Source organism: Hippichthys cyanospilos, chromosome 7 (assembly GCF_059441005.1).
Source record: "Hippichthys cyanospilos isolate Australia breed blue-spotted pipefish chromosome 7, RoL_Hcya_1.0, whole genome shotgun sequence".
Classification (NCBI taxonomy): domain Eukaryota; kingdom Metazoa; phylum Chordata; class Actinopteri; order Syngnathiformes; family Syngnathidae; genus Hippichthys; species Hippichthys cyanospilos.
The window spans coordinates 15,984,931-16,057,019 of NC_142375.1; the positions used below are offsets into that span (position 1 = coordinate 15,984,931).

The 72,089-nt window shown below is 38.4% G+C and overlaps 4 protein-coding genes across 6 annotated transcripts; 3 read left to right on the forward strand and 1 right to left on the reverse strand.

Moving 5' to 3' along the window:
- The first annotated feature begins 15,993 nt into the window (after positions 1 to 15,993).
- On the forward strand, positions 15,994 to 20,056 carry LOC148421259 (uncharacterized). The gene is made up of 2 exons (XM_088418563.1): positions 15,994 to 19,568; positions 20,042 to 20,056. Exon 1 carries the CDS (start codon positions 16,003 to 16,005, stop codon positions 19,021 to 19,023), a length of 3,021 nt encoding a protein of 1,006 aa, XP_088274689.1. The 5' UTR covers positions 15,994 to 16,002; the 3' UTR covers positions 19,024 to 19,568; positions 20,042 to 20,056.
- Positions 20,057 to 27,196: 7,140 nt separating this feature from the next.
- Positions 27,197 to 37,411, forward strand: cusr (Copper-only SOD repeat protein). Its single transcript, XM_088418572.1, has 10 exons — positions 27,197 to 27,334; positions 29,606 to 31,691; positions 32,342 to 32,441; positions 32,934 to 33,002; positions 34,664 to 34,768; positions 34,855 to 34,987; positions 35,958 to 36,072; positions 36,302 to 36,423; positions 36,657 to 36,740; positions 37,017 to 37,411. The coding sequence occupies exons 1-10, from the start codon at positions 27,247 to 27,249 to the stop codon at positions 37,100 to 37,102; spliced, it is 2,988 nt and encodes a 995-aa protein (XP_088274698.1). The 5' UTR covers positions 27,197 to 27,246; the 3' UTR covers positions 37,103 to 37,411.
- A 3,890-nt stretch (positions 37,412 to 41,301) lies between these two features.
- On the forward strand, positions 41,302 to 53,520 carry xpnpep1 (X-prolyl aminopeptidase (aminopeptidase P) 1, soluble). 3 transcript variants are annotated; one of them, XM_088420361.1, is made up of 21 exons: positions 41,302 to 41,431; positions 43,392 to 43,516; positions 43,791 to 43,854; positions 44,475 to 44,579; positions 44,861 to 44,953; positions 45,202 to 45,345; positions 46,834 to 46,929; positions 48,881 to 48,911; positions 48,993 to 49,070; positions 49,159 to 49,369; positions 49,861 to 49,950; positions 50,322 to 50,372; positions 50,678 to 50,736; positions 50,936 to 51,013; positions 51,087 to 51,158; positions 51,225 to 51,285; positions 51,400 to 51,469; positions 52,158 to 52,331; positions 52,794 to 52,870; positions 52,961 to 53,059; positions 53,263 to 53,520. In XM_088420361.1, exons 2-21 carry the CDS (start codon positions 43,400 to 43,402, stop codon positions 53,380 to 53,382), a joined length of 1,890 nt encoding a protein of 629 aa, XP_088276487.1. In that variant the 5' UTR covers positions 41,302 to 41,431; positions 43,392 to 43,399; the 3' UTR covers positions 53,383 to 53,520. The 3 variants fall into 3 exon arrangements, with proteins under 3 accessions (XP_088276487.1, XP_088276488.1, XP_088276486.1); XM_088420362.1 differs by having other exon boundaries at positions 49,002 to 49,070; XM_088420360.1 differs by lacking the exon at positions 48,993 to 49,070 and having other exon boundaries at positions 41,392 to 41,431; positions 48,881 to 48,962.
- Positions 53,521 to 54,614: 1,094 nt separating this feature from the next.
- On the reverse strand, positions 54,615 to 56,609 carry LOC148421262 (uncharacterized). Its single transcript, XM_088420363.1, has 3 exons — positions 56,445 to 56,609; positions 55,328 to 55,424; positions 54,615 to 55,130 (listed from the first exon to the last, which is right to left on the reverse strand). Exons 1-3 carry the CDS (start codon positions 56,542 to 56,544, stop codon positions 54,815 to 54,817), a joined length of 513 nt encoding a protein of 170 aa, XP_088276489.1. The 5' UTR covers positions 56,545 to 56,609; the 3' UTR covers positions 54,615 to 54,814.
- Between the last annotated feature and the right edge of the window lie 15,480 nt (positions 56,610 to 72,089).

Genomic DNA, 72,089 nt, shown 5'->3' on the forward strand with positions numbered 1-72,089 from the left:
CAAATACTTGAATTATTTGTAAGCTCTATCCACGTTGACTTCACGTACCGTTTACATAAGAATACAAAAAAAAACTGCGGAGCAAGTATGCTTTTTTTTAACAATAGTACTCAGCAACTTGAAGTACTGCTTTGAATTCTTTGAGAAGGTCATCATGAGCTACCGAATGGGCTAGTGTTTGGAACGAATCCATGTTCTCAGGAACAAACTGGTACTGCATGTAGAATATAATTAACTCCCCTCTTTACCTGCTACTGTTGTTGTTTTACCACTTTGCAATTTGCATTTATTAGTGGAATTTGCACGGCTCTGTTCAAAGAGACAAAACTGCCAATATACAGTACGTTGCTCTTATCTCTGGTTTGAAACTGCTCTGGAACCGGGAGATTTATTTACCATTTGTTTTGATTTTATAATTGCTCTCATTCATGTTTGCTCTGTGTAATTTTATGGTCCTACTGTATACACAAACAAAACAATAGCAGCTTTGAATAACATACCAAGTTGGTCAACTTGGTCTTCCTTTTTTTTGTAAACTCGACTTGGAGAGGAGACTAGTTGGTGATGAACAAATCAAATACGGCCGCGCTGACCGACTGGAGCAAGTTTATTGGTGGGCCACCACTGATAAGGCGCTTCTATGGATCTAGACCAGCTGGGCCTTATTGTGAGAATGAGCTTACCCGAAGTCGTCATGTCATGTTACCAATGATTATTATTTATCTAAGCACTCGACATCTTTAGAAGCTTGTTGAGACTGAAAGGGGGCGCCTACCAGCTGCGGCCCTTGTCTAGGGTTCTTATTTGACGTTGTGAATTGGTGATGTTCTTTGTGATTTTTTTTTTTTTTTCCACCTGTGAAGCCCATTGAAGCCCTGTCGTAATCAACTTATTTTATCCAAAGACATATACAGTATTTATACATCTTTACTCTGTACCCTTTACTCATTTACATTTTTTTTCAAATATTAGTTTAAAGGAAGGTCTCAAAATAGTTTTTCGTAAAAATAAATAAATTAATTGGAATTGAACATATAAGACTCTTGAAAGACATGAAAAAGTACATTTTGGGATTGAATGAGTTAAAGACTGTACAAATACATTTGCCTTGACTTTTCTGTGGCCTAGTGCTTCTTTGTCAATTTTTTACTTTTGACACGAGGAGGCACTAATGAATCATCCAACTGAGGAGCCTAAGACTTCACCGTGCATTCACTGCCACATATACGAGCCTGAATGTGAAAGTTTATTTTAGTCATTGCAACACAACATTCCCAAGTTTTCACCACATGTTTTCTTTGTCTTACCTAAGCCTACAATCACTGAAATCAAAAGTGAATGCATGAGAATATTAAAAAAAAACATCGACACACCTATGTCTGAAAAACCCTGATGTTTGCGTAATTGTGTAGGTGTGTGTGTGTGTGTCTTGTACATTTGTGAACGAATCATTGCCTCCATGTGTCATCGTGTGTTTATTTGAGTCATAAGATGTGTGGATGCATGCACTTCACTGGGATGTGACTTAGAACCATACAGTAGCACACAATCAACCAGAATAATCATACACAACACATGTACACACACAGACAAAAAAAGAAAAACCTCTGAAAATTTTACAATATTACAACAGGACACTAACTGAGTCTACCAAGATATCAAAGCTACAAAAAGTACTAATAAGTCCTAACATAGAAGTGGCCGAAGCACGTTTTTGGCTAATCAACTTGAGCAGTTTGAGTTTGCGCTCGTTTGATTGGCAAACCTGGATGCATCCCTGAAATCAACAGGCGGTGGATTCCGGAGTCAAACTAGCAATAGCGCTTCACGAATGAGGAATCCTTTGACAAAAATGATGGCTCTTAAAACTGGGATTTCCTATCAGTATGCCGTGGCTTACGGTGCACATTCACATGCCATGAAAGGTCAGGTTTGTCATGCAAAATAAGATATAGTCAATTATTTGGATGAAAAAATATCTATTTTATATATTTTTTTAAATGTAAATCGATCTATGCCAACCAAGTATAGTAACAGGTAGAAAAATTTGTTTTTTTTCTTATTAAATGTCACGAGGTACATAATCTAAACTCTAAAAACACATGAGTTAAAAATATCCCAATAAGGGTTCAATTTGACCAAATGTGTGTGCTATCTATACAAAAAACACAATTTTTGAGATTGTCTTTTACCCAGTTTCCGTGTTGTGTTTGTGCGAAACAACCCAAAATGATCCATAATAACTGTTTTTAGAGTTTGTGTATCCATTTCTTGTGAATTGTTTTGCCAAGTAGCGTGTCATATTTTTTCTTTTCATTCTCAACAATCTGCCTTGTCTCAATAAATGCTTGGTAATACTGACTTAGGTAATGCAAAAACTCTTTTTAATTATAACGAACGCAAAACTGTGAGGAATGCCCACATCTTAAAGGGTAACTGCTTAACATTAGCTAACAAACCGTTTTAAATTCTCATATTAGCCATTGGCAAGTTCACCAAATATTCTCCCAAAAGTTGCAAAAATATAAAGACGAACAAGAAAGCGTATTATCTCACCCCGTAGCATCGCCCGACCATTTGCACATTGCGTTGGAAAAATGAGAAGTTATACCTCAACAGAAAATCAGTGATGCTAATCATTAAGGACCGTCTGTAACATTGTGACAAAGTCATTTTCTTGTTCTTCTGTCCAGGCTTTCCCTCATTTACCGTTGACATACATTCGCCACTTCCTGTTCTTGTCCTATATGTTGATTTGCGAATTATTAGCCAATCAGAGTGCTCAAATGTCACAATGGTCCAATGCCTATTCGACAATTTAGTACATCCGATACACCTTCCAAGTATGTTTTTGGAGTGTGGGAAGAAGCTGGAACTGGGGTGAATGAAACAACATGGGCTCGGGGAGAACATACAAACTCCACACAGGAAGGCTGGAGCGAGGTGGATTTGAACTTGTGTCTCTGAATTGTGAGGTGGATGCGCACACTACTGCTCCACATCCTCCCTCCATCGATACAATAAATTTTAATGTGTGTAAATATCTAAACAAGCTGGACAATTAAAGAAATATTAAACGTAACAAAAAAATTATTTGCCCTTCTGTCTTGCAAAGCAGACTGGAGAAGACCATGACAATCCTTTGCACTTCCATAGATTGAAGCAGAAATTATTGTCGATAGATGATTGTCAATCGAAATCATTGAAAAAAAAAACAATTATAGACCTGAGTAGAATCAAATCAAAGTTTTCAGATCAGCCATAGGTGACTGTAACCATAATTTTAGTCACTAAAAATGTTCACTTATGTTTTTGTAAGTTGGGTAACTCAAGTGAATGCATATTGTAGTATGTATAGTACTTACTATAAAACTGGTGCAGAATACAATGGTGAAATAATCGATAAAGGCTTGCAAGCAGAAAGACATTTGGAAACATCACAAAAAAAAGGAGACTTCAAATGTCCCCTCTTAGTAGAGGACAGCTTATCAGCAAAAAAACAGAAGCGGCAGGAGGAGAAAAGAAAATAAAAGATGACTAACACTCACAAATGGAGAAACTGAGAGGTGACCAGGCTATGAACATTTGCGTGATACAATTCAATGTAGTGTAAGATTTTCCAATTGTCTATGTATTTATTTATTTAGTTTACTTTGTTTCATTTAATATGCCTACCACCATAAAGTTTTCTTAAATGTATTTGATACCAAATTTTATGTTTCTGGATACTGTAAATACTTTTGATTTGCCAATACCTGCATAAACCGTGTTAAAATTTCACATACACCATAAAATGCCTTCACATACCCTCATTTGAGAAACGCTGTGTTTAACGATTCTAGTTGACCATTCAGCAATTACGAAATTAAAAAAACAAAACAAAAACAGATTATGTGGTCGACCGATTAATTAAAAAAAATCGATACTTTAACTAAAGAAATTGTTTGCTAGGAGAGGAATCGTTTGCTTCATTCATTTTTTCATTTGCTTCAGTAGGGCAGCTCCTTTCTTTCTAATGTATTGGAACAGTTTGTGTTATTTTTGCTCTAGTTTTTGCGCTCACTGTAATCCAGCGAAGTTGGAAGAGTTTACCTTGAATTTAAAAAAAATCCTTCCGGGATTGGATGTGTTTTTCCAGACATGAAAAAAACTTTAGTTAGTTAGTTAGTTCGTTCGTTAGTTAGTTAGTTCAAGATTAAAGAGTTTTATCAGTCATATCTATCGTATTATTATACCACACAATGAAATTCTTATTTTGTTCATTTCCCTGAATGTAGCAGACTACATTCCATGTTCGAGCAATAAATAAATAGCCATAAGAAAAGCAATAAAACCACAACAGAAACAAGAGTGCTAATAATATAGTGTAAATACTTTGTAGTGCAAAATTAGTAAGCTAGTAATAGCTTTTAATATATTCTTTAAAGCTTCTCTTTTTCGAACACTAAATTGTGTCAAATTGAAGGAAAAGAGAAATACATGTTTATTTACACTAAAGAAATAATCTCTTTGTGCAAAATATCCATTCAAGTAGGTAGGACATGACAATAAAGGCAGTCGAACATCATGAGCTGTCAAACTGGATGGCTCAGGTCACAGGTGGTCCATGAGAAAAGGTGCAAGAGGTACGCCTATTCCTGTTCTCTCACATTTATTTGTTCATGCAGTCGTGCAGGCGAGGCTTTCATTAAAATTTGTTTAACGTCACACACGGCCTTTTCTCTGTGTAAAAAAAAACAAACAAAAACAAAACAGAAAAAATAGCGGTGACAATGCACCTTTGGACACAAACCAAAAATAAGAGGTGCAGGTGCAAAATGTTTTTTGGCTTTAAGCATGCAAGTTTGAATGCCATCCACACCCATCTAGCAAAGTTCCTGCCCACACTTTCACATAGTTTCTTTTTTTCTGGCCACGTCACTGAAACTTGTATTATTTTAGATGAAGACAATGTTTGATGTCCCGTCACTTAAACACTTCAAAGAATGACATGGGGAGGTATCACTAATGACCGTCTTAATTTTAGAGTCAATTTATGTTTTAAAAGGGGCTTGAAAAAAAGAAAACTGTCTTCTAAACAGTTCTTTTTAGTTTCTCGTAATTGAATGAATAGTTTCTCCAACGTTATGGAAATTCGCTGGTAGATATGTCCTCCAAGGCTACCTCTACTCTTATAAAGAGAAAGACACGGTCAGTGAAATAATCAGGTGGGCCTAATGTATGGACGTAATCTTTTTATTGTCTCATTTTTTATTTAAATTCCTGCCTGTTTACTTTCACCTTATGGTAGAAAAATATGGTACTTGATGATTACATACTGTAATAGCACAAATACAACATTTGGTTTGTTTCCCAAATGATGCTGTAATGTACCTCATAATCTACTGCACCTCATTAGAAAGTGGTTTGGTTTGTTTCCCAAATTATGCTGTAATGCACCTCATAATCTACTGCACCTCATTAGAAAGTGGTTCTCAACCGTTTTTCTGTGATGTAGCCCCTGTGAAATATATTTTAATCCAAGTACCCAGTGCAAAGCATTTATGGGTTGAAAATGACTTAAAACAAGCCATCACTATTTTGGTTTATTAAACTTTAGAACCCATCATACTTCATTCATAAAGAATCAACTTGATTAATAAATGTTTCTCCAAAAGAAATAAACAGGATAAAGTGTCAGACCTGTAAATATAAATCAATATTTGTCCACAGAAAAATATTAAACATTTGGGATGATAGTAGGGATCTGTTCACAAAAATAAATTATCAAGCGGTGATGCCTTGTCACGTGACCTTCTGGGTGGAATCATTCTAGTATGGGGGAGAATCTGGATTTGAAAAATAATGATTTTGAATAACCTTCTGGTCATAAAATTCATTTTAGGAATTTATACTTTTCTGAAACATTTAATTAACTCAATCATTATTTTTAAAGGATTTTTGCATATGTTGGTTTGTTTTGTTTAAAATCTGAAGCACCTCGTGGGGTACCCGTACCCCCAATGTCATAAGAGAATCAACATTTCAAAAATCGACCTGATTATTGAGACTTCAACTTCTAATCTAGTGCACATTACAGTTCAATGTATATACGCCTCCTAAAAAAAAAAAAAAACTGTGTGCGCTAATATGCAAACATGACGCGCTCTGCAGACGTTACGCTCGACAGAAGTGAGAGGCGGGTGGTGACGAGGACGGCGGGAGCGGGGATGAATGGCTCCTTAAGACTCAAAACTCCCATCATTCACCATGAAGAGCCATTCAAACGGTTTACTTTTCTCATGAACATCACATCATTACTTTGTCATCCCCGGATTTGATACAACTTGACCTTTGTCACATCTATTGGTTTGAATGTCAAATTCATTATGATAATTGCTATATTGTGGCAAAAGTCCTAGCTGCCAAAATAATTCTGAGCCTAAAAATAGAATGCGTATGCATGCGCAATTATGGATAAATGTTGCAATTCTTGGCTTATCGGCTTTTGGTCACGGTAGTGAGTGGTTTCCACTCAGAAGAGCGCATTCTACTGCGGTGGTTTCAGTGAGGAAGATCAGTTGACCCTTGGGATTCAATCTGCCCTTGATAACCATCCATGCCTAATGCACAAACACCAACTGTATCAACACCAGGAAGCCTGGTTCACTGTCTGAGAACATAAGAGCTATTGATAGCATGTGTGACGCGTAATTTTGGACCGTGCTGTGCCTGCATTCCTTTTTGATAATTAGCCCTTTGAAAATTAGTGCTTAGTAGTGGTATGTACTCAAACAATAGCCTGATCGTTTAAGGGCAATTTTAGTGCAATGTGTTGAGCACCAAACTGCAAAAAAAAAAAAAAAAAAACCAATGTTGTCTGGATGTTTGTGTCAAGGCCAAAAGCTAAATATTTAAAATATTTAAATTATATATATATATATATATATATATATATATATATATATATATATATATAAAATAAACAACCGCAAATGTACAATTTAGATTTAGATCAAAAAGTTTTTATAGCTTTAAAATGGCATGAATCACATTTACACAGGTAACACTTTTAGTATAAACACTATGTCTAGAAACTCCAGTCTAACCAAGAAAGATTTTTACCACTCCAATCAGTAATAATGATAATAATAATAATAATAATGTTTAACTGAATTGTTTATTGAAGTCTTGCCTTTGGACCTGTAATTACTTGGCGATTTTTATTTTAGACTTCCATTATTGTGAGTTTTCCTCAACAAGGGTTTGACAGTTTTATTATGGAAGAGAGGATGATTATTATGCTCATGAAATTTGACTCCCCTCCTGGCCATAATGACTGGACAAGTAATTCAAACAGCATGCATATATACTTAAGTTGCACTTTGGCCAGGATGTTTCATTTTTCACTGGCAAGTTCAATTGATGTTTTCCAATCTGGAATATTATATTATCTTGCATGTTTATGTTTATCCATTTGTTTTGAAGAAATAATTTAAAAACTGGCTACTTCCAAAAAGCCTCATAGAAATGAGCAACGTGTCCATGCCATCTCATTTACAGTAAATAAAGTCCCAAATATAGTCCCAATTATTTTTAAAACTGTCACAGGATGAAGTTCACAAGAAAGAGTATGAATGTACCAATGAACTTTGTTATGCAATTGCTCTCGGTTTTAGGGGACAACTGAACTTAAGAAACCATGCCAGGAAAAATTATAATGCCTGCCTTTTGTGACATTGTCATATGAAAAACATTACCAGCCTTTTTTTCCATCTATTGTGAGCACACTCGGTCTACTTTTCAACTCTAACTTAACTACCATGACATCTTTGCAACCTCATCATTTACAGATGCCAAAATTGCTTAACAGTGGTAACAACATTGAAAAAGAGTGTGGGAAGTAGATGCGGCTTCAATGAAGGCAGGCACTGCATTTTCTCAAATAAATTGCAGAGGCTACTATAGTTATGTAACGCACACTGCTGACCAATGTGCTCGCTTCTTTGATGTGTTGGATGTGACTGCCAAGGACTACTTGCATTGGCATCAATTTTGTATATATGTATGTGTATGTATGTATATACTGTATATATATATATATATATATATATATATATATATATATATATATATATATATATATATATATATATATATATATATATATATATATATAAATGTAGGTAGGTAGGTAGGTAGGTAGATAGATAGATAGATAGATAGATAGATAGATAGATAGATAGATAGATAGATAGATAGATAGATAGATAGATAGATAGATAGATAGATAGATAGATAGATAGATAATTGGCTAGAAAAACCAGGCATTCAGCCAGTACTTGTAGTTTAAGTCTGGCATTTACTCATAGTCAAGAATGAATCAAGAACTCACCAACTGAAAGTAAATGTTCTTCTGGCTGTCTGCCAAACATACCTTTGCGTCATATCCTTGAAGTCATGAAAGAGATGTTTCTATCAACACCCTTCTATAGACCACAAAAAAGACATTACTGGATGAAAATACTAACGATAATAACTCTTCAATCACCAAATTGTTTCATTGGCTCTTTAAGGACACTAAAAAAGGTTATCATATGACCATGGTCTGCATGCAAGGTTTGCATAACCTCCAACCCAGAGCATATCAGTGACCCTTTTGGACGAAAAGAACAAAAGATGGGTCCTATCCACCAATTTCCTATGAAGAGATACAGGAAACACAGTCTTCACATCCTGCAACAACAGTCCCAGCAATGTGACAAACGTACAACTGTGTTTCACTGTCTGCCTCCATCCAGACACATCCTCAGTGGAAACTCCGTGTTGATGTTTGTGTCAGATATTTTTCATAGACTCATTATGGACAAAAAGTGTTGCTGTAACCACATGCAAAATTGTCAATATTAGATGCACAAGTGGAATGTGGAATTTTCTCAAATCCAGGGCCAGCATTATCTGTATGATATGGCACAAACCTATTGCACAAACCTATGATGTTTATGTTGACTGTCAAGTGTACAATTTGCATTTATGTTCCACTTTGCTGTAACGTCATAATTTTTATTCAATAATCAAATATCTAAATTCTTATCAAATTAACGCATGTATTGAGCGAGTCCACTCTGAAAAAAAAAAAATCCTGAAATAAACCTTTAAAGTGATCACGATAAGTCCACAATGGGAGAATGTAAACCTTTAATGAAACCGTTTATCTGTATGTGTCTGCTTTTTCTGAGTGGTGTTGAAAGTTGAAAGTAATTAAAAGAAATGAACTCGAATACAATTTGTGACCTCCTGTCCTCGCAAGTAATTTTGCCATCACATGCACAGGACGTAATGCAACATTGCCTCTTGAGTAACAACCACTTCACAACACTATGGGTGATTATCTATCTTAACTAAAGTATCATTATTCTGATCAGTTCTCTCCATTATAATTCTGCTTTTATTTTTAGATTGTAGAAGTAACCCTGAGAAAAAACATGCAAGGAAGGCTGAAGGCTGAAATGTGAGGCAAATTTGCTTACTATATAGCATGAGGCCACTTTGCAGCCTTGCATGACAAAATCAAAGAAAATTATACAGGTTGTATAAACGCGCTGCAAATGATGTTGGATCTTAATCTGTAATGCGAAGTCTTACATACCAGGACCAGAAAGTTTTTTTTTTCTTTGTAAAAGGAACTAATTAATGAAACAATCTGGGCTAAAACACCAAAAAAATTTAAAAAATCCAAATTAGATATTACATTTAAACAAACAATTCAAGATGGTCTGTTAATGACGTATGCAAATTACGTATGCTTGTGAAACATTTGGTGGTGTGGATTTATCAGAACTCACTGAATTACATTTTGTGAATGTTATGTCGCTGTCTGTATGGCCAGTTGTAATATTTGACTTCAGTATTAGTAAGGTGAAGTCTGCCTTTGCACTAGACTACAAAAACAGATTTTTTTTTTTTTTTTTGCATTTTATCATTGATTATGAAAATTTATCACGAGCACATCTTTTCAAATGAAAAGTTTGCTCAAATGATTGCTCCAGCAATGCTCCGTTGCGTAATAATCTCCCTGAATTCCAATTAGTACCGCATTTCACATGGTTGACAATGGAACAGGTTAATTGACGATTAATTGACAATTAAAACAACATACACACTTCCCCCTGACATTCTTTCGTTTTCATTTTGGGTGCAGCTGACATTTGCAGTAAGTTAATGAGTGTTGCCTTACGATTTCTGCTGCTAATAGCAGCAGTCGAACTGACGCCATGTCAGGTTGCCACGCCCACATTTGAGTTTCATTTCAGTGAAATGACCTATTCGTCAAAACCCCATTTGTGCTGTGTCTGTTTTCTTTGTGCTTATTTTTGCTTGAAAACACAACTCTATTTTGGGAAAAGTATCAAGTTGCCTGTCTTATTTTAGCATTACGTTGCAAAAAGACTATATTACAGAAAGCAAACCAAAGCTGTGGCGCTGGACTTTGCAAAACTAATGTTTTCATTGTTGTTGCAGTGTTCTTATTTTCCAATGCACTTTTGCAATGCAAGTTTGGTTTTCATTTGGTTTTATTTCTTTAATATGCGAATTAATTTTCGTAATATGAAGAATATGAAGAAAAAAACTGCAGAACTGACCTTTTCTTGAGTTTTCAGTGTGTTTGATAAATTATAAAAATATATTCGTCCTTGGTTTTTGTCTTTTTTGTTTTGTTTTCAAATGTTCTCAAATGATGTCACAGATCTGTTTCATTTACAGTTGAAGAGCACTGTTACCAGTATTCTGTGCTGGCATATGTGTCAAAGTGCTACATCTATATTTGTTCCACATGTGTCATCTGAAAGAGTTTTCTCAACTGCTGGGGACAAATTAACAAAGTCAAGATCATACATGAAAGAAAATAATGTTTTGTTTTGTTTTTTTAAAGAATGTTAAATATGTGCTTATAGATGTAAATGTGTGGCTTCTGAAAAAGAATAAATAGAAATTGTCTATTCCAATAACGTCATTGTTAATCTACGCCATAGATTTTTTTTCTTACAAACATTGCCTAATATATTGCAATACGCCATTGCTGTATCACAGTATATCAATAAATAAATAAAACAATATAAACTTTTAAGACACAATAACCAGCACTAATTTCTAGCGTAGTAACACACAGCTCTGCTCATCCTAAAACAAAGCAAAACAATGCTGTGGTCTAACCATCTAGGACTCAATGGTTTTGTAATGAGCGCAGCCACATGGTTTTGATAAGGCCGCAAAGAAGCACCGAGTGAGGTAAAGATGAAGTCATCTCTGTCCTTTGGACAAGTTCACATGGACAAGTTTTAAACTACTGGGAAGGCTCTCCAACCCACAGATATGAATGCTTAGTTTAAGCATTAAATTATTCACTGAACAATATCAGATTTATGTTACTTTCTGTTGATAAGAAGACAAGAAAACTGCTGCATGGGAGCGTTCCAATTTGTTTGTGATTTGTAAGATAATTCCACACAGCTTTGTACAATTGATTTTCACCATGAATTTTATGGGTTTATGCCAAGTGAGGTGACCTGACACAAATCTTTTCTTTGAACTTTTGTTTTGTTTTGTTTTTTTACGAGGTGAAGAGAGATGAGGGACGGCTCGGTATGTCTTCATCAGATAACAATAAGATAAAATCTACATAATAATCTCTGCTGTTTTGTAAGCAAGGCAGGAGGCTAGATTATAAAAGTATTAAATTTATAAGAACAAAGTGAAAGAATCCTTGGCACATTCAAATAGACAGACCTTTTGCAGTGTTATGTGTGGAATCTAAAAATTCTACTTTTGCTTTCACATTTACCTTTTACAGAGTAGAAGTGTTTCCGTTGGGTGCACCTGAGGATCAGTAAACTAACCTGAAACTCAAACACATGCAAAAGCCGTACAAAGCCGCTGTTTGTCTTTTGTACCGTTCTAGCAAAAAAATTAAATGGAGTTTGCAAATTGGACACTGAGGGACCAACTAGCTTCGTGTTAGGACAATACTAGTACAACACAACAGAGAGATTTACAAAATGTATGGCAAGGAATCCTTTGGATTAAAATATATTATTTTAGACTAAACAGTATTTTTTTTTCCTCCGGGTTGCAACATGCTAGCGTTGGCAATATTTATGTATTTGATGGAAATAACTGAATGTGGCTTGTATAATGAAGATAAAGCACTATAAAAGACCATTCCAGTAGATTTTAGAGGAAAATAGAATTTTCAATTGCTGGTCTATGATCAGTTTATTTTTACTCATATATTTTTTTTAATCACAGAGTGTGAATACTGTAATTGCCTAAATGTAAGACACACTTTTTTTTTTCCAAAAATGAAAGCCAAACGTATGGGTGTGTCCTATAACCATTACGTAATTTTTTATTATTTTTTTTTTTTATATGCAACACTATTCGAGGAATATTGATCTGCCAGCCACATACGTTGAGTGTTGATGCTTAGATGAATAAAACGAAGAGAATCATGTCAAGGTTATGATGTCTCCACACACTAACTGAACCAGATACAGACGAGTCCTCCAGTCAGAGCACTTGGAAAGGTACTCCATTTTAATCGTTTATTAAAATGTCTTTTGGCATTTACACAAAATCATAAACTTGGTGAAACACGAATCCTGCTCAACTTTGGGCATTAATGGTAAAAATGAACTCGAACCGTGTTGCGAGGAAAAAGGAAAAACAACTGCTTCGAGTTCGTTGACTGCTCACAATGTGGGAAATCTGAAACGCGCTCAATGCGCAGCTAAATATATAACTTACAGAAATGAACACAAGAAAATAATAATGATGAAGTGTTTACAAAAGATGAGATGTATTCTGCTTTGCTATAGTTTTTACATCATTGCCAAAGTGTTGGTGCGTCTTATACACTGTAACATAGAAAATATCAGAATTCGATCCCCCAAATTAAAGGTGCGTCTTATACACAGGTGTGTCCTAAATATGGGGAATTACAGTAAATTTGGTCGTCAATGGAGCTTTGGCTGAAATTAGCCCCCACCCCACCCCAGTGTTGGATGATAGTCAAAAAATATAGTATTTAACCCTTTCATGCATGACCCATGATATCCTGAGTTAAAAAAATGTTGCTATGTGTTTTTATGTGTTTTTAGACATAAAAATAAGAACTGATTTGGTTCTGTTTTGATACACCAAATTTTCAAGGAGTTATGAAAATGTCCACATAGGTGGACAGCATGCATTTGTGGAGTTTAACTAAAATTTAAAAAAACTAAACAAAAAAAACAAAGATCAAGTGACATTGTTAAGAAGTTTCTGATTATACTTAACGATTTCGTGTTTATATTGTTCTGTTGTTACTATTTATGTCTGGACATGTTTCTCCTGTGGTCATGTGATCTTCGTAGCAACCGCCTAGCAACCAATCACAAGTTGTGTTTCATTCCTCCACTACCAATCAGGACTCTGTTTACATTATCATAGGTTGTTTTGCTCTTTCAACGGTCAGTCGGCAGGTATCGTTGTAACGGACAGTCATTTTTCTGCTTCCAATTATTCGGTGGATTATCACATTCCTTTCATCATTATTCCGTGCGTCCATGAGAATGTAAGTACAGTTTGAATATGTTGTCCGTTCGTGGTTTGGATACATGTTTACGTTTGCACTGCTTCACTTGTCCATTAACGTCTAAGTTGTTATTGCATTTAAGTTTGGTATAATTGCTAAAGGCAAATATACCGTACTTTTCATACTTCACTTTTAGTATTCATGTCAAAGTTACATCCACAAATGTGCGTATTTGTCGAATGTTTGCCGTGTGTGCCGACGTGATTCTTACTAGTAAGGGAGTGACGTCACCGCCCACCTATTCGTCTCCATTAACCCTTTCCTACCTAACGCACATTTGGAACGATTGGGTTTAATTCATTCTTCCTATCATTGTACGGTATGTTTGCCTGTATTGTTTATGTTATTCTATGCTAATATAGAGTAATGTGAGAATATGATGTAACATATTGTACAATTTTAGTTATGTTAGTTATCATTGTTTAGTGAATGTTCTCTGCTCTCCTTTGCAGAGACCACACACAAACAATCAATCAATCACATTACAACAATCACACATAGAAAACACCTACACACCCTCACACACACCAACCCAGATAAATAAATAGAACATTATATACAAATAAAGAGTGGCATGAGAGTGTGCATCATCTTTATGTTCTGGCCGGACAACCTGATAAGATTGAGGATCCTCTGAATCAATCAAATACAGTCCTTTCAAGGAGGTCACAAGTTTGGGCGCTATTCCGACACCTCCATTACATGGTCCTTCGAGCCGGATCCTTAGTTTTATCAGTTCAACAATGGCTGCTGCTCGTCCTCGCCGTGAAGTACAACGGCCTCGCCACTTTGATGACTTTCTGGTGACTCTCCCGCCACGTCATCTTCCTTCTCACACTCCTCATGACCACTCCACCGTGGGAGCAGCTCATCAACCACCTGCTCCAATTAGCGATCCACCTTCAGTTACACCTGCTCCTCAGAACTTCAGCTCCGAAGCCGTGATGTCAGCTCTACAGGAGATGAGGGAAGAGAACAACCAGCTCCGACGTGACATGCAGAATCTCTTCCACTCTCTCTCACTGAGGTCCACGACTCCGTCACAACGAACTACCTCAATGCATTCAGCTCAGGTTGAGGACCGTGCTGCCTCATTTGTATTCCCTTGTCCTCCGGCGAGAACATCCACTCCCAACCATAAACCTCACGCACCAGTGGATGAACTCCCACCATGGCCTGAAGTATGGCCAATGCCTCCGCCAATGGAACTACCTCCTCCTCCTCCACCGGAGGAACTCCTGCCGCCACCTCCGGTGCCAAACCTGCATTCTTATGGGACGGGACTGCAATCCACTCCATATTATGTTGAGCCATACACTGCTACTCAACAGCTGTCCTCTGTAGAGTCCACCTATAGAGGACCCAAACCGCAAATACCTTGCTTCACTGATGATGATCTGCGCCAGTTTGCCCGTCTAAAGATTGCACTGGACAATATCCTTCCCAGCGATGCTACAGAGCGATTCAAGTACCAAATACTGGTTGATCACCTCAAACATGAAGACGCTCTTCTCATTGCTGATTCTTACTGCAATTGTTCAACTCCCTTTTCGAAAACGATGGCCGCACTTACTGAAATGTATGGGCAGCCACATAAGCTAGCGCTGCAGCGGATCAATGACGTCCTGGCAGAGCCTCTAATTCGTAGCGGAGACAGCCGAGGATTTCGTCTTTTTGGTCTCAAAGTCAGATCACTGGTCGGCATGCTCCAGCAACTAGGCAGGGAGGGCAGGACTGAGTTGGAATGCGGTTCTCACACTTCACGTCTTCTTACTAAGCTGCCTCATGAGCTCAGAGCGCAGTTCAGGCGGTTCATTGATCCCATCCGCACCCCGATTCCAACGCTGGTGCACTTCTCGGATTGGCTTGAATACGAAGTCCGTGTTCAGGATGAAGACTTCACTTCTCCACATTCTAGGCCCTCAAGAGACGAGCGTCGGAAGGTTCCTAAAGCCAAGCCGCAGAACCTCAGTGGGCGTACTACCATGGTTCTCCTCGGCTCAGATCCAGCTCCTAAGCCACTTGAGTCCTTTTCACAAGTCCGTTCAACGAGGAACAACAAACAAGAGAAACCAAAGAAATATTGCCCTTTCTGTGATAATGAGCAGCATTACTTCAATCAGTGCACAGAATTCAAAGAGTTCACAACAGATCAGAAAGCATCCTGGATCAGAACTGGTAAGCGCTGCTGGAGGTGTGGCAGAAACCATTTAGCTGCTCAATGCTACCTCAAAGCTAAATGTCAACAGTGCAATCAGATACACCTTGACGTACTCCATGACGTCAACGTTGCCACCACCACCAAGTCCAAGCCACCAGAACCAGATTCTGTCCAACCAGCTACCTACTATCTCGACCCAGACCTCCGAAGTAGCTGTGTTCTACTGAAAATGGTCAAAGTTCTTCTCCACAAGGGTCAGCACAAACTCGAGACGTATGCCATTCTAGATGATGGCTCTGAGCGCACAATCCTTCTTCACAGTGCTGCTCAGGCGCTAAACCTTCAGGGACCAACTGAGGACTTGGCTCTTAGAACAATCCGCAGAGACTTAAAGACTGTACCAGGGAGGTCAGTGTCATTCTCCATATCGTCAACCGCTTATCCTCAGAAACGGTTTCACATTCACAATGCATTCTCTGCGACAGAGCTAGGCCTCTCCAAACATTCTCATCCTGTCGAGGCATTGCAGAAGACCTATCGCCATCTTAGAGGCCTCCCCCTCCATTCAGTCAGTCAAGCTCAGCCACTTCTCCTTATTGGCTCTGACTATCCTCATCTCATCACCCCAGTGGAGCCTGTACATTTGGGCCCACCAGGGGGCCCCGTGGCATTAAAGACACGCCTAGGATGGACGCTACAGGGTCCTGCCAAAGTCTTGATGCATCAGCCATCAACACCTCAGTGTCTTCTCATCAACACTTCGACCTCTTCTGCTGACATTCTCAGTCATGTGTCCCGATTGTGGCAGGTGGACATTCTTCCATATAGGAGCGAGAAGCTTGTCACCAGGTCCAAGCAGGACAATGCAGCAATCAAACTTCTGGAGGAGAAGACAGTCAGAGTTGAAATCGAGAACGTCCAAAGATATGCCACCCCTCTGCTGTGGAAGGACGGTCTTCCTCCACTCAATTGCCCCAAGGAAGCTGTCATGAGCCTCCTGCGCGGAACTGAGAGCCGCCTTTCCAGAGATGCAGCGAAGGCCACTTCTTACTGCCAAGAGATCAAGAAGCTTGAGGACTCAGGCTATATCCGAAAGCTCGGATCTTCTGAAGAGAAAAGTACCAATTCTTGGTACATCCCACATCACATGGTCCATCACAACGGCAAAGACCGTATTGTTTTCAACTGCTCTTTCACGTTTCAGAATAATAGTCTGAATGAGCATTTGCTTCCTGGACCAACTCTGAGTTCCAGTCTCCTTGGTGTCCTGCTCCGTTTTCGGCAATATCCCATTGCAGTGAGCAGCGACATTAAGGGCATGTTTCATCAGGTCCGCCTCCTTCTTGAAGACCAGCCTTATCTCCGCTTTCTTTGGAGGGACCTGAACCGCAATGCAAAGCCTGACATTTATCAGTGGCAAGTTCTTCCTTTTGGGACTACATGCAGTCCTTGCTGCGCAACTTTTGCCCTGCAAAGGCATGTTACTGATCACAGTAGTCCAGAAGAAGACACTCGGCAGTCAGTTGAGAACTGCTTTTATGTCGACAATCTCCTTCAAAGCTTCCAATCCATATCAGAAGCAAAACAGCTGGTCACCAAGCTCCAGAGCTTGCTCCAGTTGGGAGGCTTCGAATTGCGTCAGTGGGCCACCAACGTGTCTGAAGTCATCAGTCACATGCCACCCGAGATCACGTCAGAAAGCCAAGAACTATGGCTTTCGATAGATGGTGCTGATCCCCCAGAACGCACTCTAGGGCTGCACTGGCACTGCAAATCTGACACCCTCACCTATCGTGTCCGCCACACTGAGCAACCAGAGCCTACAATGCGCAACATCTACCGAGTCCTAGCTCGACAGTATGACCCCCTGGGGTTACTCATTCCATACACCACACGAGCTAAGATCTTGGTGCAAAGGCTCTGGGTGAAGAAAAGGGACTGGGACGATCCTCATCTGCCGGAGGATCTCCTCCAGCTGTGGCATGATTGGGTGAGTGAACTTCCATCACTTCCTCATATTACTTTCAAGCGCTGTTATGTTCACTCAGGTACCGATCTCTTAGCGGCATCTCAGAGCATTCACGTTTTCTCGGATGCTTCAGAGCAGGCCTATGGGTCGGTAGCCTACCTGCGCACTGTCAGCAACAATAGTGAAATTCAGGTGGCCTTCTTAGCGGCCCGTTCTCGTGTTGCTCCAGCTCGCCAACTTTCCATCCCACGACTAGAACTATGCGCTGCCCACATTGGAGCTCAGCTTGGCAGAGTCTTGAAACGCGAGCTCACTATTTCCATTGACAAGATCACCTACTGGACCGACTCTACCACTGTGTTGTCTTGGCTACAATCTCCTTCATGCCGCTACAAGGTGTTTGTCGGTACCAGAGTCGCAGACATTCAGGAGTTAACTGAGAGCAATTCATGGCGCTATGTCCCCTCTAGCGAGAATCCTGCTGACGATATCACTCGTGGAATGACCCTGTCACAGATTCGAACCAACAAACGCTGGAGCTCCGGACCCGCCTTTCTCCTCAATGCTGAATCTACTTGGCCTTCCAGCCCAGATACCGTTGATCTTGAAGATAAAGTTGAGCTGCACAAATCCAAATTCTGTGGCCTCATCAACACTACCCCTACTCCACTTGTGCCTGATGTCAGTCGGTTCACTTGTTTCAGAGATCTTTTGGAAGCTACAGTTAGAGCAAGTTACGGGGCGGCCACAGACCCACAACCATCCGCTGAATCTTTCCGACAAGCTGAACTCTCCCTCCTCCGACAAGTTCAAATGGACTGTTTTCCAGAGGAATTTGCTCTCCTTTCCTCTCAAAAGATCATCCAGTCCAGCCAACAGATTCACTTCCACTTCAACCTGCCAAGTGCCCCTCATTTCGGAGGCTCCTGGGAGCGGGAAATTCGCTCCATCAAATCTGCATTACGTGCCATTCTAGGATCTCGAACCGTCACTGAGGAGGTCCTAAGAACCACCCTTATCGAAGTGGAAAGCATCGTAAATTCCAAACCCCTGGGATACACCTCCTCCGATGTAGCAGACCCAGATCCAATCACTCCCAACATGCTGCTGATGGGGCGGCTGGATCCGTGCACTCCACAAGTAGTGTACTCTGAGACCGAGCTTCTCAGTCGTCGCAGATGGCGACACTTGTCAGGTCCTTGCGGACCAGTTTTGGACCCATTTCATCAGGAACTACTTACCATCTCTCCAGAGCCGCTCCAAGTGGCAACAGGACCGTGAGGACATCTGTGTTGATGCCATTGTGCTGGTGATTGACCAGCAGCTTCCACGTGCCTTGTGGCCAGTTGGTAAGGTCACAGCTGTTTTTCCTGGTGCAGACGGTAAGATCCGCACTGCTGAAATACAGGTCAAGGACAGATCCTACACCAGACCTGTTTCGAAACTCATTCTCCTCCCTGCACTTCCCCAAGACATTCCAGACTGATGTTCTTTAACTTTGCTGTGCAAAGTTGGGGCGGCTGTTAAGAAGTTTCTGATTATACTTAACGATTTCGTGTTTATATTGTTCTGTTGTTACTATTTATGTCTGGACATGTTTCTCCTGTGGTCATGTGATCTTCGTAGCAACCGCCTAGCAACCAATCACAAGTTGTGTTTCATTCCTCCACTACCAATCAGGACTCTGTTTACATTATCATAGGTTGTTTTGCTCTTTCAACGGTCAGTCGGCAGGTATCGTTGTAACGGACAGTCATTTTTCTGCTTCCAATTATTCGGTGGATTATCACATTCCTTTCATCATTATTCCGTGCGTCCATGAGAATGTAAGTACAGTTTGAATATGTTGTCCGTTCGTGGTTTGGATACATGTTTACGTTTGCACTGCTTCACTTGTCCATTAACGTCTAAGTTGTTATTGCATTTAAGTTTGGTATAATTGCTAAAGGCAAATATACCGTACTTTTCATACTTCACTTTTAGTATTCATGTCAAAGTTACATCCACAAATGTGCGTATTTGTCGAATGTTTGCCGTGTGTGCCGACGTGATTCTTACTAGTAAGGGAGTGACGTCACCGCCCACCTATTCGTCTCCATTAACCCTTTCCTACCTAACGCACATTTGGAACGATTGGGTTTAATTCATTCTTCCTATCATTGTACGGTATGTTTGCCTGTATTGTTTATGTTATTCTATGCTAATATAGAGTAATGTGAGAATATGATGTAACATATTGTACAATTTTAGTTATGTTAGTTATCATTGTTTAGTGAATGTTCTCTGCTCTCCTTTGCAGAGACCACACACAAACAATCAATCAATCACATTACAACAATCACACATAGAAAACACCTACACACCCTCACACACACCAACCCAGATAAATAAATAGAACATTATATACAAATAAAGAGTGGCATGAGAGTGTGCATCATCTTTATGTTCTGGCCGGACAACCTGATAAGATTGAGGATCCTCTGAATCAATCAAATACAGTCCTTTCAAGGAGGTCACAAGTTTGGGCGCTATTCCGACACCTCCATTACAGACATAACTTTCAATGTTTATTGAATTATGCAAAAACTATAACAACTTTTCAAAAATAATTTGCTCCCTTCAATACACCATTCTGGGGTTTTCGTTTTCACAGAAAAATGAACTACAGTAACTTTGCAACCTTCAGTACTTCAATTTACAAAACTAAACAAACTGCAGTGCTTCAACTGACAACTTCACAAGGTTAGGGCTAGGCCACAGGTGAGGTGCTACAACCCTGCAACAACGCTGCGTGCTTATATACTTCCAGTACTAGATCAGTCCACCATCTTCTATGAAAATTTGTCATGAACCCAGGGCACACAGCCACACTGCAACACAAGCAGCTGTACTATGTTTTTAGTGTGCATGCAGGGTCTTGGTATCTTTGGGCATTGTTTATGTTGTTCAGCTGGGACCAGTGGTTTCCAGGACCAAGCCTGACCTTCCGGGTTACCTTGGATGCAGGTTTGCGCTTCAGCTGGGGAAGTGTCACTCGGTCTCCCCCTTTTGCAGACAGTGCCTGAATTTATCAATAAACGGGCCACAGATGCCTTGAAAGGCAGAAGACCATCCTCCTCCAATCTAGAGAATCTGAGGAGATGCTAGGCATTCACAATGGTTACATCAAGGAAGTGGAAGAACATTCTGATGTGCCAGTGTTTGTTCTTGCGTCTATGTGCATATATTGCCAACATTTGGCCCATCAGGTCAACCCCTCCCACATAATCGTGACATCTTCACCATTGGTGACAACAGAGATAGCTCCTCTTCTTTCCTCTTCTTTCTTCTTTGAGTTCTGTTACACTCCTGAGTTTCGTTTGTGCCCCTGAAGCCTGTTGACCCGGCATGTGCCAGTGCCATAGATACCTTGTTCCTTCAAGTAATCACTTTATTGGGGTTTGTATTGCTTGATACACAATTTGCCTTTGAAGACAAAGATGTGGCAAGACGAAGAAACCTCACGTTGCTGTGCTAGTGTACATCTTTACTTTTCGCATGCCGTCACAAAACTGTACAACATTGTCCAAACCATAAAAACCAAAGCCACCTGGTTCAAAGCATCAAAGGTTCATTCCAACATGTCTACTGGGTGAGAGAAATGGTCCTTGTGCCTGCCACTGCTCCCCCCGGAACACCCAGAAAGGCCGAACAAAAACCCCACAGGGTATTCGCCTGTCTGAAACCCTGAGTACACAGTCCGGTCCTGGGCGGTGTATGTGACACCAGGGGTCCAGGTGTGACAGGAGTAAGGGTAAGACTCTCAGCATGAAAAACACGAGTTGGCGTTGCCAAATGGATGTTCTGACCTGAATGCTGGCAGGCATGATGGGTTTCTGAGGGACCAGCCTGTGCCTGGGCAAGAACCTGCTGCGGCACCACCACCAGCTGACCCGCTCCGATGTATACCAGGACCATACCTACAGGCATGGTGAATCCGAGGGGCAGCTGGATGAAGCTGGCTTGAGGCCTACTGCTGATGCCGGACAGACATCAGTGTTGGATGAGGCCGCCCGGCTGGACGATCCCGGTAAACGTCCTGGGACTCTGGAACTGGATTGCACCAGCCGTTCTCACCAGTACCTGTACCAGCCTGTTGCTGGCTTGCTTGAGCCCGAGGGCACTGAGGGACTGGGCGACAGGACCCTTAGCAGGGTGCTGGCCGGAACCAGGTCAGAAGCAGACTGACCTGGTCCCAGCCTGTGTCATTACCTGATGTATGTGGCTGGTCGAGGGACGCACTAGCCTGTGTCATGTGAATTGTGCCTGTTACTCATAATGAATAATGCACAAAACATGTATATTGCTATATACAAAGCATTTTATAATCTAATAGCATAAAATGTTGATTTATACAAAAGAAAACTACTACAGATAAAGCATTGTCAAGAGTGATATACTGTTCAGCAATTGCATGTAATTGCATGCAGTCCACTTCGGTGGACATCTGAAAAATTGCATTTTCCTCCCAATCTAAAATCAATACTTGGAAATTTTCACAACTATGGTGATTATTAGGTGTTACTTGAAGTAAAAATATTTTTTTTACCTGCAGGAGTCTCCTATTATAGAAGGATTGAGCAGAAATCCCTGAGGTGCCAGGCATGTTTTCATTCCTGACAGCCATCTTGAATGTTGACACTATTATTCGGCAGTTACAATGGTTGACCACACAAAGCAGTGTTGGGTGGATTCACAGGCGTCCACTTTAGAGGCTTATAAGCAACACTGCCCTCAAAACCAATTCTTAATTTTGAAAATGACGTTTTAATAGCTGTCCACTGTAGTAACCGTCATGCATGAAAGGGTTAAAATAAATGAATAATACATTCAATTGGTGGAAAAAAAAGCCCTACTCCCTCAATAGCAAAAAGGGGCTTCAGATTTTTTTTTTCTAACTTGTGTGAATGGGGTTCCATCTAACGAATGATTACCGTAAATGACAATGGCTTATTTTGTATTTATTACATAGGTTATAACATTGTTCGTTACATGTGCAGGCCAAAGCCTTCCGTTGGCTTCCTCGTGCTCTTCACTGAGCAGCCATAAAAAAAAAAAATAAAAACTAAAGTAAAGTCAATCAATCAATCAATCAAATTTTATTTATATAGCCCTAAATCACCGAAGTCTCAAAGGGCTTCACAGATGAAAAGAGGTCGTACAGAGACATCTTTTCAGTATAAGGTACACAACAGCAAAGTGTCCGCACGTAACAAATTGAAGTTTCACGACTATGATGCATTAATGACTATGTGGAAAAAATAACATCTCACAACATTCCAAACACATACTGTAACATTTTGCAATGAATGCACACTCAACAAATATTCACGCGTGGGGGGGGAAAAAAAACAACAACAAAAAAAACGCCCAAACAACTCAATGTGACGGCAGCCAGTCACTCCGTCGATATTCCGATAAAATCTAAAACAAATATAAAGCTTAATGGTCCATGTTGTCCGATATTAAACTTCCCAGCGCTATGTGTTTGTTGTTTCTTGTCTTAACGTTGGCTGCAGTATATTTCACTGATAACGAATAGGGATGTGAATTGCTTTTGCATTTCTCATAATCATCTTTTGTATAGTACGCACGTCATTGAGATGTATTGTGTTTCAGGTTCAACAGAAAAAGTTCATTTTCCCAAGAACAGCGTCATTTACAGTAGCATTTGTCTATAAAAGGATTACAAATAGCAAAATACACTTTAGTTATGTAGTTTAAAGACGTGGTTACGTGACAAGCACAGGGTAGGGGTAAAGTAGTATTGGAATATATACGACAACGTTGACGTCATCAAATCAAATGTAGCCTGCACAGCATGTACTGGCTCCATCTAGAGGACAGAATGTAAATGGAGTACATCTGTACAATTATAGGTTCAACTACACAGTTTCAAAATTATTCGTCAGAATCCATCCAACAAATTGAATGAATGATCTGAAACAAAATCTTCTACAAAACTGGATACAAGTACAACCCATTCAATAAAGTGCCATTTATTCAATTGATAATCAACTATGGAAAAAATAATCACATTGCATTCTTCATCGTAGAGATTGCAGAGAATTATTGTCACATGTATAGCACGAAACCGCACAGTGAAATTCTTACTCTGTTAATCTCGACGAAACGTGTTTCTAACAGGTTAGGACTGGGTCCTTTAATACTCAGAGACATGTTGACTGTATCTCACTTGAAATGTAATTTAAGGATAACACGACATACAAAAAACAGTAGAATGTATTCCTTCATTAAATAAAATCAAACTTAAATTATCCACATGCAGCCAGCTCAAAACACATACAAAAAAGACCAGCTGTTTTATCATACTTTTATTTTAAGGACCATTTCATTTAATGTGGAATACAGAGTTGCAAAACAATTAAAACTTAAAATAATTGAAGTACCAGTCAAACGTGGACAGTTTCCTTCAAACACGTTAAGAAGTAAGAAATAATCTACAAAGTCATTCGAATCATAGGGTTCGAATATATACATATTTTGGTTTGAAAAACATTTTTAACTTTATTTTTCATGTCCCCAAAGCACCTTAATCACCCACATTTACAATTGCAATCGCTGTGTAAATTAAGACAAAACGCCCTTTTTTGTTTCAGCACCTCAAATTAAATCAAGTGTGAGACTAAAAAGATGAGATGACTGCGTTGCTTGCCGCAGATTCATCAAATTACTTTCAGTTTTCATGCCAGGATGACTCAGTTCATAATTCATTTCAACTAAATGTTGTCCGCCCATTCCTTAAAAGCTTTCCTTGAGTTGTCACAATAAAACCCATTAGGGATTTAATTGCATGACTGCAATTACTTTAGTTTTAATTATTCTTAAGAATTGTCCCTCCCTAGATACCCGGCGTTAATCGGACTCCACCCACTGAGTCAATTACCCGTCCTTTCCTGGTTGATGAATTAGGTCAATTTCACCATTCAGTTTTTACATGTGATTATTCTTACCTTAGATATGGACACCTTTTCCTGGGAAGGTGGGGCAAACACTGATTCATGAGCATCGGGATCTCCTGACTTTCTGCTCTTAGAGATGGACGTCATTTCCCGATAAATCATGTAAACATTTCGTATAATTCATATGTGCTGTATTATGAATACTCTACTCAAAAGCAAGTGTGCATTGTTGCTATTATTGCCGGACATGGAGATAAGACACATCTGATGAGAAGAACGGTTAACTATATAGGCCATGGTAATTAGCCTAGTCACAGTGATATGAATCTAGAAGGCAAGTTTTCTTTTTGTTTGGCGAAAGAATTGGTGAATTAAGAATGATTAAGTCATTAATGAAGTAAGTATTAAAGTGATAAATTGCTTTAGGTTATTCAGTTCTAAAGTAATCGCTTACATTAGGAACAAAAGGCCCTCAAGCAATACTTTGCTTACATACTAAAGCAATGCTTCTCATAATGTGGGTTGGGGCCCCCTGGGGGGGCCTGAGCTGAGGCCAGGGGCTTAATAACCCCAGGGAAAAGGATTTGTTTTTGCCATGAGCAGTGTAATTGTGCACTTTGATGCACTTGGGTTTTTTTTTCTGCTTAGACAAACCTTTAATCTGTATAAATGCTGTGAATAAATAGTTATCAGTTGTTGAAAGTTGGTTTATATTGCTCTTTCCTTTTGTCAATGTTAAAAAGGATACCGTTTTAGCTATACTTACACAATTTCTATGGATAATATTCTTATTTATGGTCAGCGTGGCAAGTGGGGGAGGAGGTGAAATGGTTCCCCTTTCCTGGGGGGCTTTGCAAAATATAATTGAAAGGCACTGTATTAAAGTGTTTTAAAAAAATCAATGTATTTAGGTAATTAAACTAGGTTATTGATTTTTTTTCAGATAATACTACTAAAGTAATTCTTTTTTTAAGGTAGTTAAATACTAAACACTTGATTACTTCAGTAATCATACTAAAGTAAGCAATTACTCGAGTACTTAATTTCCTAAAGTAATTGATTATGTCATAGTAGTGAAAAATAAATTACTTTATGTACAACTTGTCCTAAAGTACGTGATTAAATATGTCTTTGGAATCGAATGAGTAAAGAACATGGATGGATTGCATAAAAAAATGAACAAAAACAAATTTAAAATAATGTCAGTATTATGCAGAAGAAGGTTGCAAAGTTTATTTCAAACTCCATCTCTAAACTCAAAGTTACATCTACTTTGTACTACTATTATTTTTCTGCATAATTCATAAGAAGAAATTGTTGTTGAAGTGCATATTTTCAGTATGAACCAATGCTCACAGACCTGCATAGTCGTCTCTGCAAGAACACAGCCAGAATCACATAGCATTTGTTGCCTCTGCAGCAATCAGTGGCAAGGCAAATGAAGGACCAAATCCACTTAGCGTGCCCTCTAGGGTGTGTACCTAAATAATTGTATGGTCTGCCACAAACAGCCCAAAATAATGGGCCATTGAGGTCTATTTTTACAACATGTTACTATTTTTCTCTCCTCAACCAAGTCACAAGGATACATGACGAATATGCTGAGAAGTGGAAATAAAGCATAAAAAGACAATTCCAAGAACAATGAGCTACACACTTGTTAAATGGTACACCATTGGTTCTCAAATGGGGGGATGGGTACTCCTGAGGGTACTTGAAGGGACTCCAGGGGGTACTTGAGATTTAAAAAAAACAAACAAACATACTTTTAAATAATTATTAAATTAATTCAATGTTTTGGGAAAATATAAGTTCATAAAATGAATTTTATGTTCAGTAGGTTATTCAATGTCATTTGTTTAAAAATCCAGATTCTCCCCCATTCTAAAATGCTTCCACCCAACTTGCCACATGCCACCTCTTGTTTTTGACTTTCTTTTTGTGGATAAATATTTATCAATAATGACGTTATTTATTTTTGATAACAGATCTTTTCTATGATCCAAAAGAGGGCACTTGATGTCAAATTTTTTTGTGGACCATTACAAATGATGTTTAAAATGTTCTAAATCAAACACTGATGGCATGTTCAGACAATGATTTTTTTTTTTTTTAACCCTAAAACGGTTTGTGCTGGTTAAAGAGTACTTGGCTAAAAAAAAATAAAAAAAAAAAAAAAAAAAAAAAAAAAACACTGTGCACCACCCTCTTCGCTTTGCCAAACATTTTCTTGATATTATGATATTCAAATATGTAAATTTTAAATGTAAAATAGACCTACTGAATTTGATGATCAAAGCCTTGCCAGGCAAAAAAAAAAAAAAAAACTAATTTTTATCTTTTACATTGAAGAGGCCACCTCCCACAACTGGCAACATCCCTCCTCCGCCTTAATAAACGCAACAGAAAAAGCCCTGATAACCAATCACAGGCTGACACAGACAGATGACCCAAATATTGAAGTATAAGAGCGCTAACATACACTTCTGCAAACCAGTCACACAGGACACATTCTAAGACAATCCACTTATGCACATGCACCATGACAAGATCCTGTGCATATTTGGCATTTGTCTTCAGTCCGTCTGCCGCAATGTGCCTTTTGATTGCCCTGTTAATCAGCTTCGCTGGTGAGTATGTTTTTCATTACTGTCTGTTTTCAGAAGTGTCATGCTAAAAGTTGCTTTTGCAGAACGAATTGCAACACATGAGGTATGCCGCCTTTAACTTTTTAGCGTTAATTGTTTGGCCAATTAGTTAATTGGATGATTAGTTTATGTTGCTCGGAGGATGTTGCGTGAAATCTAAATGGCTCAAGTTAACCTTCAGATTTTACTTAAATTATTTGCTGAGCAATTGTTGCGGCGTGTCAACAAAACGTGTGGTGTGCTCATCAGTCGTTAAGTAAAAATGTTAACAAAAATATGTTTCTTGTCTCCGACACCCGACGTATACCAGACACGCACAGCTGAGTGGAAAAGACAAGCGAAAGGAATTTATTTAATAAAATTGTCCGAGGTTTACGAAATATGTCTCTATTAATATGCTGCTATCATGTCTATTGTTGGTTTGTGTAACTTACTTTAAACATTTGGTATCTTTACATCAGGAATTTCATAACAGTACTGAGTATATATACTTCAATGATGCTAGAATTAATTTATGATATAATTTGTCACAATGCTGCTTTTGATCTTGTTGCTCCTGTTTTACTTGGAGTAGAAGATTACATCCTTCTGATGGACCGTTTTCACTTGTCCTTCATGTTGTTTGTGCAGTTAATTGAAGTTGTGAAATTACTTCTAAAAGGCCAGCACTAGCTTTTTTTTTTAAATCTTTTTAGAGTAATTCTCTAAAAATGGAAAAGTAGGGCAAACACGGTTAAAAATCAAACAAACAAACAAAAAACGTCAATAAAACAACTCAAAAACTGATCTCCACATGTCCTTATAGATTTGTCAGTGATTGGGTGGTCCACACAATTTATTTCAAATGTTCATAAATTCAATGTGTATATTTAAAATGTGAAGGAAGAATATTTGCAGAGTATAAACTTGATAAACCAGTTAGTTAAATGATTTGCATTACAGTATGTAAAATGAAACTGAACAAATGCCATTGTCACCAACATTAATTATGCAGGGAAGAGCTACACAGTATGTACTTTCACAATGATTATTTAAAATATTTCAGTGTACCCTCTGAGAAAGGACTGTCATGATGGTTTTTTTTTTTTTCCTCCCATGTCTTTAAATGAGCCGTGCTTTGTCCCATTAATCAAGTCTGTTGTTTCCACCTGTGCTCCTCAAACTGGTCTCTTGCAACTTCCCATCAGCTCCCTTAGTCACCTGTGTCTTGTCGAGGTGTTTCTCATATGCTTGTATTTTTCACTGTGTGGTTTCGTGCTATACATGTGACAATAAATCTCTTTGAATTTACCTGCTTTCTTTCAGTTTTGGTCAGATCGTTTTCCCTGTCACATGTCCTTATCGTTTCCTTGTAGTGTGCCCTTGCTATTATCCTTTGCATTTGACAATACATATTGTTCAGTCAATGCTGCACACCTGCATGGTTTTACCTGCTTTTCTGCCTTTGGCTCACAAAGCACAAGGCAAAGGTTAATAATGACAGAAATGGTCGTTTTTAAAAGCATTTAAAATTTTTGGAGCCTTTCGATTTCATTGAGAGGTACAAGTTAACATTGACTGAAACAGTTTTGTTAATTATTATAGTTGGTGGAATGAGATCTTGTATGAGGCGATCACCCGAGATTACAGTGTTGCTGCAAAGCAGAAGATCTATTTTCTTTGTTTTTTTCGCAATGGGGTACACATGTGAGTCAAATGCTACAGCTTCCTCAGTCACTCACCCTCTCTCAAACAAGCGATTGAGATCATACGACAATAATTTGCATATGTTTCGAGCTACCTTTTGGAACGCCATTTTATTGACCGATTTTTAGACGCCGAGCAGGACCAGAGACGCCGTTGAAAATGCCGCTCTAGATGCCTATTAGCGACCAATGTTTATTTTGAAAAACGCCAGACGCCATTTGGAGCGCTAACATTACCCAACAGCATTGGCAACAGCTATCTGTGTCAAAAATTAAAAGCGCTGTTCCAAATGCTGTCTGGTGTTTTTCAACATGAACGTTGGTCAACTAGCTGTCGAAAGCAGAGTTTAGACAGTGCACTAGCGATGCTGTTCTCGTTTTTTTTTTTTTTTTTTTTTTTTGTGGGACATTTTGTGTCTTGTCCCATCCCTAGTAGTAATACAAAAGCAGCATAATATATGTACTGCATGTATGATTAAGGTGAACGTATGCTGTACTTAATCAGATATCAAGTCCTGAATGTGTGTTTTTTTTTTTTTTGTTTTTGTTTTTTGTTTTTTCCCCTTAGGATCCGCCTCCAGCGTGCAGTTTCTGGCACCACTCAACATGGGTGGAGTCATGGGCCAGGTCCAATTTAACTCTACGTCCCAGATGGCCACTGTCAACGTTACTGGTGCCGGAACATGCAGTAGCATCACACTTTCTTTGACAGAGTTTCCTGTCATGTATGGCCACTTTGCTGATCCGTGCGCTGAAGCAAACATCGGCTCGAGTGTTTTTACATTCACAGCTGATCCCACATCAAGTGCCAACATTAATGTGACAAGTCTTTTTGAGCAGCGCTCAAACCTGGATGATCTCTCATTGACTCTGCAGACCTGTGACAGCAGACTTGTATGCACAGTTGTAAGTCGTGGTCAAACAGTCTTGACACGTCAGGCTAGGTTCACTGGAGACATCGCAGGGAATGTTTATATTCGCCGTAACAATGGAATGGACGACGCAAGGCTCTTATTAGATCTTTTTCGAACCGGCCAAGTCAATGCAACCTCTTCCAACACGACAGTCTTTGGCTCAGTAAGCTCAGCCACAAGCTGCAATGCTCTTCTTGGTAGTTTAGATGCCTCAGCTTTAACAAACCTTGGTGTCATCACCGTTGGAACTCCACTGCAACTTGAGAAATCTCGCCTGGATTTGAGTAACTACAACAACAACGTAGCCTTTCTCATCCTTCAGTCAGGTTCAAACTTCATATGTGCTCAAATCTATAATGTGCCGGAGAAACAAGTGAGTGCTCTATTTGATATGAAAGGGATAAATGGATACGTCACCTTCCGTCAGGCATCCCCTTTCGATCAGACACGGTTGAAGGTCAACCTGAGGAACTTGCAGAACAAAGTCAATAGCTTTCATGTCCACATGTTTCCCGTTCCTTCAGGTAGTACTTCCACCTCAAACTTGTGTTCCAATGACAATGTGGGTGGCCACTGGAATCCATTTTTTGTCAATACCAGCTCCCCAACATACCCGAGTGGGCCTGGTTCAACACATGACTCGTATGAGGTCGGAGACCTCAGTTCAAAGCATATATTCCTTGCAACTAGAAATGAAGTGAATATGACGTTTGAAGACTTCAACCTGCCTCTCTTTGGACAGAACAGCATCGTCGGTCGGTCCGTTGTGATTCACCTAACGGCGGATGGTTCCAGATATGTCTGTGCCAGCATTGGCTATCCTGGGGAAGTCGTTGTCGCCAGAGCTAGGTTTAGGAGCCCATTGGTTGGAGAAATGTGGTTCACTCAGCTGAAGGACCACCCCTTATCTGATGTTTCGACCTTTGTGGATTTGTCATATGGAAACCCCGCAATGGCCTCAACGAGAAACCACAACTGGCATGTCCACATTTACCCCATCAGCTCAGAGAGGGACAATGACGAGGGATATTGCAGCACAACAGGAGGTCATTGGAACCCTTTCAACAGTGACACAGCAGATAGCAGTTATGCGCTCCACTGCGGCCCGTCAACTCCGATACCCTGCGAAGTCGGAGACTTTGCCAATAAACACAGTGCCCTCAACTTCAGTACCAGAGTTGGTGGAGTCGAAGCAAAAAGTTTCTTCACTGACGTCACTTCCTGGTTGCAGGAGTCAGGCATTATCGGTCGTTCTGTGGTCATACATCAGGCAGAAGGAGGCGGGCCAAGAATTGCATGTGCAAATATTACAATGGTGCGTGTGCCCAAAGCAAACCTCGGATCTTGGTTTGGTGCTGGCATGTCAACTGGACAAATTCAGTTCTATCAGAATGTTCCTAACGGCCCCACAAATATATCTCTGTCCTTGTCAAACCTGAATGCCATGGCTGCTGGGTACCATGTTCACGTTTTGCCCATCAAACCAAACAGAACAGTACCGTGCTCAGCTGCAAACATTCAAGGACACTACAATCCACTGTCTGTCAACATAAGCCTCTCCCCCTCCTCTGGCAATGGCACCGTAGACCAGTACGAGATAGGCGATCTTAGTGGAAAATTTGGGCTGCTGACTGGCCTGAGTCAGTCTCAGGAGACATTTGTAGATAGCAACCTACCATTAACTGGACCTCACAGCATCGTGGGAAGATCCGTTGTGATTCACTACCCGAATGGATCAAGGTGAGAACATAATTTGTTGATGGGTGTGTATCCATTCAAGGACCTGAAACAATCAGAATGAATAAAGGTTCAAACTGTGCTACCAAAAGAGGATGAGTAATTGTAAACTAGATTCAAGAGTTTTACCGTCATATGCATAGTAACACTACACAATGAAATTCTTATCCTGTTCACTTCCCAGAGCAGACTTACCTTCCACACAATAGAGCAAATAATGAAGTAGGCAATAAAAAACAGTAATAGGGTAATAAGGGCAGTGACTAAGAAGCACTAAGAAGACTCACATTCTGAACATTTTATGAAGTAGATGGAGTGGAAGACACAACATACATAGGATAGGAGATTATGCAAAATATTATTTGATATCTAGAATGTTATGGATTTTAGTGCACGTATTATGAGCCTATTAATTTTTTTTTAGATTTTGTGATGAGCATGCATGCAAGTTTGCTGCACTGGCAAACTGGCTGTGAGAAAAATAGATCTGACTTGACTTTCAAAGGCAGTCAAACAATAGGTATAGAATGGCATGTACTTTTGTAACAGATCCTTCCCTTGTTTTAATACAATGCATATTCACCATTCAGGAGTCCCGCAAACGCCTTGGCCTTTCTTATTTATTTACTATTTTTACATGTACTTTTTCGCAGAATGCAATGTGCCGATGTATCAGCTGAGAGAAATACAGATGGACAATGGACCATTGCAAAGGCGGTATTCAGTGGCTCTTTAAATGGAACAGTCAGAATGGTAAGCATTTTTCAACTGCATCTGGTCCAACTGGTTGTAGCTCACCAAATATGTTGAAATTCCTAACATCCCAATTAATCATAAATGTTTAAAATTCAGTCTTTGACAGCCTTAACGTGAAGGGGGACTGCCACAAAAACATGCGAAACAGTGAATTCATTATGCCTGTGGCACAGTAGTTTGCACTGGAGAGGTAGAGGATCAAGATCAATAGTTTAACTTAGTATCCATCTGTTGGAGGGAAGCAAGCAAATGCCCTGTGAACTATGAAGCTCTAAAGGAGGACAGCTGTGTCTGTCAGCCATCCTCCAGAGGCACCATGCTGAGCCCTGCAGCATCTATGGAAAACAGTTAACATCATAGTAATATTAAATTGTGTGTAAGCAGATAGCTTTGAGAAAATGAAAACAAATTGAAGTCATTCTACTTTGATTTTCTCAAGCATACAAGCATTTTTGAAGAAATTGTCTATCTGTGGTTGATCAATTGCAGATCCAGCAAATGTTTCCTGATGGAAGTAGCGGAGATACCACCCTGGAGGTGAATCTACGATCTGCAAACGTAAGTTGTTCATACTTGTGTAGATATTTAGTTTGTTTGTTTTTGCTCATACATTATACTCTAAGACAGTGGTTGTCAACCTTTTTTCCATTGACCTTTTTTCCTAAAAATGAGTTGCCTATTGTTTCAGAGAAAATGAATGTATGCAATCTAATACAAAACCTTTACAAGAGGTCATGAGTCAAACCATAAAGTAACACCTACTGTAGGTCTGTGAAGCAAAGTGGATGATGCGATGTTCCACAACGACGCCGATTGAGCCTTGTATGAAACAAAAATTGCAAAAACTCCTTAAGATACTGCATCAAACCTAAACAAATGTTTGAAGTGAACCCCCCCTACTGTCATTCTTTTTATATTCAATTGACCCTTTTAGAATTTTAAGAATTTTTTTTCTCCCAATCCATCAGTTGCCACGCACAATAAAAACTTGAGACGTTTGCGATGCCGCTTACAGATATGCAGACTTATTCTTTGACATTTGACTGTGATTTGTAGAATCTTGTATATCATTTATGTTAATGATAATGTTAATAATAAGCTAATGAGTATATACAGTAATGCAACCACTTTCAGTCTACATAGGCCATCACTTATGACTTTGGCATCAAATGATGCCACACTAATTCTCAAAAAACATCTTGAGATGGTGGCAATATAACATTTTGATTTTTATATTGGTAGCTACATGATTGAAAACTGACACGTAGGCATTTTTTTGACATTGTTCCACAGCTGCACTGACTAACTTTATGACTTAATAATTCCTAAGAACTCCTTGCCAAACATTAGATCATCCATTGACATGTTTCTTCTTTGATATTTTTTCCCCAAGTGTCATTAAACTCTACAAAAATAAACTTACAATTTCCTTGTTACGCAAGCTACTTTTAAATTTGATGTCTAACGGTTAAAAAAAAAAAAGTCCAAGCCCTTTAAAATGGAACATGTTTCTTTGAATTCTGAATACTTATACATTTTTCCTCAAACACTGTTCCTGTTATATCACTTCTAATATCCTTTTAATAGAGAATAAACTATTACTTAGAAATCGTTGATCTACATACAAGTAGGAATGAACACCAAGAACAAGTGATTCGTTACCCGTATCACGAATGATGGTTCATTACATTACCAAATCAAAAATGGCGTATTTTTCTCCTGAGATTGAAAATCCGATTTAAAAAAAAAAAAAAAAAAAAAAAAGCCAACTTCAACTTGACGACGTTGGTTTGTGTGAATGTATGTAGTTTAAAATGAATAAATAAACGTCTTGCTTTGCATGAACACAACATTTCCAGTCACTTGCAAGTCGGTATATCAGGAAAAGGCGAAAGAGAAACACACCCATGGTACATTTGAAAGAGTTTGTTTAAGTGAAATGCTCAATGAGTGCTTGACACCAAAGAGCAACGAGCAGAGCAAGCTCACGTGCAGTGTTATAAGATAAGATAACATGGCAGAAATAAAGTAATTACGAAGAAAGCATTTTCCTACTTACCTAGTGCAAATAATGGGAACTAGACATCCGCATACAAGACTAAGTTGTTTGCATTATGATTAAAGAATGAAACACACGCTCATAAATGATTGTGGCTATATTATGTTGGAATTAAAAGGGCAATGCACTAATCCTTGCTTATTTTAACATCTGTTTGCAGCTCACAGCCGCATCACTGTTCATATCAAATAACCTTATTGGTGCCAGTGACAACAGCCAGTGTAATATGCAGGGAACCTATAATCCTTTTAACATGACATCAATGGTAAGACAACAGGTTCCATTGTGATGACTAATCTACACTTAACAACAACCATGAAACATTTATTTTCATAAATAATCTTTTTTTAGAGTTCTTCTTGCTCTCTTGACACCCCTCTGAGCTGTGTGGTTGGGGAGTTATCTGCAAGACACGGCGCAGTCAGCCTGACGGAAGAACAGCTCTACACTGACAGCATCATTCAACTTTCTGGGGATCACACAGGTGACAGCACACACTTTCATGGCACTTACTATGACAAGGCAATGTCCAAACAAAACTCAAGCAATGACACCATTCTCATGCCAATGATTAACTGCAATGTAAACACAGAATTTACTTGAAAAGAAAAGGTAGGTACCATGACCAGTGTTAAAGACCAGTTTAACAGGAGTAATTCCAGTCTGTTTCAGTTTATACAGTATATTTTTACAACTTGGACGTTAAAGATGTGTGTTGATTTAAGTACCACATTTTTTGAGGCGCAGGATTGCACACAGAAAAATAAACTAGAAGAGAAGTTAATCTATCCTCCGCTCCAATTCGATATTTAGCCTTATTAACCCTTGTGCAGTATTTTTTTCCCCTCAATCTTTTGATCTTTACATGTCAGAGAAATCTCAGAAAAGAAGACTAGGACAAGCCTAGCTGCTTAAACAGCAAAAAGAGTAACTCAGACCAGCCAAGATTGACTTTTCTATGCCGGCATAGGGAAAATCTTTACATCAGAGGGAAAGAATTGACAAAAGACACTAGGGAGCTAAAAATTCACCCAGATGGTGACAAAATATCAAAGTTCAAAATGGCATATAACGTAGATGTCACCCTACAAGGAGCATGCCATTCCTAGGCTAAAATACTGAGAATTTTAACAAGGGTTAAGATTGTATTTTTGATATTATGTACACAGACACAGTTGCTATCATATGTTGGCAAATGTAAATGCTGTATTGTTTTTTTTTTTTGGAGGGGACCATAAGTTGAAAGTAAATGGGAAGGAATTTCAAGATGATTAACTGAAAAGCCGACTTCAATGTGTAAGGCACACCTTTTTACCAGGCTCACTGTTGGGTTTTTTTGTTTTGTTTTTTTTTTTTTTTTTTAGTTAAAGGATCTTAAGTGCGCCTTACGGTCTGAAAAATACTGAAAGCAAAAGTGCTATAGCCGAAACATAGTTTTTTGCGTATTTCCACAGTGGTCAACAGATCCTTGGTGCTGAAGAATGGTGACGACATAATTGCATGTGCTGACATTTATGCAGAATCTCCCTCTGCTGAGCAGACCTTTCCCAGAGTTGCGAATTTCAGCAGGTGTGTGTTAAACGAGCCCGTATTAGTGCAATTTCGCATTTTATGCATTCTAATTTGTATCAAATCTACCAGATTCACATGATTTATTCATTAGTAATTAAGTTTTTCTTTTTTTAATTATATAGTGGCATATTCCACATCTAATTAAAAATAGACTATCCACAGCTATTGAATCACGTATCAGTCATTGAAGCCTTTCTTCCCCCGCGCTCTCTCTATTTTCCCGTAGATACGATTTCCGCAGTCGTGTGGCAAATGTCCTGGGTATAGAAAGAGCAAGAGTGACCATTTTGGGCTCCTCTCCAGCAGCTGCAGATGAAGGATGCCAGCGAGTAAGCTTCATGGTATCAGGTATGCTGTTAATTTTTCAAGCAATAAAATATGGGGGAAAAAAAAAAGCAGTTTGTTGAATGTTTTATAAAATACAGTATGTTGTGAGCTTCCACCAATTGAACAAAAAAATGTGTTGTAATTCTCTATGTGCTAATCCTGGACATGACTCCTAGCACCCGTTGATTTAGATGTAATTCATCAGTAAAGACAGTGCACAGTATATGTGACAAAATAATTACTTTTCCTCTCAGGAGACGTCAGTGCAAATCTTCTGAGCTCCATCAGAGACAGTACACTGATGGGGAGATTCCGAGAGTCAGAGGACTGCAACCCCAGTGAGTGTTCATTATATACCGCAATAAAACCAATGATTCAAGTGTAAATAATAATAATTTGGGTATCATCTTAACATCTCTAAACCTGCTAAACAACTTACTTTCAATGATCGTGAGAACGTTTGAATCATTGTGATGGTGTTATAAAGCCAGGTACTTATCAAGGACGCTTCTAAGCAAATTATGTTTCGTAAACATAACGATAAAAATAGAATAATGACTTGCGACCAGTCAAAAGTTGAATCCTTTTTGACAAATTTGATTTGATGTTTACAGGAAGCGCAGGCTCGCTGCTGGCACCCAAAAATGTTCTCGTCAGCTTGATGCTTGCTGCAGGGCATCTACTATCTGTTACAGCTTGAGTACCATTCATGCCTACCGCCTGCCACTGCCAACACCAATCATCAGCCTCTTACACATTTGTATTTTGTTGAACCAAATGTGTTCCTGGAATGAAGTGCGCTACAACAAAGTGTCTTCAACTGATCTTAACAAACGTACTCATTCAACAAACCTCATTTTTCTGTTTATGTATTTCTAATGTAATTTGCACTGTTAAAAGTATTTGCTGGTGTTCATTTTAACATTCCTGGACTTCTGTAATAATGTATACATTTATAAATTTCTTGTAAATCAATGTACAGTCAACTGAATAAAGTGCAATATTTGTATACAGTGTGTCATTTTAGAGTACCATACCAATGATTCAAATGAGTTTAATGGCAACTTAATGTCTGGCCACAACGTATAGAAAATTCTGAAGTGTGACCAAAAAAATATTAATTTATGGATATGAAATGGGGAAATATGGAGTAAGCAACCTGCAAAATTCAGTGAACTAAACTACAAGCAATTCTACATTAATTTGCATTGGTGCTACCCATCAGTGCACTGTAGTTAGCTTCAACAATGGCCTAAAAAACCAAACCTACATTCAAGCTACTGTAGTTTGGTGGAGCCCCTAAATGCGAAGATTCATTTTTAAAATGTTAATTCTGATGCTGGTGTATAAAATGCCATTTAATCAAACCTTCTGAATTGAGGACCTTCTTATCACAGTAATATAAATGTCTCAGTTTGCCCACTTATTTAACCAAACTGTCTAAAATGTATTGTACTTGGAGTATTGGACTCATTGTACTTAAGTTATCAAAAATCAAATGAGTTGGATAACAACGCTGATTTTTTACAGGGAAATACACCTATATTATAGAAATCTTTCTTTTGAATCTCATAACCTAAAGATATATGTTTCATTTTTTTAACCTTTTCCCTTCTAAATTCCAATAGTTTATTTTCTATTGCTGCCGAAAAGCATGCGTCAGGCTAGTACGTATGTAAAATCTGGTTTGCCTGTCTTAGACTTGATTTAGTACAGAAATACTTGTTGAAATGTTGCTTACTGTATGTTTAGCCCTTCCAATATGGTCCAAATTAAATTAGAAAGTAATTCTGAGACGAAATCTATTGAATGTATTAAAAAAAAAATCCTTGCGAATAGTCATTTACATTTTTACGGTGTTTAGCTAGGCGGCTCGGTGGCGCAGTGAATAGCACGTCCGCCTCACAGTTCAAATCCACCTGGCTCTGGCTTTCCTCTGTGGTGTTTGCATGTTTTCCCCAAGCCCGCTTGGGTTCTCTCCGGGCACTCCGGCTTCCTCCCACTCCCCAACAACATGCATGGCAGATGAATTGGACATACTAAATTGTCCTTCGGTGTGATTGGGTGCGTGATTGGTCATTCGTTTCTGTGTGCCCTGTGATTGGCTGGCAACCAGTTTAGGGTGTAGTGATACTTTCTTAGCACTTGATTCCTTCCACTATCTTTTTTTCTGAGCCTGAGCCTCACTCTTTCATGTTGTGTCCTAATTTCTTGGTGAACTGCTACAGTTTCGGCCTTGTCCTTGTGCCGTTGTGCACAATATTAATAATGTCCATGTAAAAGTCCTCATGCTTATCAGCCATTTGGCTGGAAATTTTTTAAGGCCATGACGAAATCTGAACTGATGTTTGCTGTCTTTGAAGTGATTTTGATGGTTATGTCGTAGGGTACTTGTCTGTTGTAAAGCTGGGGAGCAATACTATCATAGGTATGACAGCCTGGCAAATGTTTGACAGGGCTGCTTTACTTCGTTCCAAGTGAAGTTATGTGTGTTATGTGTGCAGTTATGTCAGTATGGATTTTGTTTTGTGCAGTTTATATGTCTGCAGAAGGTGAAAAGTATAATTTCTCCAAGACTCGTTTGAGCTTGGAATTCATTTGAACAAACTCTGCAATTCAGAAAATGTATTTCTGCATGGTGGAGATCCCCCTCCTCTTGCCGGCATTTTAGCATTTAAGGCTCCGGCAGTGTCTGCGCTGAGTCAACACTTGATGATGGAAGCGTGTTTTCAAAATCAAATAAACGTCTCAAAAAATACTATCCTCTCTGTTTCACAAGGGGCTGTACAATGCAACAAAATATAAACAACATGTTTTGAATAAATAATACAATTTACTTGAACAGAAGTTATCATTTACAGTAGACTGTAAATGTTGGTCAAGTTTACTGATATCGATAGTGTTTTAGCCCCAACACAAAAGTCCTTGCTGGCCATTGAAGGTCTTTAAATAAACTTATAAAATATATATATATATATATATATATATATATATATATATATATATATATATATATATATATATATATATATATATATATATATATATATATATATATATATATATATATAAAAAAGCATTTGCAAGATTGCTCAAAATATGGAACAAATAGTATTTAAATCAAGAGTGACCACATATTGTTGCCCTGAAAGGAGAATACATCTGAGAATCAATCTAATAAATTAAATGGTCTTTTTTGGCAGTCGAAAGGAACCTAGAAAAACTTCTTGCGTCAAACTAGTTCCTAGCGTGTTTGTTTTTGTTGAAAGATCACCCATACCACAACATAGTGAAACAATTGATTTAATCCAAACAGAAAGTGGGAAAGTACACGAGGCCTCGGGCCAGTCCTGCCACAGGTCAGAGCAGAACATGGCAACCATTCAACTTCCACATTTAGTTCTAATACACTTTTGAGAGATGTAGTCCCACTGTGGAATGCAGGTGTGTGTGTGTACACGTGCATATGTGTGTGTGAGTATGGGTGTGTGCGTGGGGATGGTGTCTTCAAAAATCCTTCATTTGCTGACCATTCTTTTGAAGAGGGGGAAATCAGTGCGCCATAAATCTTGAATGTTATCTTCTTGAGTTCACACTGGGATGTTGGAGGAAGCCTTTTGTTTCTTTTCTAGGTGGCATCTGATCTCAACGTCTTTGGGGCCAAGTCATTGGGGCACAATTTCATGAACACACTATTTTACTGATACATTGCATTAAAAAAAAAAAAAAAACACGCATTTCCTTTAAGTCATATTACTAAACAACGACTTTTTACAAATGACTCAGGCAGGACAGACATATTCACCAGGCAGTAACTAATAGGTATGGGATGAGATCTTATTTTTTTTAGCTTGTTGAGCTAGAGGTGCAATGAAATCAACGGGAGAATGTCAAGCCACTGCATTATAGCAAAACAGCCAGATGTCGTGAGAAGGTCAGCCAGTGCTTCAAAATAAACTGTACCATAACATAGAATAAATGACATGAATGGCCTTAGTATGTTTTTTTTTTAAGTTTCTCCCGCAAACATGGTCGTAACAATATTCTACCACTTGATAATCTTCTGCTCCTACAGAGTGATCAGCTCCTGATGTAAACAACACAGTGTTATTCTGAAATTATGTTCAATTGAGGAGCTATAAAAAAAAAAAACAACCAAAAAACAACCAGACAGTTAAGTGACGACTCATGGCTGACTCTCGTTGTTCCGCTGAGGGTTTTTGTTTTTTCAGGGTAATCTCATGTGGTCAACTTTAGCCGATGAATTGAGAACCCCTGATTTAAATAATGGAATACCATCTGTTATTGTCATGTTCTGTTGGTGTTTTGAATCTCACATTGCAAAAAGCAGTGTCGAGTGGAGAGCATGGCCAGGTTTACTCCGGTGGTGTGGGGCTATTGGGGCTAATGGAAAAAGACCATTAGTCTAGCTAGCTATCATCGAGGACCTCATAAATCCCACTCTTGATCCTGAAGCTGTCAAACTACAGAGCCATCTCCAATATCTCCTTCATCTCAAATCTCTTGAAAGTTTTATCCATCAACCTACATGAGGAACCAAAATCAATTAATCAATTTGAAAAATTCTCATCAGGATTTCTGGCAGAACCTACAGGCCCCTATATGTCCAAAACAGCCTTCCATCCTTCTCGCTCTACACTGGCCCACTGTTCACCTCCACATTGAATTCAAAGTCCTCCCTCACACCCACCTGCACTGTAACAAGAACCCGATTGTTATAATTGCTGAGCATAAAAGCACATCAGCACATCGTGGGAAAGCTTTTTTTAGCGAAATCTATAAGTATAAAACACACAAAAAATCGTTTATGAATGAAAAGAGAGAAACAAAAAGGAGGCGAGGCCGCATCCCTCCACAGCTATTGGAACAAGCTAGTCACGTGATCTATGACGCCACCAGCGCAATGGCTGCCTTGTGTTTGTAAACCAAACCCTAAAGACTTCTTGTTGACACTTGGGTTTTTTTCTACATAAGCGAAAGAACCACGTTCACAAGGCGAAAATATCGGGTGTGTACTCATTATTTTACCTACTGCATGTGGAGTTATTTGATTGTAAAAAGAAGCAGGAGTTCGGAGGGTGGCCCAAATCGAGTCATATGGCAGATGCGGGCTAGTTTCGAATGAGCTCCACGTTTGCTCATCCCACGTCTCTTACTTCAATTCAAGCGATTGTTCGTTTTGAAAGCAGATCCAGCGAATCTTAGAGGCGACATGCAGGGAGTTAGAAACATCCCGATGGCGTTCGGTTTTCCAAACACGCCCTTTCACTCGATCATATTGTTGTTGTACTGCTGGCCTTAAAACTAACTCACTCCGCCACATTGAATTTAATTTTCAGAACACGTGATATATTTTTTTTATTACATTGAGTATGCGAAACAACAACAACAACAGATGAGCTACAAAAGATACACGTTGTTCCATCAACGCCAACTTGCAAAGGTCAATTGCATGCGGAGCGATTAGCCAATGGTGAGGTTCACCGATGAAGAAGCCTGCAACGTGATTGGCTGTCATTTGGCAGCTTTCCCGCATTGAGCGTTCGTTATTGTGGCGGAGAAGTGAACCTACATTATTACGCATCATTTCAGATACAGCATTAGGTACATCTGTACGAATCTCCGATTCATTGCAATCAATAATGCTGTATAAATCGATTACATTATTGATTGAGGCTGTGGCAGTGGTAATCCTAAACGTCAGGTAAAGTGATGTAAAAATTCTCATCGCTTTATGCTGTATAATAATGACGTCATTATTACGACATCAGAAAACACAAAACGTTCCTAAAGCCACCATGCACGTGTCATCATGCACCATAACTGTACAGTGCTACAGGATTACTTTTGATAAGCGTTTTCACACATATTTTCCATTCCACAGTCAAGTGGATTTCATTGTAGGCTTAAAGGACCAATGTGTAATATTTAGACAGTCATTGTCATTTTAAAAGCACGTTTTAAATGTCATTAAAATGTGTATAAATATGTTGTGCGCTAATACGTTAATCGCTAATAATATTACATAGGGAGCGCCGTTCAGATGGAGGCTGTCATGTTTTTTGACCACGAACAGTGAAGGAATGAAGGCGAATAACCTGCGCCAGCGTTATTCAAATCATATTTTGGATGTCAGTTTGTGTCTTGTGTGCAGCCAAGTAAGTTTCTAGTTTGTATGCCAAACTAGGACTCTAAATTGTTTGTCAGATGAACGTTTTTTTTTTTTTTTTTTAATAATCATCTTTTTTTTTTTTTTAAACTGATTCTGAATTGTAGTAAATGACAATATTTATTCATATATGGATTTTTTTTTTTTTGGGGGGGGGGGCACTTCTATTGAAGATTACACATATTTAGATTGGGATAGGCTCCAGCTTTCACCCATAAATCCGATACTGTCAGAAAGGTATTCATGTTTTATTAACAAGCCCTGGAGATTTGCCCTACATCATTTCTTAAGGGTGTGTTTCCAAATTTGAATACCTACACCAGGCAAGCAAAATAATGACGTGTGTCTGACTACATATGGTACTTTACATAATTACAAAGTTCATCCACTCCTGTCAAGCACAACCATGCAAACTTCTGACGGAGACGTTTAAATACAGACTAAAATAAGCAATGCTTATTCAATAAAAAGATAATTATCACACTGGTTTGAGTATACTGTTTTTAAGAGTTCTGTTGCTGAATCAGCATGTCACAGGGGGTTAAAGATCAAGGTGTTACCTGTGAGCTCCATGTTAATAGACAGCCAGTTAGAGTGAATCACTCCAACAGTCGTCCGAAGTCTCCATGTCTTTCAAAATGTCTGGTAATGTCAATGCTTCCGATTTTACTTGAAAAAGACTTGATCATTGAAGTTTATTTTTGCTTGTATACTTTGCATGCATTCGGATACATAGCATAAACGCTGTTTTTTTCTTCCAGCCGAATGAATTAATTTTCTGCCGTCCTTGTCCATTCAGACAAAAGCATGTCACCAAAGATCACAGGAGAGCTGCTCAGGCATCTCCGCCAGGTGATGAAGAATTGTAAATATGTCTCTGAGCCTCTTCAAGCTTATATTATCCCATCTGGTGATGCCCACCAGGTAAATCATTTTTACTTCTTCACAGGTGTGTCACCTTTACTACAAATGACATTTTTTTTATGAACTCACAACAGAGGTGATTGTGTAATTCTACACCAGTTTTCTGCTTGTATGAGGTTTTAAACCAAATTATCGCTCCTTACCGCCCCCTGTATATTACAATGTGAGTAGGACAGATCGCTAAAGATGGCATACAGGCTGAGGATCGCTTTGCTCTGATTGTTAATTATGTGGTCGCCTCATGTTTTACGTTTGTATTTCCTCTGTCTTTAAGAGTGAATACATTGCACCATGTGACTGCAGGCGGGAATTTATCTGTGGTTTCAACGGCTCAGCAGGTATCTTTTCATGATGTGGGTTGTGTTTTTTTTTTTTTTTTTTTTTTTGTGCCAGTAATGAACAAGCAATGTTTGGAACGCTAGAGAAACTCCCAGACCTGCCTTGCAATTTTAATCACTACATTGAATGACTTCAGCTTTATATATCTTCAAGTATACTTTTATACTTATGGGAAGTATATTTGAATCCCATAATGAATGTTTTGCATTCTGATTTATGAGACTTTATGCATACTCAAGTATATCTTGTAGCGTGATTCTGACAGTGGAGTGATACAAGCGAAGAATTACTGAACTAAATGCATGTTACTGTCTCTGACGATTTTTTTTAATCCCCTATTGTACATTCAAAGACAATGCGGCTTTGTTTAACTTGCAGTATATTTGAATGGAATATTTTTTTAAGTAATTTTCAAAATATTATTCTATATTGCAGCTACACACATATATATATATATATATATATATATATATATATATATATATATATATATATATATATATATATATATATATATATATATATATATATATATATATATATATATATATTTATTTATAGACAACAGTGAGCTTGTGGTATTATATTTTGAATCATGAGTGGGTCTTGCGACGTACAGGTACAGCCATCGTCACAGAGCAGTACGCCGCCATGTGGACTGATGGGCGTTATTTCCTTCAGGCCTCCCAGCAGATGGACAACAACTGGACTCTAATGAAAATGGGTAATTTACAACCTCATGTCCATAAGTTAAGTCTCAGATTGTTTGGAGTCACTGCATTTACAAAGTCTGTTTGTTAGGGGGTATATATAACACTTGTGAATTAGAATGTACTGAACTTGAATACAGAACGATGTAGTTGCATTGTAGTACTATAAATCCATGTACAGTTCACAGTACACGAATTGTCACACCCCAGCCTTTATTGACAAAAGTATTGAAGCTTTTTGGAATAACTACAAATTAAGTATATTTCATGCCTAACTAATGCACTTTTTCAATAGGGCTGAAGGAGACGCCCTCTCAGGAGGACTGGCTGATAAGTGTCCTGCCAGAGAATTCCAAAGTGGGAGTCGACCCTTGGATTATTGCTGCAGGTGTTTTGTCATTTCATTTCACTTTTCAAAAATCACTGCTGGAGATCCTGAGGGTGCTTTGCTCAAGTAAAGTTCTCAAGCAAATAGCCCAATTAAAAATAAATAAATAAATAAAAAATCGATGCACATTGGCACGCTATGAATGAGGATTTGTTTCCAAACTTTTGACTCTTACTGAGTTTTAAACTTTTACATGACCTGTATGCGTTAAATGTGTTCTTTTTCTTCCTGTCTGCATTCCCTGTCAGATCAGTGGAAAGCAATGTCCAAGGCACTGACCAGCGCGGGCCACTCTCTCGTAGCAGTGCAGGAAAACCTCATTGATGTGGTTTGGAGTGACCGTCCACAAAGACCGAGCACACAGCTTCGTACTTTGGGATTGGAGTACACGGGTCTGTACAATATGCATCAAATAATACACTGTTTTTCCACCTTTTGCGAGGAATTGGTACCAAGCCCTGACTTAATGTTTTGACGTTAAAGAGTATAGAGTCAAGGTCTGTCAGCATCAAATCTTTTTCACTTTCTTTTTCTTGAGTTTATTTATCTTTTTATATGTTCCAACATTATTTCATGACAAAACTTGCGGGTGGAGCCGGCTGTTAGCTACTCCGATGTCAATAACTTCTTTGTTGTCATTTTCTTCTTGTTGAGCAGACTCAGCAGACATTTCTTACTCTTCTGTGGAAGAGTAACCACACATTATTATGTGGTTCTCTTATTAAGATTTAATTTGGTGTGTAAATGCTCAATGTCGCACTTGTATTACATTGTTTGTTTGAGTGCAGTGAAATAACTTAAGTGTGATAATGATCAGTAGTTGCTGCAAACTACACTCCTTCTGGTCTGGTGACTCGACCACAGACACTTAGCCTCGGAAGTTGAACGATGTACTCATGTCAGGATTTTGGGCTAATTTATTTACTCCAAATACTGAGACTCTGCTGCATGTTGTGACAGTGAACTTCTCTCGATTAATAATCTTTATCCTATATCCACTGCTGAAATCGCTGTGAAATGATTGCTTGAGGGCATGCACACCGGAACACAGCAATATGCCTATGGCACCGTGCAACCCCTGAAAAACAGAGGCTTTATTAAGAGATTTGTGTGTGTTTTTGCATGAATATGATTTGAATGAATAAATAGCTTGCACACAGTTGAGCAAAGCATTCTGGGATGCTCAAAGAGGTAACGGCATTCAAGTAACCATTGGGCACATAATTGAAAAGGGGCAATCTTACTCTGATTGGCACTTAGACAGGAAATCAAGGTTAGACATTAAGAAATAAAAAGAAGAGAATTTTCTGCTCATTTAGATGAGTATATGTGACACACATGAATTTTATTATTGAATTTTTATGTTACTCTATCTAAAAATGATTTCAGAGCGGTGTGTACTTGAATCACAATGGTTTGTGTATGTTCTCTAGTAGTTCTGATCGCTAATTGTGGTCTAGTACCAACCGAACACATTGAACATACATGCTGTTTGATATGTATGCTCCCTAGTGGAACTGATTGCTTATTTTTTGGGAGTGCGGGGGTTGATGAAGATGAGGGGGAGGGGAGCGATGATGACAGAGTAAATTACGGCTCGACAATTGGCTGATAGAGCGACGGACCAACGATTACAATTTTCAGCTTGAAAAAATGGCCGACTGACGATGACAGAACAGGGGCAGTGCACCGACGACTGACGTACCAGCAAAAAAAAAAGTAAACTGCCCACCTCTGCTAGTCTGGCCTTGATCTTTCACGCCGCTAGTCATGTGTTTTGTCTGATATTCTTTGTTGGAACTCGTCATACAAGAATTGCATTAAGTGATTATTGCAGATGAGATCTAGACCACATGATTACATTCTTTCTTATACTGTAGGTATGTCGTGGCAAGACAAGGTGACAGCGCTACGTGCCAAAATGACGGAACGAAAAATATCCTGCTTCATTGCCACAGCATTGGATGAAATAGCATGTAAGTATCTCAGTCATGCGAATCTCTTGAACTGCCGAGGTGTATTCTTCATTTGATTGGATTACTGCCATTGGAATTCAGGTTAGCTGTCGGGCTTTTTTCGGTGCTAGCGAAAGTGAAAAGATGTTTAGTGTCACTACCTATTGTATTTCTACTCATCATCTACTCATCAACATGATCCTGCATTAGAAAATTTTTATAACTGCCCCAAACCATTTACATGACTTTTATTTTTAGCTGATGGATATCAGTTGAAATAAATGTCCTTTTTCATTTAATTTTTCCACAAAGCAAAAAAAAAATAATCCTGAAGTGCAGTTATTCCTTAACAGCGGCGTTATTTTGTGCCATATGCAATGAATATATTTCCATCGATTTGAAGTGTACTGTAGCTGCAATAAAACCAGGTTGGCTTGATATAACATATAAGGCTTTAATTGAATAAAAATAGTGGTAAGACCAAAATAGTTTGGTTTTAATATTTATGTATGTTTGACATTGGGTTTATGGGTGACATTTTTGATGACTCTCACAAGGTCAATGGAATCAGGCGAAATTCCCACTGGATCTGAGCCATCTAGCTTTAATTGAAGTATTGGGACAGCACAGTACAAAAAGTTCACAGAAGCAGACGGGAGCTGGATTTTTCCAGTAGGAAAATATAAAAGGTATATAAAGTGAAAGGGGATTTTTTTTTTTTTTTCTAACAATGGTCCCACCTATGGGGGATGGAAGTTGACTTTCACTCCTGTGTCACTTGCTGGTGTAAATCAATAACTATGTAGCAGCAAACAGATTGAAAAAAAAATGTACATGGACAACTCGGTAAATGAAAAACCACGAATACTAGACTTTAAAAATAACTCAGCCTCGCCTGCATTTAATTAGATATAATTAAGATTAGATGTAAAACAAGATACACTTGCAATAACCATATTTTAAATCAAGAGAAGACAATCCTCATTAACTCTTGCCAATTTTTCACGCATGCGGCAGTGTCAAATCTCTTGCATACGTCAGCTTTGATTCATGATCACGATCCAAGGACCCAGGGGCGCATACCACTTCATGTCTATTCGAGCACCTTGTTGACCGTGCCTCAAGAGCCCAAAGGTCTGATTGTTGCTTGCAGTGTTCATGCTTAATTACAGTGATTGTGATTGTCATCAGCTTGCATTCAGACTAAATGGACATTGAAGGGGAATTGCTCAGGTGTCTGCAGAGGATCACTTATCATCATTTAAAATCAATTTGAATACAGAATTGCCAAAACGGAATTCATTTGAGTAGGCTAATACAAAAAGGAAGGTTCATTTATCACATATATACACTAGGCACAAGCATGAAATTACCATCACTTTTGAATCTTTTTTTGAAAATGGAATATCTTACTGTCACGATCGGATCTTTTTAAAATTGATGATCTTACAGATTATTCCATTGAATAATTGGGTAATCGCCCCTCTCCCTAAAACAAAATTACAAGGAGAACTGATGATTTCTTTTTAATTAATTAAATAATGTATTTTTTTAAATTTAGAGATTTTAAGTGTCTTATAGTTTGAAAAATACAATGATTACAGTTGAAAGCAAATTCACTAGCTGCAAAATGACTTAAGAAACAACCAAATCAAAATGTACTGTAATGTAGAAGTTGACAAGAATTGGACTGTGTTTAAGGAGTCTATGTAATAAATTGTAATCTCTGAATTGAATTTATTTAGCATTTCAGGAATAATCAAGCTCATCGAGATGCGCATGTATTATTACCACAGTTGCAGTTATGCTTATTTGTTCTCAATTTACTTAAGATAAACATAGCTAAATATCTCTTAATTACAGGCCTTTGAATGACTACATAGAAAATACGTGACGGACATTCTAGTTTTTGAATAATTCAATTTATTATCAATCATTTTGATATTTATGGTGGTTTTCTTCTCTTGTCCAGGGCTGTTCAACCTCCGTGGCGCAGATATTGAGTATAACCCTGTCTTTTTTGCCTATACTATTGTGGGCATGAACACAATAAGGTTGGTATACATTTTATTCATTCATTTAAGTTATTGCAGGTCTTTTTGGGAGCACAAAAGAAAAGCCCTTAAAATTGTTCATAGCTTTAATATGAGAGAGGTTATGAGGTGAGTTTCTGCATTAAAAAATGATCCAAATTCATTGAATTAATAAAATACATTAATAAAGAGGATTTTTACTTGAATATTTCTGCAGGCTTTTTGCGGACATGAAGCGTTTAGCCGAGCCAACACTGAGAGAGCATCTGCAGCTGGACACGCCCAGCAAGCCTGAAATGCATATTCAGACGTTCCCATACGAATCGGTCTTCACCGAGCTTCGGGCCATCTGCGCCACGCTTGGCCACAAGGACAAAGTGTGGATCTGTGACAAGGCCAGTTGTGCTCTCTCGCAGGTTATCCCCAAGGTGAGAGAGTGCATAGGCAGTATTTTTTTTTTTTTTTGTGCTAAGAAGGAAAAGCGACTCTTGAAAATGGATGGGCGGATGGATGGAAACAGAACTACTTAAGAAATATGTATATTTACAGTTATGGCTAAGGATGTTAAAAGAAGCTGCATATTTGCTTCCATGAAGACTTAGTTTGACTTTCACGTGATAGCCGATAAGAGGTTTGTTTTGATTTGATTTGCAATGCCGGTTCAGATTACAATCATTATCAAAGTATTTGTGCCTGTACGAGAACAAACACATTCACAGACATCTCGGTTTCAAGGAACATACATTCATTGCCTCCCAATCTTCTCAGCATGATCTAGTAAAAGGTGTTTGAAAAAATTGCAGGTTTCGTAGAGTTGTCTGCCTTTACAAAAGCCACATTTACATCGGCATTATCCAGTGCCTCTAATTGTAATTTAATCTTTTCAAACAGCGACAGTTAAATTTTGCTGTGTGTACAGGCACACAGGTCACCCATTCCTTATACCCCTCTCTGCCTGGCCAAGGCGGTGAAGAACAGCACAGAGATTCAAGGCATGAAAACAGCCCATGTAAGATCATCTGGCTCATTTCTAATCCCAATAGTCATCTAGTCATTTTATATAACCATCCCTTTTTGCACAACCATGCACACCTGTTTTTATTTTGTGTTTTGTTCATAGATATTGTCAGATTTTACAGTTGTCTATTTTTATATATATTTACTTTTCTTTAGCTCATTTTTACTTGCCACTAAGGTTAGAGAGTCACGAAATTTCAATTCTCTGCCTGTCCTTGCACATGTGGTAGAATTGACAATAAAGCAAACTTTGAACTTTGAACTTTGAACTTTGAATAAATCCGCGTATGCATTTACTTTCTAACATAAAACGCATCCATTTCTTTGTTTGGGTTGCATAAACGTTCTTCTTCTTCCTAACAGATCAAGGATGCAGTCGCTCTGTGTGACCTCTTTGCTTGGTTGGAAAAAGAGGTAGTTTTATCTTTTTTTTTTTTTTTTTTTTTTTACTTTAGCTGAAATACTGGGTACGTTCATAAGGATCCTTCACTCTCTACCGTGAGGTGGAGGCTTAATATTTCTCCACTGTCAGTTTGACATGTTCTTTTGAACTTTCCGATTCGCTGTTAGTTGTCATGCTTGAACTGAAATACAATACTTGCATGTTTAACACCTCCTCAGTAAACAACAGTATATGTTTCCCCAAGGCATAACCTGGGGAAACATATACTGTTGTTTACTGCATTTACTGTGATTTTGTCATCTTAATCGTTTTATAGATTCCAAAAGGCAGTGTTACAGAAATCTCAGCTGCTGACAAGGCTGAGGAACTACGCAGGTGATGCTTGTTTTTCACTTTTTTCAAACAATGAAAATTCAGTGAGACCAATTTCATGTTATGCTTTACAAAGCTGTCTCATGAAAGGCTCTCCTGGAGTTCTAGCTTCCTTTACAGAATGAAGAAAGCCTTCATCATGGATGAATGGATGGAAAAACGGACGTACAAATGGAAAAATTGTGGTTTGTCTTTTTTGCAGCCGACAGAAACATTTCGTCGGCCTTAGCTTCCCTACAATCTCCAGCGTTGGACCCAATGCAGCAATCATACATTACAGGTCAGAAAAGGCACAGATGCAGGTTTGCTTTCTTCTGAGTTTGTAATACAAGTGACCTGTCTTGTCTTTGTAGGCCTCTGCCTGAGACCAACAGGACGCTCACCGTCAATGAGGTTTATCTCATTGATTCTGGAGCTCAATACATGTAAGCTAATTGTTCACACGCTGCAATATGATTGGCATGCGGTTTGACTTGTCTGCTCTCTGGCAGTGACGGAACCACAGATGTCACCCGCACCATGCACTTTGGAACACCATCTGCATATGAGAAGGTGAAGTTCCCTCTCAGTAGTATTTCACATGCCATAACCTAATTCCGTTACTATAATTAAAGCAGGTTCATGGTTGTGTGCCTGACATGACACCATTTCTTTGTGTTCTTCAAGGAATGCTTTACCTATGTACTCAAAGGACACATTGCTGTCAGTGCTGCGGTTTTCCCCAATGGAACCAAAGGTACCACTTCAAATTGAGTTTGCATGAGAACTTGTTCAACCCACACATCCCCCACTGTTTACTCCTGTTGTGCTAGTTTGTCAGGTATTAAATATATTAAAAAGAAAAAAGAAAGTTAAGAAAGCTCCAGTGGTCTGTCAAAGGGGCCACAGCTAACAAAAAATAAATAAATAAAATAAAAACAATTCTCATATGCATAGTAATACTACACAATGAAATTCTTATTCTGCTCACTTCCGGGAGCCGACAACATTCCACAATCGAGCAAATAATAATGTAGGCAATAAAACAGTCAAAGAATAATAAGGGCAGTAATAATGAACCACTAATAAATGAATAGACTTACATTCTGAGCATATTATAGAGTGGAAAAAACTGTATGCGTATGAGGATGATTGTGCAAAATATCAAGAGGTGCAAAACATGATGTATTTAGCAGCTTTCCTGCACTCTGCAGGTTTTGCAAGAGGCATGTGTGCGTGCAGTAAACTGACTGATGATGAGTGCGTGAGGGATTTGATCAGAATCCGAATGTGTCACTTTTGCACAGGCTGGCATATCCGCTTCACTCAAGAAGTCCCGGTTCAGTTTGCATTTTCTCCCCATGCTTGAGTATCCCAATGTATTCTGCCTCAAAGTCAATTGGAATAGGCTGACCGCTCGAATATTGTCTTCTTTCCAATGTAAGGCCACCTGCTGGACTCGTTTGCGCGAGCAGCCCTGTGGGAGTCAGGCCTCGACTACCTGCATGGTACAGGTCACGGCGTCGGCTGCTTTCTCAATGTACACGAGGGGCCCTGCGGCATCAGCTACAAGACATTCGCTGATGAACCTCTTGAGGCCGGCATGATAGTCAGCGATGGTATGACTCGACACCAATTGTTTTGGCCACACGTATGTTAATCACACAGTTGCCTTAGAACTAGGACCATCTCCTGCGTAATATATTCACACTTAACACAATCCAAGCATTTTTGGCAATGTGATTCTGATTTGTGCCATTTGAGTTTGATTTATGAAAAAGATTTCCCCAAAATAAATAAAATAAACACGTTTAGGCGGTATCTGGAAATGTTTTAACTCTAGTTGCAAGGACAGGGGATACAAATTTACTACATTGACACAACCGGGATCGAGCAAAATAAGTTGGGTCGCTGTCTTGTTTATTGTTGTTTAACTGTCATCACAATAGCCTTTAGCATACGCTAAAGTAAAAACATAACTGGTTGTGGTCACCCTAAATACTCATATGCTCATTTTTATGTTTTTTTTTTTCCCCCTGTTATTTTAAATGCACTGTACATTTTTTTCTTTTAATTCGTAGAACCAGGTTATTATGAAGACGGCGCTTTTGGTATCCGGCTTGAAAATGTGGTTCTTGTTGTGCCAACTAAGCCCAAAGTAAGACTTTCAACTGAAAACGAACCAAGTTCTTCTTTATTTGGATGAGCATGATTCAACTATGACATTGTGTTCTTTTCTCTCCTTTAGTACAATTACAGAAATAGAGGTAGCTTGACCTTTGAGCCCTTGACTCTAGTTCCTATTCAAGTCAAGATGATGATCACAGAGCTGCTCACCCAGAAAGAGGTAAACATTACCCACCATGTCTAACACCATTTCACACTCATGAAAGAAATTTGTCACAAGAAGGACATATTTTCCTCACTCAGCTTGAGAAAGTTCAGCCTCAGGATTTTTTTTCCACTCTAAGACCTGTAGGTTTTTTTTTGCTTTTTTTTTGCTGTGCCGTGTATACTAAAAGGACATTTGTGTGTCTTTGTGCGTGGCAGCGGGACTGGGTGAACGAGTACCACAGGACTTGCCGCGAGGTTGTGGGGGCGGAGCTGGAACGTCAAGGCAGAAAAGAGGCCCTGGAGTGGCTCATCCGAGAGACCCAACCCATCATGTGAGGGACCACTCTGGCCTGGAGTACTGTGCCACCCAGTGCTGTGCAGTGATCGTTGTTTATGTGTCTCAAATTTCACGTCTCTTCTTTTTTTAAACACGACATCCTATCAAGAGTTTTATTAAACATCAGTGAAAATTAATTGATGTCTTAGTCGTCTTTCGGAATTTAACTGCGGTCACGAAGTATAGCTGAGCTTTAGCTTTTTTCTTGGTGTTAAGGATTAAAAAAGATACTTACAGTAGATTTGATTGTGTGTGGCAACACTGCTGTACAGAAATCCTGCTTTTGAGGTATATTGTGCAAAATGTGTGACACAGATGAATGGTTTGCATAACGGTTCTAAGACTGGGGGTTCAAAAATGGATAGGACCATCCTGTGAGATTTTTGCATGTTTTCCCTCTTTCTAAAAACGCGCCTGTTAGGTTAATTGAAGACTAAATTGTCCGTGCTTCTCACCCAAGGTCAGGTGGCAGAAGGCTTCATTTTGCCCGCGAAAGCAATGAGGATAAGTAGTATAGAAAATGTATTTATGGCTAGTTTACTGCACATTAAAATGTTGCTCCCACAATAGTTTATCAATATTAGGAAAAGGTCTTAGTATGATATTGTCCATTTTTACTAAAATGGTTGTTATATTTGGCTGAGGGGCCTGGCTTCAAATGTATACAGGTGATGCAGAAAGCTGATCACTCCCCTCCTTACACTTTTTTTTGTCTGGTGCTGTCAGGAGATTTTAAAAAAAGATCTGCAATGCATTGATCTAAATAATATTTTCGTTCTGACTAAAAGATTTCTAAGAAAATCCATCAGACAGAGTGTGTGTGTGTGTGTGTGTGTGTGTGCATGTTATTGTGGAAGATGAAAAGATTGATAATACAATGAAAAAAACGTGACCGGTTATGTGTCTTCAACAGCTGATAGTTTGCTTTGCATTTATGTAGTAGGCTAAATTTGAGCCACGTTTGTAGTTTGCATGCATTCAGTGACCCAAGCCCACAACTTGCTTTGCTGTTGTGTTCATTCTCATATGTATAAAGCACTACAAACGCTAAATGTTGAAACAATATAAAATATTAAACACTGCATGAGAGCAATACAATATTAAATAGAGTATTGAGTTAGTATTGCACCACTGAATGAATAACAAATTTGAACAGTACATCCTAATCTTTGATTTGTGTTGGACAAGCTCATAAAACTGTGATGCATCTGTCATTCATAAGAGCCACACGTTTCAAACTTCCTTCAAGTTTATAGACTTGAGTTCTAAATCCGTCATCTTGTTGGCTGTAAAAAAAAACTTCATGACATCATTATAGCGTCACAAAACCAGGGTTTTCATTTCTGTTGTGTTTTTCATTAACACACGTATGATTGTAAATTTTGACTCTAGATATGACACTACTAAGAATTAATGTGCATCATCCCACATCTAAAGCTGCATATAAAAAATCGGTGGGTCTAGGATGACTCCACTGTTGGGGTCCCGCGCGTATTCTTCAATGGTCGAAAGTGGTGGAAATGTGATTTGCTTGGCTGTGTCTTCCTCGTCCTCCTTGGCTCCCACAGGCAGCGGGTTGCTATAGATGTAATAGATTCTGGAATTGTCTTTTGCTGCCTCTGCTCGCCGAAAAAAGGCCAGCCGGTTGACGAAACTGGTGGACCTCTTCACCGCCCTGACTGCAACGGGATCCAATGGCTCCTCCTGGGTCACGGCACTCTCATACACTTGGGCTCTCTTTGATTGCCTGGAGAAAGAGGTTGACTATGAAAATCATAGCAATGGAACTGAAATCAGTCCTCAATACTTTATAGTAGTTCTCAAAAAGTGGGACAGGCTCTCCTGGGGGGGGGGGGGGGCACAACTATTATTTAATTAGGTATTGTGAACATCAGTGTATGCATGACACAATGTGCACTGTGCTGTATTATGTGTGTGCATCACCTGCTGCGGTTGTAGCACACACCCATGCAGTAGATGGCGGTGATGATGAGGACACACAAGGCCAACGCGATGATGACTATGTCGAAAACTTTGACCTCTGGGATGGAGAAAACACGAGACAACACAAGTATGACTGTGTGGTGTATTGCAAGAGTGGAGATGCATGAAGGCACTTCAGGTTGTACTAAGATTTTAACAAAGAGAGGACTGTTCTAAAAGTAGCTCACCAGTGACTTCCCATGTATTTTTTAGGTGATCATTTGAAGATGTAAACATTGGCACTTGGGTTAGGGTTAGGGTATAATGTGGTTTTATACAGATGAAAATCACTTGGTGCATGCAGAATGTTCTTTTATTTTTATTATTATATATTTTTAGTCCACCCTTCTTTGCCATTCAATTTTATATACATTTCATAGCTGATTCAAACTATTCCAGCTTTCACATGTTTTTTTTTTCTCTCATTCCTAACTTTCACAGCTTTCCCACAATTCATCATGTTTAACCCCCAAACCCCCATTCATTCCCAATGGAGAATTAAAAATATTGTTACTGTTCAAAATGTTCAGCTTTTTCACACTTATCCATATATTCTTCATTTTATAGCCACAAAATCCCAATTCATTTCCTACGGCAGTTTCAATATTACAGATCAAATTACTTTTATATTCTGTCTGTCAAATCTCTATAACTGAACTTTTAAGCATATCTTTGCCACGATTCCACATTGTTCAGTATCATTTCATATAATTTAAAATTAGATTCAAGATTCAAGTAGACAATAATCGACAATAAAAACAGCAATAGGGCAATAATGGCAGTGATTACGTAGCACTAATATAAGAATAAGAAGACTACTGTAATATAAGAATAAGATTCACATCATGATTATGGAGCAGATGGAGTGGAGTGGAAATGATTCCTTTACTGGATATCCCATGATTCCACACTATTCTACATCATTACAAATGCTTTCATAATTTTTCATCTAGCTTTCAGCACTCACTCACACACTTTCTCCAGAAATGTAACAACAAACTAAAATTGAAGGTCACTTTAGAATGAGCTCTGTTTCAATAAGGTTAGTTACGCCGTTACTTAAAAGAGGAGAACAGACCCAAAACCGATGTTTTCATGTCGTCATCATGCAGATCCAAAGTTCCATTTGAATGAAGGTTGTGAGCCGTCATCACTCGCTCCTCTAAACCTTCACTCATGTTGCAAGCAAACGAGGCAAAGCTTCACATTCAAACTTCTGTCATTGGATTCAATAGCAGCATGAGCCATGTGACTCAAATGTCTTGGAGTGGTTGCCATGGAGACACCCCCTCTTTTTGTCACCCCTCACTTCACCTCTCTCTGCTCCCCCTCATGTTTACTGCTCATTATTCTGCTCAGGGGCTTTGTTTCGGGGGGGACGATGAAGGGAGAAGTTGCAAACTCTTTGTGATGATGGTGCAGGCTTTCAGTTTGAAGAAGAAAGTCCAAAAACAAGTGGCATTTCAAGCTTTTGCTAAGGTAAAACTTGCAGTCAGTAAATCATGTGAATACGTTTATTTTCTTGCATTATTACACATTATGCAACCATCTATTTTGCATAGGTAATATATTTTTCAGTTTTCAAGTCCATTTGAAAACATTGCTTTTAAAAGGAAAGCTGAAAAGGCCTCTGCAGATATTTGATTACACAAACAGCTGCATGAGCCAAATCAGTCCAATGAAAAACAAAGACAGTGTTCTCCATGGCTTTATGCTTCATTTCATCCTGCATCACAATGCCATTTATTATATTCTTAGTGGAGCATCTAATAAAAGATGGCCTGTTTGAAAAGATAGCTGTGCAAGGATTCAAAAATTTCTACCAGTATCTTCCTGTGAGTGTATTTATTCAGTTGAATCTCGGATTAGAATACCACGGCAAACTTTGTGTATTTGTGGTTTTAATTCATCTGGATGGAAATATGTTGCATGTTTTGATATTGAACTACTGTAATAAATACAAATATCAACTTTATCACTTTCACATTCGTTAAAGTTGTTTGTTCATATGTGTCATGCAATTGCCGGCAAGCAGTCCTGTGTGAAAAGCAGCAATCAGCGAGGATGGACTCCAGCTCACCCATGTGGTATGTGTTACGGAAAATGAATAGGTGGATTCAGATTTATTCAGCTGCATCTGCATCCCTCTAAAAACACTTAATTAAAAATATTCAAATTCTGGGTATAGTGACCCCTAAAATGGAGCCAATTTGACATAGCTTTCTGGGTTAGTTTGCACAAAGCAACCCCCAAGTATGGGTTGTTTTGTTCAAGACAACCTCCAAAATTTGGTTGTTTTGTCACAGAAAGTTGAAACAAATTGACCCAACTATTGGGTTGGTCCTTTCTTGACCAATAATTTGGTTATTTTTGACCCAACTATCTGTAGAGTTTATACATAAGGTTTCTAATTATTAAAAAAAAAACAACAACAAATACAAAATACATGAATAGCATTGTTGTAAAAATGAAACGTTTATTTGAATTAATTTAAACGCATAATATCCAAATATTTCAGTTACGTGACAAGCAAAGGCACAGCACTGTATATCAGCAGCTTCAAATAAATATTAAATCAATAATAAATATTTTAAATTCTGTCTACAGATGTATCTAATTAAATAGCTTCGAACTCAAATTTATATATAATTTCAGCCCATATTGATTAGAGGAAATAAAATGTCTGATACCTTACCAAGTTTTAAAACTTAACTTAAAGCTGAATTATCAACTTTTGTAAGACATTCTGTCCCCAAGAAGACGCCACTTCTCTTCGCACTCGCTAGATGTCAGACTTTGCTTTTATTTCTGCCCTTCCGTCACTGACGCATCTGGTACGTGAGAGTTAACTCATTTTTGGTTAAGTTTTCCAGGGCAGCATACCGTAAGGAAAATCAAAGACACAAGTTGAGTGGATATGACTGAAATATTTCTTTGTCCCTGCTTTGATTTATACGTCAACAGTGGCACTCAAACGAGAGAGAGCGGTCTTTCTTTTGAAGAGCACGTGGTATTGAGATGACGTGCTTTATTTTATTGGATCAGGTTTTTTTTTCTCTTTTTTTCTTGGATTCGATTGGACCGGAATTATTCCATTTATTACAATATCTACTCAGATGAAGAACCTTGAGAGCGACATCTGCAACTACCGTTCATTTTAGGAAAATGTGCAAAAAAAACAGAAGTGAAATAAAGCACTTTGTCAAATTTATTGGCATTGTTCCCAGAGTAAATATAGATTATCTAGCATCTTAATGCTTTCCATCCTTTCAGAAACAACTAGGGAATATCCCATCCATATTTCAGTATAAAACCGGAGGAACCACTGAAGTGAAATGACACATGCGATTAGATACACCTAATTTGTAATCAGTACAAAGCATTGAAACTGGGGGAATTCAATCCAAACAGCAGCAAATGGCAATTTAATAAAGATTGTGCTGAAAATGGAAAACAGATGAGGGATTAAAAAAACACTGACACACTCACACAGGTGTTACGTCAAGTCCAACTATTTCCATTTTCTCTGCAGCTACTCTTCATTATGGTCATGGGCGTGCTGGACCCTAACTCAGCTGAATTAATCAACTGAACAGGACTAGATTTGAGGTGAGCCAGTTGCAGGGCAAGTATAGACTAACAAGAATTCATATTCACATTTACACCTCGGACAATTTAGAGTCTTCAATTAATCTAGCATGACATGTTTTTGAAATGTGGGGTTGAACTGAAATACCTTGTGAAAAATCACACAAGCACAATGGAGATCACGTTGACCAAAAAGGCCACGGTGATCTGCCTGCACCACTTTTTTGGTCTTTCGTGGCCATGGGTGAAAGTTAATAACAAGTAATAACTGAATGTATAATATCGTTACAGCCTCATTCATTTTCAGTGCACTTTTACTGTCTTATCTTCTACAAATCTAAATCAGTGTTGTGGATTAGTTAAATTTCAAATTTGCTGTATGAGTGCATTTTTTTTTTTTTTTTTCACAGACAATCCTAAACGGTCAAGTCCATCTGTCAACTGTGGTCATCCGGTGAGTTCTTGAGTATCCTTCATCGCCACTCCTTGACTATGTCATGTTTACACATGGCTGGCTGGGAATTAATGTTCTGGTGCGATTCATTTGTTCTGCCGTGGTTCAGCAAGGAGGTCCAGCATTGATTTATTTTGCAGTTGAGCGCACGATGTCTGCTTAATCTGCCCAGTCTGTTTATGCTAACAATTACAGTAACTGTTGATGGAGGACATCTTTAACATTAATACTTTAGAGCCATGATGATTAATACATCGACAAAGAATTGTCAAATTAATCAATAAACATTTTTGATTACCGATTAATTATTTTGAGATGTAGTTTAAATGTACAAATCCTCAGAATTTGAGCATCATACCAGTATTTATTTTTTTTTTTTTTATGTCTGCAGTCCTCATGTATGCATATTTATTGTACTGGAGTTGAATCCACCCAAAACCTTTGAAAATATTTGCTTTAACTAGAAAAAAATGAAACATTTTTACTCTTTTTCTGACATGTAAAGGACCAAACTCATAATTGAATCTTAATTAATGTATGTTATTTCACTATGGTGCTTCAATAGGAAAAAATAAGTGCCTGTACTCCCATTAATAAAATGTTGACAGGTATATTGGGAAGTAACTAAACGATGAAAAAGCTGATATTAAATAAATGAATAAATTGAATATACCACAAAATAGCATTGAGCAATCACTGACGCTAAAATGAATAACTGAGTCTACCTCCTTGGCTAAGAAAATAAATCCAACATGACTGTCAAAAGAAGGGTCAAAATAATTTTTTGGTATCCTCACAGTTCATTACAACATTACTTAATTCCTATATGACATCAAATATATACAAACGATTTGTGAAACAGCCTTTTGCTTGTGTTAAAGGCCTTGAACTTACATTAGGAAGGATTTTTAGTGTCACAGAGCTGACACACATCCACACACCTTATTATTATCTTTTGCAAGGGAGGGACAAGCTGCTGTGTGATGTGAGGATGACTAATACGAACAAATTGTTTTGTAATGAAAGAGAAGCAAACAAGCCTTTGTAATGTACCTAACCCTACGTGTTTGGCAGTGGCAAGTTGGCAGGTTGCACTGTCATAACTCCGTGCATAGATTCAAATGGAATTCAACTCTCCTGCAGTATTTTCTAAAGTCCTTTGATTTCTTTTTTTTTTACATCAAAGGGAAAGCATTGAAAAAAGACACGAGATCTGAAATTTCACCCAGATGGTGACATCATGGACATGGACAGGATTACCGGTAAAGATGGACATTCTCTTATTACATGGAATGGAATGGTTAAAAACCAAGTAAAAATACATTAAATATGCAACCAAATCATTTAGAAAGGTGTTTCAGCCCCCAAATGCAGGCCTAATGGTGCCACTGCTTATAACAACAAGCAAAAGTATTAAAACACCATCTCATATGTGTTTTTAACAGTTAGCAGTTTTGTTTTCTTTTTAGTCAATGTTTTGAGCAGCATAGCCTGTATTTTTTTATGGTGAGTTAACTCTGGAAGAAATGATTTTAGTTTACATTTTAATCATGATGAGTCATGGAAGATGGAAAACCTTCTTTTGTTATTCAAAAAAACTGGGAAGTCAAACAGCACCACGCAGCGTATTTTGTTTGACTTTGGACTTGGAGGTTACACTGTCTCAAACTCTCACTCTCAGTCTTGAGAAATGTTGGCGGGCCAATAAGATCACGGAGCATGTGAGCATTTCCAGAGCTGATCTCCTGTATGCCAGAATAGTAAAGTCCCTTTCCTGCATGAAGCTCTGTGTATGTGTGTGTGGGAAATACATGCCAAACCAAATGTGACACTTGCTTTGTGTTTTTGACATAGCTGGACACTTTACTACACTTGGATACTTACTTAATGCCACCAGCTAGCAAGAAATTGCTTCTTTTTTTTTTTCTTCTTTTTTTTTTTACCTGGCAGGTGGGATAATGTTGGTCTGGGATCAAAAGGCAGTAAAAGTCATTCATAACGACACATGTGCCAAGTTTATGGACCATAAAATCTCTGAGGTGACAATAAAAACAAACTATTAACCAATATTAGACGGAGTTGTGTTAAGTTCTTTGCACCTAATTTTTCCACCGCAGTTTTATATCTGTCCAACAGCATACATCTGTAGATCATCAATAGCGCTGCTTCCACTGCAATACTTCCCCTCACATTGCTCTACAATACATTTGGAACTCTTATTGAGAAAGTCATTTGAGTTTTGAACTAAGTCCATTTCATGAACTTATTTCCTGAGTTGATTTTAAAATAAACTCCTTTAGTATGTGCAACATGATCACATTATGTGTCACGTTTCAAATTGCACTAAACAAGATAAAGCAAAGCACCCATGGGCCTGAACCACCAACTGTCTCAATTCTGTCTGAGACAGTGGGGTCCCAGTGATTTAATTGTGTTATCCACAAGCGCCCATTAAACCTCACTTTATCTTTGTACACGTGACATAAAAGACTGGGGGGAGTGTTAGTTAAACAGTTTGTGAGGGAGAGAAAAAAAAAATTATCTTAAAGCTTCTGTTAGCCATGAGAAGCCAGCATTGGATTGTCTGAATCAAAGGAGGAAGGTCAAAGAGGGGGACATGAGGTGAATACTAATTACCTGTCTGGAAGAGATAATCAGATTTGTTGTTTATGATGCAAATGCTAAATTTCCCTCTCCCTCCATCTTCCTCTTGCCCATTTCATTACTTTTCCTCGAGTCATTTGTATCTTTTTGCTGATGCCACTCACTTCACAATACAAGCATGGCGAATGTGTGCAGTCCATTAAATCACATTGAGCTAACTATGTTAGGAGAACATTTCTTAAATGAAGCTGATTTGAATCTATATTATCTTAATGCTATTTATAGCTGAAGATAAGCGACTAAAGAAAATGGAGCATGGATGGATGGATGGATTTAGATGATTTAAATGAATGTATAAACTTCCACTTGTTATTGTGTTGTGTATGCATGCGTGTGTGTGCGTGTATCATACACTGTGCCATCTTTTAATTTTCCTCATGGGATTTTAAGAGCATGTTCATCTATCTTGCTCTCAAAGTTGATGAGAACTCCTACTTTTAGAAAAAGCCATTGAAATCCAAATAAAATTTAGATTGAGAAGCATGCCCTGTTTTGTTTCACAGAGGTTTACTGCTTATTCCGCACCACCGCCTATGTCTCTCAGGGTTTCCGCCCTTTAAATAGGGAAAATTACAGAATTTGCAAAACTCAAACTTCCACACCCACCTGGATCCATTGCAAAAATAATATAATTCTATGAAATTGTATTACTTCATTTGGAGGCAATCAAGAATAAATAAAAACGTCACCGAAAGCTGACAGGGTATTGTTCCAAAGCCTGGTCTTGTCACTTGATACACCGCTTGTGTGAAACTATGATTGAATGTGCTTCATTTTGATGTCAAATAGCAGATTGACAACATTATATAGAGTCAGCCAAATGACCGGTGTCAGCAGTGTCAAACTCATGGCACGGGGGTCAGTTCCGGCCCGCCACCTCATTTTGTATGGCCCACGAAATGCTAATTATAACTTCAATTTTCTGGTTTAAATTCAAAATTTGCAAGCTGTCTTCAATTTTTACAAATTTGGGGGGGAAACAACAAACCTTTTTTGTTGCCAATATGCCTTTTGAACAGTTTTTAGTAGCATCTGATTTAAAAAAGTGCAAATGTGTGATGATTTACTTGAAATTTGTTTGACCAAAGTCATAATGTCTCTCCAACAGAAACAAAAATAACTACATGTTTTGTTTTTGTGGTGATTTGTGTGTGAGGTAAAAAAAAAAAAAAAAAAAAAAAAAAGACAAACAAGCAAGCCCACAAACAGACAAAGCCTGCCTTGCTTTCACTTAGCTCAAGATAAGACACATGAAAACTGTAGGAAACGCTTCCTGTCTGGGTTCACTGCAGGAATCAACAGTGATACTGTTCCATCATTCAGCCATGACACTGCAGACCACATTCCTGACAAGTTGGTATGTAATGATTAGAGAGAGCAAAGAAAATACACTAAAACGATTCACTCAAAAGCGCTGGCTTTCATTCATATCAAATTGCTTCCATGTTGCCTTACTGTACTGTCAGTTACAGCCCATTTGTTTTAGCCATGTTTCAAGGATTCAAGAGTCTAAGCAGGCTCAAATGTCACATGAAAACAACCAAATACAATCAATGGGAGGGAGTACTTCATCCCTACAAGAATCAGTTCATGATCCATGTCATTCGATGCACCAACCTACACAAAATCATGTAGAATTTTATACATTTTGGGTTGGGTTGAACAGGAAGCTATTTGCTTGACGGAACAGGAAGAAAAACTCTGGAGTACAAAACGCCAAAAACTGTGGGAGCATTGGTGTCGTACAAAGCACAAATCTGTGAGAATAACTTTGATGTATCTTACCAACAAAACAATGGCCCTGTAGTATTTTAAGATGGCTACTATCATATTTGTTGCCTGTTTAGTAGATGTGTGTCGAATAATTAGCAAATACGTTTTTTGACATTGGAACTTAAATCATGTCATAGTTTGGATTCAGATTACAAATCTTGCTGCTGTATGTTACAGAAAAATTCCCAATTCCCAAAGCGACCTCCATGTGTGGGAGCCACTTACTGGGGCATACGCATATGGAACAAAGATGGACCGAGATGAATGTATACATACAGTAGATCTCTGGGAAAACCATGTCAACTGACACTCCAGGGAAATTGTGTGTGTGCGTGTATGTGACACAGGAGCTGTAACTAAAATAAGATCCTCTTATTTGGAGATGATTTGAAGAATGTAAGTTTCCCTACCGTGCATGCATTTTCACAGGGTGGGCACTGGAAAGGGGCAAAGATTCCGATGAAGTTAACAGCCGTATTTTTTACAATCATCAGAATTACACAGGGGAATTTACTGTATATCTGGACAAGTGACATTTGGAACACTAATCCCATAATCTAAAATGCAATCATTCAAGGGACCATGATTTAAAAAAAAAAACGGATTAAAAAATTATATGTGAAGCCACCGACAGCCATTTTACATTGCCATAGCTTTCCATGCTTGTCAGGTCACAGGGAATTCATGGATTTGTAGACTATAAAGAGATTCTCCTTTCAATTAAGAGCAACAGATTGAATAACAACGCTTGACAAGGGGCATCTTAGTACAAAATGGTGACTTATTTTATGTCTTTAAACTAAAACCTCATCAGAAAACACATTGACTGTTGAGCTTGTCCGAAAGACTCGGAATGATTTCACTGCAGATGTTGAAGAATGTTACCTCTGCAATAGTTTTCTCAAGGGTAAATAATCCTTCAGTGTTTGTAGCGACTGTCGCTCACTTATTTATTTTTCATAAGTGAGAGGCTTTAACAAGGTGACTAAGGTTTTAGTGACAGTTTTATATGCAACACATGTTCCACTGCTTATACATTTGACTGCCATTGTGAACACGTTCTCGGTGCACTTCATCTGATCATCGATTACTTCCAATCCAATTAAAAAATTGGAAACTAAAGTTCACTCAAAGTTAATGGATGTAAGGTGTAAAAAATAAATAAACAAATTCTTAACCGTAGCTACATGCATCATAATTTGTTATAAAACTTAATAAGTGTTTTATTTCTATATATTTATTTCTATGTTTAAAAATAGTCATATGCGTGTATTAGAAAAAAAAGCAGTCTTTAATTGGATTTACGTTTCACAAATGTAAACTTTTTATTTTAAATTTGACATCAGAATGTCCCCTCGGGTTGGGGGAGGCCGTTTGGCGTATCTCCGCCCCTCCCAATTGGCATCCAATCCTTGAGCCTGAAGATCATGAGAGTGTCTTTACCGTGGTCTCATTATATTTCACAACAAAATCATTACATCTGGCAAAATGACAACATCTGAGTTTAAACCATGTCAAAACAAGTATCCTCAAGAATGACTCATTCCCATATAAATCAACAAGATGCCTGGTTTTATTGCAGTCATAAAACCTAAAAACTCCTGCAAAATGGAATTAGCCCACTTTTCCTCCCAGGGGCTCATTTTATTAAGCATAGAAACTTTACCTATTTATTTATTTGTCATACACATCATAATCCTTCTGGGGAAATTCAGCTGAAATAAATAATGTAATTTGTGACAAGCTCAAAACAAACCTGAAGAATTTATTAGAATATTCGTCTGGAAGACACAACGTCACGTGAGTGCCCGTGTGACCTGTCCCATTACTCAATTATCGATTTTTAATTTAGTCATCTGTTTTTCAACGACAATCAATTACGTAAGTAGATCACCGTGACAAATTTGTTCACAGCCTCTCTGCACACTTAAGATGAAAACAAAAGGAAAGCTGCTGCAGACAAAGATGACTTATTTCACCTTTGAGGATTTGTTTTGAAAGGCAAAGGTCAAAAACGGACCTGTGAATTCCACAAGCGCCAAAGTGAGCGTGCCAAAATTTCAACTAACGATGTGCGCATGTGTAAATGTGTGTCAGGCATAAACAAATGCTTGGCGAAAAGATAGAGAGAGAGGTTGCGTGATTCATTGTGGTCCTGTGAGCAATCACGTGGAGCCTCACCTCTCCTGAATACAAAGAAGCCTACACAAGCAGGTTTGAGCAAACATAAAACAGAAGTGACCCTCTGCCTCTCGGGGCCCCCCGCTCCCACTACATCTTTCAAACGGAGGTGCGGGATCACCCCACTCAGCGCACACTCACACTGGCCAAACAAGACCTCGTCACGGCGCACCACCGAAGGGCAAACTCTCAGCCCAAATATTTTCCCAGCGTGGTACTGACTGTTTGTGATCAGCTAGTCAACATGAACCTACGGCTTCTGTTAGTTTTACCACACCTCGCCACCTACCTTGAGTTAATATTATCTGCACAATTACATCATCTCTGAATGGCCGAGTTTATTTGTCATTGTGTAAGCTGATGTTCACGGACGAAACGATTGTTTTGAACGGATCTTCTGAGTTTTTATAAAGAGGTGTTCAACGTCGCCAGCTCACGCTCTCTTGCTTCTGGAGGCATCTTAGCAATGCTGCGTGCATTGTCAAAACGGCGACCAAGTAGGAGTGGCTGCATGCAAGACTTGATAGATGCAATACGTTTTATAGAGTGCTTATAGTGCTTATAGAGTGTCCTTTATATTTCCTCAGTTCTAAAAAATATAGTAAATGTTTATTTTTAGACTTTTCCATTGATCAAAATGAAGCAACGTTTGGCACATTTTCCAACATGTCTAATGTATAACCTATGACATGAGCTCAGTCCACATGTCATTATCGTAGATTAATGACCCACCTCTTAAACACTTTAAAGTGTGACATAAATTGCAGTGCATCCCCAATCCTAGTCTTTCTTTTATGAGAAATACATTGATGTTTCACTATATGCAAATAAACAAAATAAAACAATACAAAAGCATAATATACAAATGATCCCTAAATGAACAGCTCCCTTTGAAGAGAAAACGTCCCATCACTAAAATATTGGAAAGCAAACGGACTAATCACTTCGTTTTCCTAAAGAGAAAGAATGTTTGAGTTTAACATCAAACAAACCTGGAAGACGATGCAAAAACATACAATAAAATAAAAAAAATATTATAAATAAAAATTAAAGTAAATAGATATTAGAAAATAATAATAATAAATAATGATAATATAATAATAATATAAAAAAATCATAACCATCAAGTCAAGTAAACATCTGAATAACCTTCAAATGTTCTGGAATAATATGTTATGACCGATGAAGATAAGGTCACCTTGTAATTTAAAAATGATAAATAAAAACATAAGAGAAAAATAATAACAATTTTAAAAATGAACATATCATTATCTGAGTCATACCACATCAAATCTCACTCATATTTTCACACGTATTCCAATTTTGGGAGTTTGAAAAAAAAAAATTCAAACAGGTTTAATCTTGAACCCCACATAACTCATTGTACAGGTTTTAGCTACAACGGCATGTGTCCACGCGGTATTGATTTCTCCGTGCACTGTGGCCTTTTGAATTCAAGTTCGTAATAATGACAGAAAAATGGAAACCAGCTGAGTTCACTGAACAGATGACACTTTGAAGCGAACATAAACCTTTTTGGCGCTGCTAATAAATTGAGCAGCAGTGATTATTGTAGGGGTAAAACTGATGTATAACTCCACAGGGGGAAAACGAAACATTCCTAAAGCTAAGTACGGGTATTACGCGGGTGAAAGATACTTTATAGGCACTAAATAAAAACATTGACTAATTTATATGCAACTGTTTAACTGCCACACACATACATGCACAAACATAATAATTCAAATGTCACTTGTGGAAAATATCAGTTCATTAGTTTTTTTCAAATCTAGCCATTTTCAAGCCCTCCTTTACTGAACAACTCATAAATAAATAACTACATACATACACACACACACACACACACACACACACACACATATATATATATATATATATATATATATATATATATATATATATATATATATATATATATATATATATATATATATACACACACTCTTGCACATGGAAATGGATGTCATATTGTGCTCAGAACAGTAGAATACAAGTGGCCAATTCTGATTAAATACCTTTTTTCATTTATTTTTACCAAAGACTTTGTAAGAATTTAGAGAGACAATACTAAGACTTATGTCTTGGAGAAATCAGCCGAAACGACTCACCGGACCTACAGCAGCCAAGACCTGAGAGCACCTGCTGGCTTATTCATCCCAAAGGTGCTTCATGGGCTTGAGGTTAGAGCTTTGTGTAAGTTCTTCCACATGAAATTCACCCAAGCATGCTTTTAAGGACCATACTTTGTTCACCAGGGAACAGTCATGCTGGAAAAGAAAAGCAATCTTGGTTACGGTAGATGAAGAATTATGAATTTGATTCATCAATGGACTGGTGAAGGAGAATGTCAAAATGTTTTTGTGGGTATGAAGACCCTGCCTACAGTCCCAAGTAAGCTGGGATAGATACCAGCAAGCCTGACCTTTGTGAGGCTAAGCAGCTTTAGAATATGGATGGCTGAATAATTGTAACAATGTTATTGTTGTTTTATAGACTAAATAGTACTGTACTTTCTTTTGATAAAAGAGGATAACTTTATTGCTTCCAGTTTTTCCTTCTTCTTCTTGTTATTATCCCTTCATCATTCATTTTCTATAGCCGCTTATCCTCGCTGGCCTACTGGTGCCTATACCAGTCTATGAGTAGTCAACGGGGGACACCCTGAACTGGTTTCCAGCCAACTGCAGGGCTCATGGAGACAAACAACCACTCATGCACCCAATCACACCTAAGGACAATTTAGAGTCTCACCTACTATGCATGTTTGTGAAATGTTGGAGGAGAGAACCCACATAGGCATGGGGAGAACAAAGTCCGCACAGTGAGGCTGGGGCAAGCTGAAATTTAATTCAGGACTCTGAACTGTGAGGCGGACATGCTAACCACCCTATTATTATTGTTATTATTATTATTGTTGTTGTTGTTGTTGTTTAGTGTCTTCTGTTTTGTTTTGTTTTGTTTTGTTTTATCTCACGTGTGAGACTCCGCAAACAAGATACTGCATCCCAAACCCCGAACTGTCAGCAACGTATTATTCAGCAATAAGGTCTACTTTCTTTTGTTTTAACCACATATAATAGAAATAATGCTGTGATTTTTTTGTTAATTAAATACAGTCAAAAGAGCCTCTAGGCTTCTCTTCTTGCTGTGAATATATGCCCTGCTGTTTTAACTACACTAGATAAACTCAGCCCTGTGTTTTCATACTTAACTGCACACTGCAGGAAACACACACACAAAAGCTAAAATGTCACTTATAAGAGCACATACTACATATTACACCATTGTACAAATACAAGCATGTCTTCGAAAAGCCTGTGTGACCACAGTAGTGAAATAAAACATTCCGTTAATCACAGTGGTCCCCGGGGTTTAATTTGACTGAGTCAATAAATACTTGAAAGGTCTAAGCAAGGCCCTAGTCAACCCTCAGTGGAGGACATATGCTCTTTGGGACCACTTGATTTCAATCCAAGGATACAACACACTTGACACCTATATTATATACAGTACTACAGTATACAGCTACCATATTAGTTTCTCATGCACACATGAGAGGTTCACATACAAAGAGAAACATACAAAATTCGTTAACACAAAATCCACAGTGTTGATTGGTGCGCATTCTGACTGTTTCTGATGATGGATTATTCACAGGGGACAAATATGCACGGTTAAACTATTATATGCTATATGCTATATGCTATATATTTCTTAATTTGTTTTTTTTTAGTTCAAAGCATGCTGGAAAGCAAAGAGTGATCTGAGATCCTGACAACTGATGTCCGTGCAAAATGAAAGTTTGTGAAAAGGTATCATGTTGTTATTGAATGTAAAATGCAAACTAGACAGAATTTGAAGCATGGCTATTTACTTTGAATTGTAAAATGTGCCTAGACACCCAATTAGATCCTAACTTTATCCTTTCAGATAACTTACTTGATGCACTGGTCTACCTCTTCTTATTTGTAACAATTGGTGAATGGATTTAAAAGAGACTACATGTACATCCCTTAGATCAAATCTTGTATGCTTCGAGTGTCCATTTTCATTCGACAATATTGAAATGTAATACTTTAGTCTTGTACTTGGTGGATGTTAGCTAATCATTTTTGAGGACCCCCTTAAAGGTTCCACTAAGTCTGCTTTCAATTTTATTTCCTTTGTGTACAGGTTTAGGGCAGAGGCACCACAGGGGAGCAACATTTAGTGATGAGATGATAACATTTAAAACAGAACATGTTGGCTGTCAACTCGGTCAACTTGCATGAGCTGGAGGGAAAGATAAGATAAGTGTGTTGTCTGCTGCGTGCTTTATGAAAATAAGTCAATCTCCGAGCCTCCTTATTCCTTCCATGGTGATGGCACTTAACATCATTACATCATTAGCCAAAGTGTCTTCCTGACCATCTCAAGAGCATTTGCACATACTCTATGTTTTGGTTCCGGTGGGAGATGATGAAGATTCTGATTGGCTCGAGCAGACATAGTTGAGGCAGCTTGCACGAGAGCTTTCCATTAAATTTGACCTCGAGCATGGAAGGTACCTCCATTATCCCTGCTGGCCCCTGGTGAGCATGGGGCTGCAAATAAGTGAGTCCGAATCTGTGAATATTTGAAATGACCGAAGGTCAAAGGAAAGAAATTAGCAGAAATTTTGTGGTGAACACAGTGTCGCCCCATGTTTTTCTTTCTGAGCTGAAAAGTGCGGTCATACAAAATAAATGCAGTACTCATAAAGATTAGCGGAACACTTAAATCACAAATTTAGATCAATGAAGTTGACTAGACTTTCTGATGACTTAGTTGAGAACAAAATGCATCAATACAAGACGGACTATATAGTTAAGAGAACCATTGTACAAGCTTCAAATATTAACAAAAATGATTAGTCAGGTACATTCATAACACTCAACGGAAGTTTAGTAGATAATGGCTGAAAAATGCTCTCACAACATCAACAAAAGTCAAGAATCCTCTGGTAAATGTTACCAGGAATATACACTTCAGAAATGGCTACACTCAAGTAGAAGAAGCACCTAAAAACAGACTCACATGTTCTGACATGATGGGATGAGATACAAATCAAGACGGAAGGGAAAAGCACAAGATCCAAAGTATATCACATGATGTGTAAAACATACTGTGTGTCGTGTTACACATGTTAAAACGGATCACACGTGGTGATCACTGAGACATGCTAAGAGGTGTTATTAATCATTTTTTTTTCGCCTGATGTGGTAGATATTCCACCGCTGTCTACCTGCCGTCTTCTGACAGTCTCATGTGGATTTAACAGGACAATAAAGGGCCATTGGCTCTGTTTCCAAGAGGGGAAGCCCACATCAACACCACAGGACAGGTGATAAAACATCCCACAATGTCACTGACTGTAACACATTACACGAGCTCCTTTAGCTCGTACAGCTGCTCCGGCATGTGTCAGAAGACTACATGGTCATGAATGTGAATTTTTTTTCAAGTGTACTTTGCTGGTCCCTGAAAGGAAATTCAACATGTTGACCCCCCGCAGCATTGTGAAATGCTACGGTGGTTTTTATTGCCTGGAAGAAAAACTAAGTTCATATGTCAATACATGAATGGCAAATGTCCCATTATTTGCCATGGTGCAATCAATCCCTGCTATTGTTTTGGGTTTTGACCGGAGTTAACAAATGCAATATGGAATATCTATCAAGCAGCATTGAAAAATAGTGGAACTGGGCCACACAATGACATAATGAGATGACAAATATTGTTCTAAATTTGATGTATTGTTGAATAAAAATGGTTTCAAATGAATTTTGACCCTTTGTGGAATTATTTTACAAATTATGGAAATTCCTTGGATGTTTTTTTTTTATGATATCATAAAGGAATCAATGGGGAAAAATACACACAAGGGAGTTGAAATTTCACATTACTGAGCTACAGTGTCAGTTATATTGTTGTTGTTTTGCCGTGGCTGTCGACTGTAGAACAATGTCACGGCGGGAGCATGGCAGCACAACATATTTCATAAGACATAGATTTTTTTAATGC

What these genes read in the sequence shown, in the direction of transcription:
- LOC148421259 (XM_088418563.1), top strand. Translation starts at nt 16,003, where the DNA reads ATGGTCAAAGTTCTTCTCCACAAGGGTCAGCACAAACTCGAGACGTAT.
- cusr (XM_088418572.1), top strand. Translation starts at nt 27,247, where the DNA reads ATGACAAGATCCTGTGCATATTTGGCATTTGTCTTCAGTCCGTCTGCC. An exon ending in TAAATGGAACAGTCAGAATG is followed by an intron (nt 32,442 to 32,933) that starts GTAAGCATTTTT and finishes GATCAATTGCAG; the next exon opens with ATCCAGCAAATGTTTCCTGA. An exon ending in GTCAGAGGACTGCAACCCCA is followed by an intron (nt 36,741 to 37,016) that starts GTGAGTGTTCAT and finishes TGATGTTTACAG; the next exon opens with GAAGCGCAGGCTCGCTGCTG.
- xpnpep1 (XM_088420361.1), top strand. Translation starts at nt 43,400, where the DNA reads ATGTCACCAAAGATCACAGGAGAGCTGCTCAGGCATCTCCGCCAGGTG. An exon ending in AGCATTGGATGAAATAGCAT is followed by an intron (nt 46,930 to 48,880) that starts GTAAGTATCTCA and finishes TCTCTTGTCCAG; the next exon opens with GGCTGTTCAACCTCCGTGGC. An exon ending in CTCCGTGGCGCAGATATTGA is followed by an intron (nt 48,912 to 48,992) that starts GTATAACCCTGT and finishes CATTCATTTAAG; the next exon opens with TTATTGCAGGTCTTTTTGGG.
- LOC148421262 (XM_088420363.1), bottom strand. Translation starts at nt 56,544, where the DNA reads ATGAGTGAAGGTTTAGAGGAGCGAGTGATGACGGCTCACAACCTTCAT. An exon ending in CATGAAAACATCGGTTTTGG is followed by an intron (nt 55,425 to 56,444) that starts GTCTGTTCTCCT and finishes TCTCCATCCCAG; the next exon opens with AGGTCAAAGTTTTCGACATA. An exon ending in GTGTGCTACAACCGCAGCAG is followed by an intron (nt 55,131 to 55,327) that starts GTGATGCACACA and finishes CTCTTTCTCCAG; the next exon opens with GCAATCAAAGAGAGCCCAAG.